General features: G+C 42.9%; 1 protein-coding gene across 1 annotated transcript; it reads right to left on the minus strand.

Annotated features, from left to right (window-relative positions):
- Positions 1–31,376: 31,376 nt before the first annotated feature.
- On the minus strand, positions 31,377–55,016 carry PXDC1 (PX domain containing 1). Its single transcript, XM_039712082.1, has 5 exons — positions 54,396–55,016; positions 41,451–41,542; positions 41,042–41,159; positions 38,251–38,362; positions 31,377–32,727 (listed from the first exon to the last, which is right to left on the minus strand). The coding sequence occupies exons 1-5, from the start codon at positions 54,649–54,651 to the stop codon at positions 32,610–32,612; spliced, it is 696 nt and encodes a 231-aa protein (XP_039568016.1). The 5' UTR covers positions 54,652–55,016; the 3' UTR covers positions 31,377–32,609.
- Between the last annotated feature and the right edge of the window lie 17,073 nt (positions 55,017–72,089).

A 72,089-nucleotide genomic window follows, 5' to 3' on the forward strand; every position in this document is an offset into this window, starting at 1 on the left:
TTTTCTAAGATGTTACTGTATGAAGACTAAAGAGATTTGAAAATCAGGATTCAAAGTAGACTCTCTATTATGACCAGTCAAGACAACGTACAGCTAGACTACAGAAAATGAGAAGGGAGGATGTATTTTAAGAGGAATTTATCCTGATGTTCAGGAATGCCAAGTAGGAGCCAGGGCTCCATCAAACACTGGCCTCTTGTCTCAAACATGGTCTCTGCATATTGTCAATATAGATCTCTTTTCTAGCTTTCAGACCACATCCTGTATCACTTATTGCTAATTAATCCCTGAGGGGTTTAGATATTTAATATTGCAACATGAGAAGACGTCTTAGAAGCAAAAAAGCCCAAAAAACAATCCAACTCTAAATCAAAGGCACCTAGGCTTTAACCAAAGGATTAATCACAAAGGGCCAGACTGTCTCTGGAAGCAGAGCTCTGCTCTGTGCAGGAGAAAATGGGCATCGCCTCCAGATACATTGGAAATCTCAAGTCCAAGCCCAGAAAGAGCAGAAGCAGCCCAGGAAGTGCTCTCATTTCTGACATTAGCCTGAACTCTTGCAAGGAAACTGTGGGTGAAGGATCAACTAAACCTACAGCAATCACTAAGTCATGGCAAGAAAACCAGTGGGAAATGGGTCTGAGATTTTGCCAAAAGCAGTTTCCGGGTCAGAAGGAGATTTACAACCAGACACTTGTAACTGAAAACAAATCCATGGTCTCCACGACCTTGATGTTTGATAGAGGTATAAATGTGTGGGGAAAATGCTTATAGAAAAGATGTCACAACAGAATGATTTGACAAGTAGAACTTCTCTTGGTTCTGCTGGTGAAATATTCCAAACTGACAGACAGAGACAACTCCAAGGACTTTTGCCCACTTTCAAATGTCATAAAAAGGAAAACCAATGAGTAATTTTGCCTCTCTGCAAGGTGTTATTGCCCTGGCAACAACCCTCCATGTCTATGGAACAGCTTTAAACAGCACGAGTGGGCAAGACATTGGTGAGTAGTCCAAGTTTGCCTCTGTGGAGAAAGACAGCACTTTGCCTTTTTGACACCTGAACTGCCCCACCAGCTCTGCTTGGGCTTCTTGAGCAGGCTTGAGAGGATGCAAAGATGTGGCCCTTACACTCTGTGTGAGGAGGCAGTCCCCCTGCCTGGAGCTCTGACATGACACAAAGCAGCTCCCACATTCAGGGCAGCTACAGTTTTTGCATTGACAGGCACAGATTCATAGTTAGGGTACAGATGGCATAATTATCTACTCCTCTTTGGTTTCCTACAGAAGAACAAGTTCAAACAGCATGGGAGTGAGGGCTTGTCATGACATGGTTTGTCTGAAATTGTCATTATCTCTAAAGCACATGTCACAATGTCAAGATTAAAATAAATGTATCAGCACTTTACCCAGCTGCCAGTACATGACACCATCTAAGGAGGTTGACAGAAAGTTTAGGTAAGGCTGAAAATTGTTCCAGGATGGAGTAGGGAAATGCAACAGCAGCACATAAAACCTTGGGAATGCTAGGTTTGTCTTGTGTTCCCATCCCCACGGGATGATGTGGAACAGCTAATATGCAAGGTAAAGTGCACCCACACGTCTTGCCATTACTACTTGGGGTCCTTGATGCCACAAAGTACATCAGGCTCCCTTTGACTACAGCCAATTATAGAACATGAGCAGGCTTCTCTTAAGCCCTACAGTGGGCTCTAAGATCAGTTTCCATCAGTTAGACCAGTGTCAGATGACATTGTAGATTTACAGCAGAGATCACCATTTGCCTTGCCAGCTCTAAGAGCCTAATGACCAACTCTGAATTTGGAAACTATTTTAATGGGAGAACACAAGCAGAGGAAGTAGTAAAATTTTTCCAAAATATCCAGTGGGGCAGAGCTCTCTCTCATGCCTGTGGATGCTAGCAAATAAAAATGATCACATTTTAGTTAATAATTACCAGGTGCACCAGGCCACCGATCATGCTGCCCTGGATAAAGGTACAGGCATCTCCACAGTGTCAGGCAGCTGCTCCATCTGCTGGATTAAGCTCCAGCTAAAGCAGCTTAGCTCTACCCATGCTTCATGAATGTGGTCCTCTGTGTCAGTCTGTGAATTGGAGCTATGAATAGTTTTAGCACTCCTCGGGGAGGTCATGAGTACTATGGAGGTCCTAGGGGTGTGGGTCAGTTGAGTCATTGGAGTAAGGAATAAAAATGGTAAGGCCATGGGCAAGTTGGCCCGTCTCCAGTTATTCTCTGATGAGACAGGCTCTTGAAAGATAATTTGTGAAGTGATGTGACTGAAGTCAAACCATAAATGAAGTTTCTTAAAATATATAAACAAATAAGCATTGATACTGCTGTTTCTGGGTTTCTAGGGTACACAGAATGTCAAGTGACTGATGATGCATACAGAAAGCCTTGCAACAAAGGAGATCAGTATTTGCTGAAACAGAGCACATTATGGAGTTTTGCCTTTGACAGAACTGAATGCCAGTGTGTTCAATCTTCCACACTGATAGATCCAGTCAGCTCAGAGAAAAAGAATCCTGCATCACCCCACACTGTGTATGGTCACTTTTGTCAGGGTGAAATACAAAGATTTTTAAAAAAATATACTCACTTTGCACAGCTTTAAATGTCTACACAGAGGTGTAAAAGAGCATTAGCTGCAAAAGTAGGTTGGGAAAAGATAGATGCCTTTCTTTAAGGTGATCATCATTCCTGGATACTGGATAGGATATTTCAGATTATTTGCACAGTGAACATTTGGCTTAATTTGTGTCTTTTCTTCCCAGAGCAGATCACATTTATTCTTATAAAACCTAAAAAAACCCCAAAGTGTGATGAAAATGAAGGCTGTGACTTCAGTCACATCACAAATTATCTTTCAAGAGCCTGTCTCATCAGAGAATAACTGGAGACTGGCCAGTAATGAAAGTAATGTAAACTATGTCAGAGTACAGTGCACCTGATAGAGAGTCTCAATTTTCCATCAATCAAGGCAAACCCATCTATAAAACAAACTGTGCAGAAGACAGCTACTAATGCACCAAGACGTACAAAGATTGTTAGCCAGGTAATAGTTCTGCAAATATTTCTTTTTGGGGAGGATCTCATTTTGGGAACCAAGGACCAACAGATTGCTATTTTCTTCCCAGGGGTGATGGAGAGATTTTGTGTGATGTTGGGTTAGCTGTCATTTCCCCATCTCTGTGATGGTTATTGTAAGAAGAATCTCTGTTATCACAGCAAAGTCACTTTCATCCTGGAAATTTCAACATAACCATAATATATCATTATTCTTAAACAAAATTATTTAAAACACCTGCAAACTAAACCATTGTCTGTATCCACCAGACCTAATTTCATACTCACAGGTTTCACTGAAAGAAGTCTCAAGATATGGAACAAGAAAGTGTGGCCTTCCTAAAAATTGCTGAGATAGGAGTTATCTTTTGGATCCTGGATATCTCTGCAGCTGTTTCATCTGCTGCTTTCCCAGTTTGGTGGCATCTGCTGAGAACACGCCTCTCCTGTCCTCATTTATGTTCTTTGGGGTGAAAGCTGGAACAAAAGGCTAATGGCAGGGCTAGGTCTTTCCTGTCTGTTTTGATGATTTGAAAACAGGACTGCTCACTAGCCACAAGGGGCCTATACTTGCTGCCTGCATTTGCATCCTCATTCCTAAACCCTGAGTCATGGTGGGAGCACAGAGATCAGCCAAAGGACTGCATGAGATGACTCATGCAGCATATATCCCTGCAGGGGTTCACAGCCATGCACCCTTTTCCCTCACTGTTCTTACCCTTGTCCTTCTGCTCCAGCTGTCACTCATATTTTTATTATTTCTTGGGCATGTCTGGCCCAAGCAGACCACAAATGCTGGTATTCTGTGGGTGGGGGTCTCTGGGCTGTAGCACATCACATGATAACAGACAATTATAAGAATCTCACAGTAGCACAGCCCTTTCCTGGCAAGGAAAAACCCTTGCAACTAACGAAGTGTAGTTTGGAGTACTACACAGCCAGGAATACAAGTAAAATAAAAATACTCAGTATTGTGTTAAATGCCCTGGCATATTTTACTCCTACTGCCTCGCAATGACTGGCAGAGATGTCTCTCAGAAGATATTTGAGAGACAGCTACATCAAAACACAAGGGTGACACATGCACAGAGCCTTTCATGATATAAATAGGATGTCATTAAAATTCTTTGTTACATGCAATGACAAACACACTACTTCTGATTATTATCAATTTTTTCAGATTATTTACAGTACCACCAGCGGTACAAGAGAAAAACCCAGGGCATTTCCCCTGGAAGCATCACTTCCTGACAGTGCCTTATAGCCAGGGATAGTTTTGTATTTCTTGCGTGTTTCACAGTTAAAGTAAGAAGATGAAGGGCTATCTTTTGAGGCTTGCAAGCTCCTAATGAGCTTGGTTCTGTGGTGAGAGTTAGTGGAGCCTGATGCCTTCCTTGAGCAAACAGTCTCTGTCTGTGCAATGTGTACAGAGCTCAGTGAATTTACTGAGCGTGGACTGGGAGCACCTCACACTGCTTCCCACCCTCCATCATTGACTCCTCAGGAACTGACATCCATCCTGTCATACATTAATTTAGGGAGAAGGTCCAGGATGTTAATAAGGACATGGTGTCTTTTACTTACTGCAGCGAAGTTAATCTTGCTCATTGAAATTGTTTAACTGTTAAAAAACCCCAACCACCCTCCAAAACAATGAAACCAGAGAAGGTCAGAAGCCCCTAAATCCTTGCACCATAGACAGAACGAGTGTGAGCTGTCCAGATTCTCGCTTACTCCTTCTCTGACTCAACAGAAATGAATCTTTATGTGGAATCCAGCACAAAGCTCTCTGCCAAGAGGACTGTCAAAGGTGACAGATAGCACTGATCAGTGCATGATCAGTGTTTCACGATCTAAAAGAGATTATGACATTTTGTGCTAGCTGAGGTGATGGCAAACTCAGGTTCAAGGTGCACAGACAGTGCTGCAGAGCCCAAGCCTGAGGTGTGGAAGTCAGGCCCATGGAGCAAAATTTTGGGTCCTCCCAAGCACAGGGCTGGGTGCAGGGTCAGAGCCAGTCTGGGTCTGGTACACAGGCCAGGCTCAGCTGGAGCCTGCCCTAGGAGCTCGCAGCTGGTGGGGAAGGTTGGGTTGCTCTTTGCAAACAGATGATTTTGTGCCCATTAAACCACACCTTGTTTACACCTGAACATGGTAGTGAACAGCTGTTCCCATTATCATCAACATTCAAGAGGAAGTTTTGAACCCTATCCATCTGGTTACCCAGGGGAATGCTATATGACCAATATTCTCCAAAAATGCTACAAATTTTGTGATCTGTGCTCTCACTTCCTCTGCCTTAAAATGTATTCTGACTTTTTTTGCCCATACACAGCAGGAGCACCAAGGACATTTTTCTCTTCCACATCACTGACCTAAAGCTTTCTTTGAAATCCTTTTATCTTTCCCAGGTCACTATACCACACCACAGTATGTGTGGCACAACCTACACAACCTCAGTCAGGGGACAGTGGAATAGTATAACATATGCCCTGGCTGCTATTTCTTAAACTAGCATCTAAAAATCATTAATACTGATCCATGCCCAGAGCAAGTCTGATAGAGATGAGATATGCTCACAGAAACACATTTCTTTCAGAAGGAGCTGGTGCACACAATGCAGAATTTATACGCTTCACATGATAACTAGATCCAGAAGCATCTTTCCAGATGGCAAAGATACGCAATAATTGCTCTACCAGAGCCTGCTGAAAATTAGATGCTACATTGCAATGTTTTTAGGAAACTGGAAGCAACACAATTTAAACATGATGTACTAGCAGTTTGTGTCACTTGGTTGTAAGCATTCTTGATTCAATTTATGGAAGATCTTTGTATCTTTCTAACAACAGCAAAAGAAACAGTGCTCTGCTGACACACATTAACCTTTTTGCAGAGCAGATCCATCTGAGAAGCTCCAAACAGTTGTTGATGTTTCCCCTCAGGTGCTGCTGTGTAACTCTTCACCTGATTCACTGTGAAACCTCCCAGCTCCAAGGAATGGTTTACAGAAAATAGTTCCTGCATTTTAGCTGAAATCAGTTATTGAACTGATTCACTTAATCCCTCAGACAATCCTGTGGGGACACAGGTATAATAATTTATATCAGTTATGACTTAAAGCAATTTACCTTTCAGTTGGTAAGATGTCATATCAATTTAAAACTTTGTTTCAGGTTCATAAACTACCAAGTTAACACCTAATTGCTACCAGCCAAAACACTGTGTTTCCAAGTGATGTTTTCCATAACTGATTACGGTTGAGTCAGTTCAACTATTTGTACAGATCAGCCCAAAATCCCCTGCTCCAAATACATGGCTTTTGGTTTCAAATGTTGAGCAATGAACAAGTGAATGATCCATCTGTTCCTGTGGTAAACAAAAGGGTAAGGCAGGCAGTACTTGACCCTGTTTTGAAAACAGCTCAACATGCAGAAAATGTGTTGAGGAATCAGAGTGAAATGACAGCAGTGAAGAATTTGACACGCAGATATCCTTGCAGTCCATCATCCCACAACTCCTCTAAGACCCCCAGCTTTAAGTCCAGAGCATTTACCAAGTGTTGGGTTTCATGTACACAGTTCTCTCCTGTGGTTGTCCCAGACACTAATTATGGCCTTGTCTGTGTGGTGTGGCTACTCTTATGATACACAAGGGAATTGGTTCATGTTCCCAGAAGCTTGGAGCTGGCATTGCTGAAAACAAGTTGGAACAAAAGGAGCAGTTCAGCTAAATGCTAGTGCTCCTGGTAGGGTGATCATCCCACTAGTAAAACTAGTTTTACTTCTAACCACCAACTTCAGATTAATTAGCTATAAAACCTAGTTAAATAAGGCAATAGAATTAATTTTAATAAAATTAAATGACATCAAAGAAAAAATACTTCCTCTAAGATTTCTAGAATGGCAGAGGAGCACCAGGGAAGACAGTCCCTATGCTCTTACCTGATGGTTCTGCCAGTACAAAAACAAGTGATATCAAGCCCTTTTGCTTATCTGTCTATTGTTCAATCAGACCATCACCTGCTGCAGACTCAGCAGGAAGCAGCCTGGAACTCCCTGGCAAACCAGTTTGGGGAGGAGGATTCCCTCAAGTCAGGCTGGGGTGCATGGGACAGGCAAGCTTGTACTACCAGGGTGGCAGAGCAGAGCTTGCTGCTGGCACACCTCAGGCTCGGACCCTGCACAGCTGCTTGCCAGGGCAGTGAGCCAAAGAGCTTTTTGCCTTTCCTGCTCTGTTCTTAGCTAGCAGAGGGAGAAAGCAAGGAGGAGGGATTGGAAGCAGGCTGAGTGACAGCATGATGCTGCACCAGGCAGGGTGGGTGCAGTCTCAGGAGGGGCTGATGTTCACAAGAAAACAGAATAGCTCTGCTCACAGTTGTTCTATCACACTTAAATTGCACCTGCCCCAGGCCAGCCCTGCTGTGTAGGGTGACATCTCCACCTGCTGCCAACTGCAACCTGCTCTGCTTCTCCCTACAAAGGTTTTTAGGCTTTTTTTTGTACTCACGGGGTGCTGGGCTGAGTTTGACAGCTTCTTGGAGGGAGTTTGTGTATTTCACTTCTGCTGTATTTCAGCTCAGTGAACATGTGATAGGTTCTTTCTCAATTTCATCCCCAGTGGAAGATTTTTTCCATTTGATGGACAAAAGTTTTTAGAGTCCTCTACTATTTTGTGAGGGCACCAGGTGCCACAGCTATATGCCAAGCTGTGTCAAATTATTTTGTTTCAGCTAGGTCTCTTTACAGAGTTGAAGTTAGCCTCCGTTTTTCCTGGATTAATTTATCTGGGGTTCCCTTTGGACAGCCTATGCTGTCTGGGCAGAGAATTCAGTTTCATTGCTGCTGTTTCCTTTCCAGTGCATTATTACTGATTGACACAGCGATTTCATGAGTTCAACAGATGCAAATCCAACAACCTTGCTTTTGTTGTTCTTTAGCTTTTAGTGTGTCACTTAGCAGCAATAAGTGGTCTATAAAGTTTAAAGCCATCATCATTGTTTCCTACACAATGTCAGCCTATGCTGCTGGAACCTGCATTGCTTCTTACTCACCTGATGCAAGGCAGTGTCACAGAGCAGTAAAGAAAGAGATGCTAAAGCTAAACCCACTCCTTTCTCAGGGCACCTGCTCCTGCACTGCTCCCCACACCTCCACACTCTTGGAGCTGTACTGCTGAAAGCCTGATGGATGGTCCCATGCTCATCCATTCCAGCCTTCCAATGCCTTTCAAAAATCAATTCAGACACAAACAAAGGGGCCCCTCATTTTGCACACTCAGTGGCATATCTTCAGCAGGAACATGCAAGATGTCTCAGGGCTGAAGCCAGCCTTGTTTTAGCTTTGCAACCATTTCATCTTTCATCTGTGACTCTTGTCAAACCTCATTAACACTCAGTCCCCAAGATGAGCCTCCATGCTCTCTCACTCTCTAATTATACATGGCATTCCCTCTGACACCCAAACCCTCCCATGTAGGTAAGCAAATACACTGACACCCAGGCCAGCCTCATCCAGCCTTGCAGGGACTTCCTGCACCCATGTTGAGAGCAGCCTGCTTCTCCTCTGCAGCCCAAATCTGCTGGGCGAAAAAACCCAGGTGTCAGATCTGATGTTAAGACTAGGCTGAGAATGGCTCTTGGATGGCAGGAGAATAAACAAGTAATACTCCATGGGCAGGTGAACTACAGCCTTGCTGTTCCTGTCATGCCCTCTGCTCACCCTGAAGGCAATTCCTGTGAAAGCTGCCTTTGCCAGCCTTGCACAGCTGTGCTAGCTCTTCTGAAACAGAGATTCTTCCTAGAGCACTTCAGTAGCCCTTTCCACCCACTGCACTCACAAGAACAGCATTCCCTGAATGAGCTGAAAAGGTAGGAACAGAAGAGAGAAGAAAAAAATCTTTAAGTGAGGCACTTGCAGGTAAGTGTGCAATAAAAAATTAGAAGCTCTATGTCAAAGTCCATGGTGTAATTCACTTTGAGGCAGCACAAAGAGAGAAAGGGTTATTTTTCCTCCAAAAGCCCAAATGCAAAGAAATCTTGGGTGGAAGAATTTCTTGAAAGGACAAGGTGCTCAAGAAACAGGAGGAAAGCCACCAAGCAAGGATAATAAGAGTTATTTTTCCTTGGAGACATAGACAGCAGTTCTTCCTGAAGCACCAATACAGCATTTAACCAGCTCTGAACAGTTCTTGCCACAGCTTTGTATCCTAATTCATAAGATTGCCATCATTCACAGGAGGCTTTTCTTTACCTCCTAAATAGAAAAGCAAGACCCAGCTACTAAATGGTGCAGTATCCTGCATTGCTTGGTATCCATCTGTTAGGTCCTAACAGTACAAAGCACCAAGAAAGAAACACACACCAGAGAGATCCTTCCTAGGGGACCAGCACTGAGATGGACAGTGGGAGGTACCACTGAAAGATTGTTTCATGCTGGGCGCAGCAGTGATGGAGGATGTAGATAAGTCCAGGTGGCACAGGATAAAGTGTAGTGCCTTCCCTTACAGCACAGGGCTCTGAATTGTACCTTCAGGCCAGTGCCCACCACAACACTCTGTTAGCAGCACTGCAGGATTGCCAGAATGGCATTTCAGGCCCAGTGACTCTTTATACAATGGCTGGTTTCTGCCAGAGCCTGACACAGCTGGGAGAAGGTGGCTGCAGGCAATATGATCTGCTCTGCACAACAGAAGGTGTTTGTTTGCTTATCTGCCTCCTCAACAAACACAGTTTTGAGACGATTTCTCATGGCCTGGCTTTCAAACACATTGCAATAGGAAATACATCAATTGAAAAATGGGTGGACTTCTGCTGATATGACTCTTGTTTATAAGCCTTCAAATGTATTTTAAATGACTATAAATCCAAACCCAGCAGGTGTGATGGGTTTTGGGTTCAAAAGATCTTGTTTTATTATCTGTATTGAAATAGGGGATTCAAATAATGTAAACAAAAAGAAAATTGCCATCTTAGATGGTTACAGCATCAGGACCCTGCAGTAGGCTTTGTTCTGGATCTGTTTTCTTCTAGCAAAAAGCCACTACATTCAACCCAAAGGAGAAAGCATTATTCCTCACCTAAGCTCAGTCTCAGCTGCCACCCAGTGGAATTAGAAATCTCTGCATTATGCCACTGGCTCCTACTGCTGCCTCATCACACTTGTCTACAAGATTTTAGTGACCAACAAGATTTGATTTGTCTGCAGTGCTCTCTGCCCATAGATTCATGCAGCACTTCAGAGAAACATCACCATTTCTAGTTCTCACAAGAGAAACTGAGGCACGAAAGCCAAGTGGTCTTCCTGATGACACTACAGGCCAGAAACAATATTTGTGATAGACCATGCCTTTCATTATGATGCCCTAAACTTGGCTGGGTGCTGATCCAAAGAAGATCCTGTAGGATGATGATCTGAAGCAGAGGCAACAGTGCCAAGCAGGGGGAACAGATGAAAACATAGTGGAGGCTGGAGGTGAGATTGAACCTGTCACAACTTGGACACCCAGTTCACTTCTCTTTGTAGTCTTCTGTGTTTGCTTAAACTGAAATGAGCAAGCAGTCTGGTTTAAGAGATGTCTGCAGGGATTTTGCAAGCTGTCATGAGTTATCTTTCACTCTAGGAGAGCATGCTCTGATTACTGCAACACAAACCTCGGCATATGGGAGGATGTAGAGGTGAAAGACAGAGCTGTCTGTACATCTGGAGGTGCAGCTCCTGGAAATAAGTGGTCAGCCAGAAAGCCAGAGGTACTGCAAATGAGGAGGAAGTGCTACACAGAGGCAGGAACAGTCCTAACAAAAAATGCAGACAGAAATTGTCCTTGCCTTAGGCTATGACCACTTAATATGCAAAGGGAACACAACATACCTATCAGGTCTCATGGGAGTCCTGGTGTCCAACAATCCCTCCTCTGTGCACCCACAATTAACATCAGCTTTAAGCCTCAAGGAGTTATTTCAGTGAAAGAAAATTAGGGATAGCTGGAATGTTTCTTCACCATCCCAGGCAGGCACAACTCTGAGCTGCAGCTTTGTCATAGCAGAGACAAGAGCTGGTAAATGCCATAGCCTGGGAGGTATGGAAGGCCCCTAGAAATAGGCAGTGGCACAAAGAGGAGGTATTTCTTTCTAAAGACAAATTGTGTGCATGCATACACTTGAGCATATGTGTATGTATATATGTATGTTGCTTGAAAGATTACAAACAATGTCATATTTACAAGAGACAGAATCTGAAAGCACAAGTAAAGCCCAACCTTCTCTGACCTAAATTACAATGTCAGGATAAACACTTAAACAAGTTGTTTTTCACAAGAGGAACACTTTGTGCCTTCTGCTATGCTCCTGAAGAGCACTCAGCAGAAGATAATCATGAGTAAGAAAAAAACCAACTTTTCTATAGGCTTTTATCTTGCTCCTTAAATAGCTGGATTTGAAAAGCACATCTCCCTGGCATTCAGATCTAGGTAGCACATAACACAAAAAAGTGACCATTGGGATTTAAGGGATTCAGGGGAGACTGCTCAGCAGTTGACTGGGAATAGCCAGGAACTCAGGCAATTCCCAGTCAAATGAGAGGCTTACTTTTCAACCCACTTTCCAATTTGCTCTGCCTTTATTCCTTTTCCAAGAAAAGGTGAAGCAAACACTGAGCAGGAGGTGAACACACAGGTTCAGCTCATCTCCAAAGTCACCAAAGACCAATGATAGTTTCACAATATTTTCATTTTGCTACTGAAAGCTCACATCACTGAAAGCCTACTTCGAACCAAGAGCTACCAGTGACCCAGTGCCACAGAGTAATCCCAAACTGCAGTAGCATTATTTCTATTTGATGGCATCATCAAGCAATGACAAAAATACCCCTTGCTAGATTTACCAAGTGGATACTATTTCTGGAGATTTCATTTTCAAGCTTTATATCTTTGAGATAAAAAATGACCTACTTAACTTTTCATCATACCTCTGGAAGAAAAGACACTTTCTAGTGCTGTGTGAGAGAATTTTAAAACAGTTTCCATTAAAAAAAGCAAATCCCAGATTGGAATGTGCAGCAGGCACAAGCCTCCCTTGGTATTACCTACTTAATCTTATGCACCACTGCATCAAAACCACAGCTGGTGCAAGTCAGTGGCTGACTGATTTCACCAATCAGAGGCCAAATGATATTGATGAGGAAAATGAAGGGAACGAGCTGTGGTCTGAAACAGCCTCATGCAGCCAGATCTAGGTACAGACAAGTCCAAGAACAGCAACTCCATGAGAGCATCAAGGTTCAGTGTGGGGGGAAACACCTTGGGGGGGGGGGGAAAAGGAAATCTGTGTGAATAGAAACCTTATTTAGCCAACTATCTTTGTTATTTTTTCTGTTGCTCTGGTTTCCCTGTAAATTAAATCAAGAGAACATACTCTGCCAGCCAATCATGTAATGCCGGACAACACATACAGGCACAAAAGCTGCTACGTTGCCACCAGCCTTCAATCTGGAGCCCTATAAGACACACAGCTGGGCTGATGGGCTTGTCCTCTCTCTAAACAGGCCTCAACAGGTAAGATACCATCATGCTCTGACTAGACAGGTGGACATGGAGGCAGCAGACAGCATGTATGTGTTTCATTTGGCTCAAGAAATCCACAGGATCATGCCTCTTCAGTATGAGGGGATAGCTCCTGTTCAGTTTGGTGTATTGTGAAGAGTTGCTGCAGCAGCTGCTGTGGCTGTTGCTATGAATGTTTATTCCCAAAGCAGAACTGGGGGATCAGGACACCTCACAAAAATGACCCCTGTATCCTCTGGCCAGGGCACCGGGCTCTGCTAGCAAAACCCACTTTGAGGGTGTTCCTCAACCTGCAGGTCCAATCTGCTCCATGCAGCAAGAACATGCTATAGGGGTCTCAGGGACCCTCCCCACCCCTCAGTTTATCTTCCCATTCACACCTGGATCCCGATGATCTCCTTACCCTGGTGCTTGCTGAGGGTACTCCAAACACAGCCATTCTGAACCGAAAAATACAGGTCAATGATCAGAAGGAGAGTGGGATTTCCAAACTGATTTTCTCTAACAGCCAGAAGTTAATTCAAATAAAACTACTTCAAGTCTCAAGCAATTACAATTCTTTCCAGACTGCTGTTAACTAGAAAGCTCACATGTACAGCCGTACTACATCCTTATTTTTGTTCTGTGTCAAACACATTATAATGAAATTATAGGTGAATGTTAAGCTCATTTTAGGAGTTTTTTCTTTACAAATACCTAAAACATTAGCAATCTTATCATCATACTCAGACCCTAGGTGTATAATCATTTGTTTATAGCCATAAAAACTTAGAAGTTTCTATATTCAAGGCTTTTCTTCCTCACGATCTAGAAACATGTTTGAAATGGCAAAAGATTGCCCCAGTATGTAGTGTAAGGCTCAGCTCTCTCTATGCACTGATCTTTGAATGAGAGCTATAGATAACATTGTTAAATATGTAAAAATGAAATCTTTTTTAAGGCAACAAAGCAGTGAAATGCAATCCACACAGAGTACATACATCTTCATTTTGAAAAATAAGAAGATACCACAGGCATTTAAATTTCTCTATGAAATTCACCCCTTCAAAACCATGAGGGTTTTGAAGTATCTAACTTTGGTCCTCTCCACTGTCTCATCAGATACCCATAACTGGCAATTTAACACATCCATCAAGAACCCAGCCTCCTCATAATAGAAGAAGGTATCTATTGATTGAAAGGTGATTTTCAACTTTACCCATGTCCAAACAATCCAGGTGGCCGCAGACTGCAGCAGCAGCCCTCCTGGACACAGCCTCTGTAGCTGTGGACATGATATATCAGGATTTTAATTCTGAGCTAAGCTTTGATCAAAAACACTCTCTAGACAACAGCCTATGACAATTCCTCTGTCCTTTCTTCTATTGCTAACCTGCCATTCAGTAGGGAACAGCAAATGAGAACAGCTAAGGGGATGGCTGAGAAAGTATTTAGAACATTCAGAAGTGGGTATCAGGAAATGACAATTTCAGTGTGTGTTTGTAACATTTTGCTTAGCACAAAAGAGTCATTCTGAGGATATAGAAAATGTTACAGTTGTTCTTTGGAAACTCATATTCCAAATGATACATCAGTATTTTGCAGTTTTTATGATGTCCTGGCCAAGAGGAAGGACTGACTTGTCTGCTTTAGTACAGTATGATGGTTTCTGCCTCCAAGATGCTTAATGAGTCATTAAATTATTGAACAGACAGGCTACCAAGAAAACCAAAACAAACCCCACAACAACAAAAACCCAAACTGCAGGGAAAGGGACTTATTTGGTTTTGCTTTTGAGAATTAGTGTAATAAATGAGAAATATCTTGTCAACATTAGTAGCAGGTGCCAGCTCTTTTGCCTGCATGAATTAAAATTGCTGGCAAAATTAAGAGAGAAAACTGTTTCTAAAGAACTGTTCTGGCTTGGTCCAATATAGGACCTCTATGGGTGGGTGGCTTATCTCTGGAATCCAGTGGGATTTCTTTGCATTTCAAGGGAAAGAAGATGGCATTTTCTTGTAGCACTCCTATGCCTTCCCTATAAAGTGCTTGTCTGCTGATGCAAGCCAGAATACAAAATCACCATTCCTATGCCTGCTTTCCCCACCTTCAGGACAGCTGCACTGGGGACAAGAAATTTGTCACAGAATCCAGTACACAGATACTGCCACTGACTTGTCTGTCTGGAGAGCTGGAAGCAGACTTCCCAGGACATGTCTCATTTTTAGCTCACTTTTGCATGGTCCTCAGGTCATCTTGCTTATTGGAGGTTGTAAACCCCTTCTCATCACTCAGTTTGGTGCTGATCTTCATTGTTATTCAAATTACTTTAAACACCAGAGCTCTAGTCTGCTCAGAGTAAATAGGCATTTTCCACAAGCATTTCCTCATGGCTATAACCTGCCATCCCAAATCAGTTATTGCATGGACACACCAGAATTTGGGAGTGCACCAGTAATCAATATAAGAAGCATGACATACTGAGAAAGCTCTGACTGAGTAATGCTCACAAAAATACCTGTTTCTGGTAGATTGTGGAGAGAATAATGTCACATTTATCACTGAAGCAGCTGGAATGAATAGGATGATTTCATTGATTACTTGAATCAATGAGATGATTGCTTTTCCTCCTACAACTCCCATTACATTCACAGCGTCCTGAAGCTATCACAAAGACCAATTCCTTCCATAACAACATTACCAATCTAATCTAATAAAGAGCCATCAGCCAGCAGAAAACTACAGAAACAGGCTTGTTTCTTGATGAAGGGTTACAATTTTTCTCTAAATTTGTCTGTTAAATTCCAGGCTAGTTCCTGCTAGCTAAGCACCGTTATGCACGCTGCTATCACTTCATGTAAGAGCACAAACAACCTCAGCAAAAGCAACACCTTTGAGAAATTCCATCAGGCCCCAGCCTCAATGTCTCATGTTTGAAAAAAACGTGTTAAGTGTATTGGTTGAGTCTTAAGCTCCCTTCCACGGGGAAAAAAGAAAAGCCAGAAGCAATCAAGAAACAAACAGGGACTGAGTTAATGATATGAACTGATTTTAGTCCCGGCCCAGAAATTGCATCCAAATTTTCAAAATCTTAAAGTGTAAGGCTTGTTCAGCTATGGAAACATTGGTGAATGCTCAAATATACATGTGTGTATGTATACACACACACAAGTATATACATGTATATGTACACATATTTAACTCAAAGCGTTTTATTCCTTTAATCACACTAGAAAAGGATAATCCTAAACAAATTTTCCCTAGTAACAGCACTACACCACTAAGAATGACATGGTGGATTCTTTCCAGACTGCCATATTGTAATTGTGATGGTATAACTGCAAACAAGAACAATGTGTAATCACAATATTGAGTACATCACCTAAAATGTTCAAAACTATATTTCTTAAACAGCTGAGATAATATATTAGCTAGGAAAGAGGAACATTCAAGCAAGAGCCACGGCTATTCTCACAGCATGGGCACAGAAACAAAGCTGGAGGGCAAGCTAGAATGGAGAATACAACTTCTGAACAAATGGATACCTGCAGTAAGGAAGTTATGTTAGTGTTTATTTTAGATTTATTAAATAAGATACTGTCCTGAAAAGGCATGTGTCAAATCAGATTTGGAATTCCCCACTCTCACAACTGATGAAAGAATGACCATTTATAAAAACAGCTTTACATTTTTCCTACTAGGCAGCCACAGTAGGCTCAAAGCCTCCAACCTAAGAAATGCAGATGACAATTTTCTTATTTAGTAGGTTTTAATAAAAGGCTCTGTCTAGCGTGAATGTGGAAGGCATTAATATTTATGCCCAGCTGAAAGAGGGCTGTTTGTCATGTAGTGCCATTCTTCCACTGAACACCTTAATCTCCCTAGTCACTACTGCTCATATTTCTTTTCTTTAAATTTATCTGCCTTTCTTGCTGTGACCTATTTTCTAGAGAGCACATACTCACTAATGCTGGTAGATCAAGCCAAAACTGTAGCTATGATTCCTTTGAACAGAGATACATCCTTTCCATTTGAAACATAACACATCAAGGCTTTTTCTGGCATTTAGTTCTGAATGGAAACACTGGATCTGTTTAGCCAGTCTAGTTTAAACCCACCTTAAAGTGAAAATTAGTTATCCTTATTACAGCATCAAAAGCTCATTATTTTCCTCAAAACAGGCTGGAGTACCTCTACTAGTAATTCAATTGCTATCTCTTACACAATAGCCACATGTTCCACAATACTCCATAAAAATCAGATGGGAATAGCTCTGCAGATCTGATTTTGACACATTTGAACCGCTACTCCACCTCTGTGGATTTGCTTGCTGCTTCTGAAGCCTCACCAAATGTAGTAACTTAAATGATAAGGCTGAAGCCAGAGGGAGGAAATGCCTTTGCGATTTTTCCAATCAGCTCAGCACTAGACATGCTCAGCTCTGCTTCAGCGCCTGATTTCAGCTCAAGTTGTTTTGACCCTTTAACCTATTGAAAAATATTATTTACCTTCATTTCCCAGCAGTGGCCCATAGCTCACACAGGGTGTATCCATCTCTGTGAACCCTGGGACACCTCTCAGCTATGATTTAGAGCTTGTCTTCTCTGGCTCCCGGTTATGTGGTCTAAGCCACACCTCGTGGAGATCCCCAGCTTCCAGAACGCAAGCATTCTCCTCAGGTCCCATGACAGAGAGGTTATGCATTAGAAATAGAGTTATGGGATGTGTTTTGGCAGGGGAGTGGGGACAAGTTTCTGTCTGGCAAAGTCGGACCTTCGCATCTCCCACTTTTGAGCTGCGTCCTTGACAATGTTGCCATATGGGTGGTACAGATCCTTGGTGGCCCAAAGGGAGCAATTTTTTTCTCATTATTTAATAACTGCTCCTTGAGCCTGTGTTTGACCTGCCTTTAGAAGGCCCGTCTCTGCTACTTCTCCTAAAGACTGTTTTTATGGGTTGTACAGAAGTCTTGATCTCCACATATCTGGATTTATTTTGAAAACACCTTTTTCCTGTCTCCTGCACAAGGGCATTTGTGTCAGACCATGAACCGTACACATTAGAAGACAAAGTTATTACACAGACAAAGAAATCAGAGCAAACCTAACTACTAAAAAAGACTCCATTAAATCTTTTGTCATGGGCCATCTGAAGCTTCTCACATAAATGGGCATCTTTACATTTGTTGCACTAAGGGCTGGATCAAGACCTTGGCTTCTGTCCAGGACTCAGTTTTCAAGTGCAACATTTCTCCAGAATAGCCACTTGTGTTTCAGAGGAGAAAGCAAGCCACAAGAAGGGAAGGAAAGTGAAAGGAATTCCATCACATCACTCCACTGATAACCAAACTCCCTACAGCAAATTAACAGATTTAAGCTAATCAACAGTTCCAGTGCAGCCAGGCCCGTGGCCCAGTTTAAAGAACAGCCACTGCTGTTTGCATGACATTTCAGTCCAGTGAAATGCTTCTCTAAGCTGCTTTTGGAAAAGCAGATGTAAGCTCCTCACTCAGATATTACTGAAAATCTACCCTGCTCATATTAATTAAAAGGAAAATAACTCTCATTACAGATCCTAATTAGCACTAGATTCTGCAGAGGGTATCATATATGTGATGTTTAATGAGCATGAGGCAGATGTTACTCATCTCATTTAACACACAGCTGGCAGAACTTCTCACAGAATACTGTGGTGAAAAAGAACCAGCTACAATAAACTGTGCTTTGCAGAAGTATTTCTGGCTTGCTGGTTTGGGTTTTTTTTGTACCCTCCACTATCAATTCCTGAAGATCCAGCTCAATTTTTGTGGTACTAGAAGAGTCCCACATTTTTCTGGGACTGCTGCATGACTATCAAAGAAGACAAAGCTGCAAGAGGTTCTTTTTGTGAAGTAAAAGGGATAGAACACCACAGAGCCAGGCAAATGCTAGTTGACTGAGGTACACACACACTTATTACTGCACATCTCAAAATTCTCTCCCAGTTTGGTGTAGCTACAGCTGTGCCCTATGACTGCCAGCAGCATTAAAAAGTTATATCAGAGGCATATCTGGAACACCAATAAATATCAGCCACAAGTTCTCCCCATCAAGGGGCTGCTGCCCTGTCCAAAGAACCTGTGGCTGGCAGGTGGTTGTTATGGTGGCCAAGCATCAGCAACAGGCTGTGCCTGGCTGGAATCCATCCATCATGGCAAGCAGTCCCTCAACTCCTCAGCACTGGCAGCAGTGCAAGAGCATGCTATTAAATATGAATATCTTATGGTGTTAAGCTGCCACCCTCTATAAATAGCAAGGCATTCATTTTAATCATTTTATTGGAATATGGAAGCCTGGAAATATATTGCTTTGGGATTTGAATATTTATTGCCTTTTGCAATGTTCTGCTGCTTGGTAAGCTTCTCTAAATGGTTAGCTGCTTCTTCTATCAAAAACTCATTTTTCTCAAGTACTGCAGAAATCTACTGTAGAAGTTGCAAACAAAAAGACATCTGCAACTTAGGCTTTATAAGAAAAATACATTTTAAAAATGGGGTGGATTTTTGTGTGTATTTAGCCAAAAAGGCTCATTTTTTACTAAAGCAGTTAACTGAAGGATTTATAACAATTAATAAAAATAAAACAAGTTAGAATAAATCCTTTGATAGTCTTGCCAGGAACATCAGTTAGTCCCCTGAGTGTTTCTATCAGCATCTACGAGATGCAGCTGCACTCACCTTGAAAATTGTGTTGGTGCTTGCTCAGATAAGTGATTCTGCATTAAAGTGGCAAAGAACTACAGTTAAAATGTGCGGAGGAAGAAAGCAAGAGAAGCCACTGAGTTTAATTTCTAATGTAGGATTTTGCTTTCTTTATTGCTTTTTCTCTCCCCTTTCTCTTCCCTACAGTCAGGTCTTGTAGGAGGACCTTAACCAAAGTTACCTGACTGGCAATTGCCACTTCAGAATGAAAAGTTTTTCTAAGGGATGACTCAGTGATCTCCTAGCTCCTCCCACCAGACTATAAGTGTGTGCAGAGGCCCTGTAATGACCTTTTCAGAAAGACATGCTAATTCACCTTCTGCACTTGTGGCTTCCTCAAATTTTGTAGCAGAGGCAGTGCGTTCTCCAGTGCAAGTTCAAGACTGGCTTCAGGTTTACCACAAACTTTGTTTTAATGCAGCTACTTCATAAGAAGATTTTTGCGCATGCCCTGCACCCCTGTAGATGCGCCCAGCATTATTCCTGGGTTCAACCAAGTGCCCTACAGAGCTGGTCAGAGGCACAAGTATTTGACAATGCTACCAAAGAGTGCAAAAATAAGGAGACAGCCATTGCTCATGATTTTTCCTCCATTTTATTTGGAGGAAAAAACAAAATGGAAGTGTACAACTCTAATAAGAAAAAAAACATTTTCCTTCTTACACAAGAAAATTGCACAACTTGGTTTACTAGCTATTTTTCCTGTTTCCCACCCTTTAATACTCAAGGGATCAGAGAAATCAGAGAGCTTTTGGTGATCTAAGAAGATTTAATAGTAAAGGAGAGTGCTACATTTCACAGTAAGACATGGGGGTTAAGAATAACATCTCTTTTTCCAATTTCATATCGGCTTCCAACTGGGGCGGAATGACCATTAAGGATACAAAGCACATTTACCCTGTCCCAGATGCAATTCGTTTTTCTATTTGCTCTCTGCAGATTTCCCACTCCAAGAGCAGCCGTATCCTCGTAACCATGGAAACCACTCATGGCAAATTCCCTCAAAATGCAAAAGCAGAAGGATGGAAAGGAACAAATATTTTAAGAAGGTTGCACATGAAGAGGAAGACAGCATCCTGTCTTCACAGATGCAAGACAGGATAAAACCACAGTATCCTCTTGCTGGAGGGCTTGCCATTGGATTGGCGACCTTCCTCACCAGACAGCTGGCATTAGACAAAGTCCTCTGTTTCATCTTTGACATTACTGTTGTATTCTGTGAAGATTTGCACAGTGTCAAACCTTTTCTGAAGATCTGGGAGATCAAAGGACACAACAGTGAATTTTCATGGCAGTATATGACAACCTTGCATCATGCCTAGGACAGACGTGCTTTGAATTCAAAAGAGTAACTTATCTTTATTTTTTATTTTCGAAGAAAAAAAGTCTGAGTGAAATCACAGAAAAGGTAGAGGTATATCTGAGCAGACCTTGGTCCACCTAGTTCAGTTTTCTGTCTCCAACCATGTCTGTAAATGAGGTAAACAACAATTGGAAGACACTGTCACACTAATACTCTCCCCAGCCTTAAGGGACTCCCTGAGCCTGCTGTGGGTTTATCTAGATAGTAAGAGTCAAAGAAGCTCTATTCCAAACACTTTTCCAGGCTCCCTTCCAAACCATCCTTTGGCAGAACGTACAACAAGCCTCATTGACTTCACAGGAACAGCCACCTCCTGTTTGCATTGAGCCAGCCTCCCACTAGTGTCACTTGATGGGACACAGTTCTCATGCAAGAAGATATAAAAAGTCAATCTCTATTCCCCTCTTCTGTGTTACTCATGATTTTGTAAATCTCTATTTTGTAAAATCTCTTTTGTAAATCTCATCCACCCATCCTTGGAAAGGGACTATGTAAATTTCCTACGTAACTGTTCCTTGAAAGATATCCCATACCTTTGCTCAAATGAATTACCTTTCTTCAGACTTCCTCTGCTGTGATATATTCAAGAGGAGAGGATCAAAACTGCATTGGCAGGGGTGCAACCCTCAGAGTCAATTTTTTATCCCTGTTCTCTTTCCACAAAGTAATAATATCTAATCTTTTATTCCATTGTTACTGAGTACTAGCTGATGGTTTCATGGAACTATTACAAACCCACAGTTTCACTCTTACATAAGAATAACAAAGTGTTAACTCAGAATATTATATGTGAAGTTAGGATTAATTTTACCCAGGAGTTACATTTAAATGCACTGAATTTCATCTGCTATTTTACTATCCATCTCTCAAATTCAGGAGATCCTTGAGCTTCTCCAGAGCACTTCAGTGATTGCTACCAGCCCTGGCAAGCTGCTAATTTTCATGTTGTTTATTTCTACCTCAACCTGTTCCAGAATTGCTTCAAACTTCAGGCTGAGTATTTGCTGAATCACTGCTAAAAAGGATGGCATAGGGAATCTCCCCAGCTTTTTCTACAGCAAGCAGACAAAAATAATTATTATCTCTGCAGCAGTCTTATCCACGTGGCTAACAGATGGCCCTACCAACCTTCTAGTGAAAGTTTTGTTCTCGGTGTTAGGCCCTGCAGCCTCTCCTCCCCTCCAAGGGCCGCTGCTCGAGGCTGGCTCCGAGATGGTGCAATAACTGTGTGACCTGACTGCTGCAAGCAGAGCTGGGAGACGCCTTGCTGGGGCTCTCTGCACCTTCCAGTGTATTAAACTCAAGCCCTCGTTCTTGGTCCCTGCCTAAGCTATGCTGTAGATGGCCCTGAGCACCCAAATCCAACCCAATAATTTAACTTCCCAACCCTGCACCTCCCTGTCACAACAGACTCACGGGTCCAGCTGACTCCTGGCTGTCCCTGGTCTCCATCACCCAGCCCACTCTGCTCTCTCTGCCTGGGACCCACCACGAGGGCACTGTCCCTTTTGCTTCGCCTTCTTTCCTGGCTCCCTGTCCCCTGTGCAGCAGCCTCAGCCCCATTACTGCTTGGCAGACAGGCTGGAAGGACAACTGAGTCCTTTTCCTATCTGATTCTCACATTTGTATTATATTATCATCATAAATTTCAAACCCACAATGAGCAAACCTGAGGAATGGTTTTGAAAAGAGATGTGGAGAGGAGGAAAAAAGGGACCTGCAGTTTGTTCTGGTGTTGGCAGAGAAGGCTCAGTCACTGCATACACCACACACAGCCCCTGTGCGTGACCTCGGGCTGGTTGTTTAACTGCTCCCTGTCAGTTCCTCTTGCTCTTAAAGGGGATTAAACTTTTCTCCTGAGAACAAAAGAATGCTCCTTCCTTCCTTCCTCCCTCTAACAAATGTCAACAGCAACAGCCCTGACTACAGCTAGGAAAACTTGGAAGATTGCCATTAACTTTAGCAAGTCAAGAAAGAGATTTCATTTACAGTGCAGGGACAAGATGAGCTTTTCTATAGAAAATCTACCAAAAAAGATAATGGTTCTCCTCTGTGCTCAACATGTATGAACAAACTAGCATGTGGTTGGGCATCAGATATCCCTAAGCCTTCTCAAGATACACTCAGAAATCTGAAGAAAACAGCTTTTCATGCTGAAGCACCTAAAATTTACTCATGAATATAATACATCATACTGTGTCAATGTAGCCAGCTTGTAGCCTCAGCTAGCACATCTTCCCTTTTAAAAATCTGTATTTTGGCACCAATTTTACTATGCCAATCAACAAAGGAGATGGCATATACTCTTCTACTGACTATGCTTTAGAAAATCCTCTTCTACAATGCTAATTATTAAATAGCGTTCAAAAAGTATGCTTAAGCAGTATTGATAATTCTGTGTTGAAATACATACAGAGGTACAAAAAGTCAAAACCAAAAGTCAATCTATGATCTGTAGCCATGTCTCAGCAAGTTATAAGTGAACAGCAAGGGGAGCAGAAGGAGGAAAAGCACCCCAGAAAGACAGGTTTTCAAAACAGCAGGATTTATTGGTATAAAACCCACCCCAATATTAAAATATCTTACAATGTCTCCTGATTCTATTTAAGAAAACTAATGCAGTTTAATGGTGCTCTGCATTTTAAATTTTGTTTTTCCTCCTTCCTCTCTGTTTTGTTGCAGCCTTCTTGGTGGTACTGATAGGAGAACTGCAGGGAGGAAAACAGCCATGCAAACATCAGGGGGAAAGAAAAACATTAGAATATATCTTCTGGGTAAAAATTGCCCTAAGAAAAGCTTTGCCATAATGGCATGTATAGAAATATATGGAAAACCAGGCCTGGAGGCAAACCAGGCAGCTGAAACAATATTTCTGGCTTGTTTTGTTTTAAAATAATTATGTTAGTAATGATTTTAGGAACATAGTAATTCTTATTAATTAAGATTGTATCTAAAATTTCACCTTTTCTCCCTCCCATCCACATAATTTTCTATTAATATAACTAAACTCTATACAACTTTTGACTCCTAAAGTTGTCATGTCTACAATTCATGTCTACTAATGTTTAGCTCAGCTGCCTAAAATATTTATCTTAAATCAGATTCCAGTGCCATCTCTAAGATTAAGCAGCACTGGCATTAACAGGGTAGGATGAAAAATATGATAATAGTCTCACTTTCAGCTTTTAACATTAATCCTGCATTTGAATGTCCTGACTTGGCTTCTGAACAGGGAATTTCATACAGCATCCACCCAGAGTATGGAAAGGTTATTGATGTTAATAATTACAATGGATCACAAGACACTCATCAGCTCTGAATATTAAATGGAATAAGGACTTGGAATCCTGGTCTAAAAGGTTCTCAGAAAGGGCTTTTTCCATGTAAATGCTTCAGACTACATAAACCTAGGACACAGGCCATAGGAAGAAAGCCTAAGGAGTCACTATTTTTCATTGCATGCCATATCTTTTCCCCAGGTCCTTGCCATTTAAAAGGTTTACATTGTGGCACTGGATCTAAAGACAGAGATTCAAAGTCCTTACCTTAAACGTGCAGGTTGGTGCATGAAAGGTAATGCATTTAATTCAGGTGAGTAGCAGATCCTGCTACAGGACTTGTGGTGACACTGATTTAGAGGTGAGTTACTTGGGAATAGCTTGGTATATAAATACCATGCAGCACTGCGCAGAGCAGAGTCATCTCAAGTCCCGATCTAAGCAGAAATTCAATTTCACCACTTCTTGAAGTGTGGCAACAGCCAGGTGGGAAGCTGCTTTTCCCCCCTGGGGAAATCACTCCCATGCTCTAGACAGCTCACTACAGGCTTTAATTGCTCAGAGTCACACTTCTTCCAGCTCTGTGCACATCTGCTTTAACCAAGAATTCGACATCCACGAGTGCTGTAGGTGTCTGTGTGTCTAATCTGCAGCAGTTCTAAGCAGTGGGCAGCTATTTTTAGCACAGCAGCCCCATAGGATGTGTGTTAGGTTGGAGGCTGCTTCAGCGACCAGAATGATAACAGGACTGTACACAGGGAGCATAATTTCCCTCTTCAGGCTAATTAAGTGTATTAGGGGAGGCTTCCAAGTGAGAGCATCTAGCTGCATAGAGAATGAAAGATATTAATCTTCCTTCACAGCTATTAATGAATCACCATTTAGATGCCTAATAAACTTGCACACTAAATTCTAATAGCCTCCTGCTTCCTTCATTAACCTGAACCACTCTATTGGTAAAAAAACCCTGTTCTTCTACTAGGCACTACAGTGCTTGATACCCCCCAGTCAGACTAAAACCCTAAGTCTCTACCTGCAATCTCAGAGCCACCTAAAGTGGTAATTCCGTCTTTTCTATTTATCATGCCCATTTAACTGCTCTGCACCTCTCGTCTAACTCAGTGAGATATACAATTCCCTGCCCTGTTGCATGCTTCATAAAAATCATGTCTGGCACTGTAGCCCTATGGAAAATAATGTCTGCTTTCCTCTTAAATGCCTCAGATGTCTTAAGTCAAAGCCCTGTAGGTTCACAATATATTGCCACAGTATCTGTTACTGTGTCCCTTGACTGGTATTCTCGCTCCTGTTCTGCTGGTATCTGCTTACACCCATTAGCAGGTAGCCTTTTCTCCCCTCAGCCATGCATCTAATCACCCTCCTCCACAGCTGGCCTGCCACCTTCATCATTTCTCAGGTTGTTAAGCATGAAGGAGACAAACTGAATTACAAGTCCTCTCACAGCTCAGAAGTTGCAGTTCTCCACATTCAATGCAGATTGGGTAAATGTCCCTTTTGTCTCCTCAACTTGGGGAATGGGACTACCAGCCCTTTTAACCTGTCCACAACAAAACCTAAGGATATTATATTAAGTAGAAAGGAGATTTTTTTTTTTTTCTAAGAAACTCATTGCTTGCACATTCAACACACCCAGCAGCAGTGATTGTGCAGGCTCCATGGTGGTACCACACCTATCAAGCCCCTGACCTCCTTGAGTCTTCTGCCAGGGAACACCTCCACTCTTCCTCTGGCAATGATCATATTTACCACCTGGAACCACAGATTATATGGCAAATCAGAGTTTAAATTTGTGATTATTATAATGTCAGCTTGTTTATTGGGTTAGGTATTTACTAACTCTATGGAGACTTCATAGAAAATGTCAGTAAGTCATTTCAAGTGAACTGCCCACTGACTTCTAAAAATGGTTGGAATCAGAGAAGAAACACAAGGAAAGCCCCCAGCCATCAAAGCCTGTAACTTTACTATTTTTGCAAACTACATGTGAAGAGATGTTATTTTATTCTAAAACCCAGGGCAAAATTGATTTATCATAAATATCAATATCACATCAGTGCTTTCTAGCAACTGAACCATCAAGCAGCTATACTTTCCAGAACAAGCTAACTCTTCACTCACATGCTATACAAAGCCTACATCCCCAGGCATATAGTCTCTATAGACACGTCTGGAAAGTATTTCTCTAAAACAGGAAAAATCATACTAATATCAGGAAGTGCTTGTAAAGACAAGGCTTATCATAACAAGCAAAACAGGGGAACTCACTGTGAATGAAGCAGGGTAGTCATGAGTCACCCAAGTGAACATCAAGCATGACACAGCTCATGTCAGAAGGCAGCCCAAGGAATCCCTGCAACAACTCAGGAGCAGGACTAGAGGCAGCCACTCTTGTAGTCCACCTTAAAAATGCTGAAGGTCCTGGATGCAGCTGAAGAAGAGCCCCTGGCTGGAGGGTGTGGTCCCAGTCCCAGCTGAGGTAAATGGTCAGGGCAATCTAAGCCTGTGAGGGCTCTCATGGCCATCACCTGCAGCCATCTGCATTTTTAATCCTACACAGATGGGCATGAGGCATGCAGAGGAAGGTGCATGTGGGAATAACTGAAGCAGAAGCTGAATTCCTAAACCATTTACACAAGCTGTGTGGTGCTTTGGAGTGGCAACCACAATCGATTTTATTGCTGCAAAATATCTGTTTCCAGAAAGTTCAGCATATTCACTCAATACAAAGGCACCTGATCAGACACAGACGTCTCCTTCTTTCAACAAAACCAGCCAGAGCTGGTAATATTCCTTGCAGGATACTGGGTGAGGAACAGTGTGATTCAGCACCCAGACAGTGCCAGACCAGAGCTCTCTGACAAAGATGAATTACTTCAGCTTCAAGACTGAAACTATCCCTGGAGACCTCCTCTGTTTGCATTACAATCCTTTGTTTATTTCTCATTCCTTCTCCTTCCAAGCCATCCCTCTGCCTACTGCCCTCCTTGTGACTTGCACCCACTGCTTGTTTTGCTCTCTGAAGGTCACTTCAAGATGGCTGGATGTACCATGTTCTCAACCACTGGAGCCAGTTCCCACAAGACAAAGGGAAACTTGGCAAAATTTGGGACATTTCTCTTCTGAAATGAGCCAATGTTCATTCAGAAGTCATGGAATCTGTTCAACCTAATTTTAATGGCTACAAGGGAAAATAATAGGCAATGGTTGTTTTGCTGGGGGTGGTGCTGATGGTGGTTTTTTTCCACTTTACATAACAAAGTTGGCTTCTGGTACATGTAATTATTTCTATTTCCAGCCTGCCCAGTACAAGGTGATACAGCTAAACAAGATTACTTGCAGATGGTTTCCAAACTGAACTGCAATGCTAAATGGAGCTAACTTACTAATGGAAATTATCAAAGCTGCTTGGAACCTCCAGAATGTCAGAGGAATTTTAATGTGACTGCAGAGAGATTTGTAGAGAGGACCGGTGCCTCCAAGGAATTGAGAACCTCCTGTGAGTTGCCAGGGGATCCAAAGGAAGCTCAGTACCTCACAGACCTTACAAACACACGTGCTGCAACTGTGGCCAAGCACTGATTTTTGCCAGGTTGTGCCAGAAACAGCTGAACCACAGGGACATGCAAGGTCTTAGATGGAGTGCCAACAGATGCTGTAAAACATTTTAGTGAAGAATCTTCTAGTTTTTGAAGTTCACTGGAAAATACATACACAGAGCTGGTGCTGGGATGCTTTTAATCAAGATTCCCTGTTCACATTTGGGTTTTCTTCTCTACAGTATATCAGCTGTCCTTTCTATCTAAAAGTTTCTGAAAATTGTTTAGCAGAATTTGAGGACTAAAAGAAGGATGGTTAAAGGCATCTCCACAGCCCAAGCCAGGGCTGGGCTCTAATCCAGTACTTTGTGGCAGAAGTAGGCAGTTGTGCAACTGAGAAATGATTTCCTACCAGCCAGTTCTTCAGTTCAGTCAGGTAGGTAGCCTCACAGGACAACAGAAAATTAACTTTACTACTCTGAAAAGTTGGACAGGTCATCTTCAGAAAATAAGGAGCTTTTCTCTAAATCCTTACCTGAGAGGTTCCCTTAACAGCAGTCTGTGAAGAATGACAACCCAAACCTCTGCAGCAACTCCTATCCTGCAGGGCAAGGCATCTGCATGCTAGATGTCCTGCTGGACAAAAACTAAGCACTGCAAAATTCTGTGCCAGCCAACTCTTGGTGTTTCATCTTCCCTTCTGTGATACCAAAGTTCAAGCTGTTCCCTCTCTCAACAGAGCATGGTGGAGTTATATACATTAATTGTAAGAAAGAGAGGCATAATAACAGGGTTTTAGAAAGCCCAAGGAAGTCTGATTTCATGCAGCTCAATTGTAAATGCATCCCACCAATCTTCACCACTGCTTTTAGGTAAATAGGAATTCTCCATTTCTTACATCTAAGTATATTATGTTTATTACCTTGGTATTTTGCCCTTAACTAAATCCCCCAATGTATGTATTACTAACAGAGTTAATTAGAATGAGAATGGGTTTAGAGCAAGAAGAAATTATCTGACAGCACTGAAAATGGGAATGGTTTGTGTGCTATAAAACTTGAGAACGGCACTTCAGGGTGTGAATATTTTCACAAGAAAGCAATTACATTGATGAAAGCTGATCAGTAAAATAGCCTGAATAATTTGTGTATGTGGGGGGAAGGGAGTTCAGAGATAGCTGACTGGAGTATGAATGCATATTACAGGAAGCAATTAGAAAAAGTTCTTTTTTCCCCCTTTTTTACTTCAGAGTTTGATACTGAGCTACAGATTATTGCTGCTATGAAGAACAGACATGGAATCCAAGGCTGAGTTTTTAAAAAGTAGTTGAGGCAACCAAAAAAAAGAGACTGGTGGACAAAACACAGCATAGTGTGATACACTTTGTCTTCCCTAACTCTTCTATGATTTGGCAACACTATAATGTCAGCATATTTCATGACTCGAGAAATAAAAACCAAATGATTTTGTCACTGCTGCTCCTGCCAAGAGACACATACCTCCTGCTCCTTCCCTAGATACCAGCACACTTCAGCTCTGCTCTGCTCAGGCAGCTCATTGCAAGGACTGGTGCACATGATCCCCACCACGCGTGCCAAGGGCAGAAGCCAAAGCTGCAGAGAAAACACAGGCCAGCTTTTCAAGGACAAGCCTTACATAGCAAGTGTCTTGGCATGGCATGGAGAGGGGTTTGGGGCCAAAATCCTTGTGCCAATCGCTTCCTTTAGAATCATCAGTAGATTAACTTATGAACAATGATGCTATGTAATGAATACTGATGCTAATTTTTAATATTTCTGGAGGACCACTCACAGCACTAATCTGGATGGCAGCACTTTTCATTCCCTGAGACACTTCTTACAGGGCTCTTCAGACCTGGGCATGGGGTATTTTACCAGCTGCAACGGGTGCACAGGATCCTGTTAAGAAATCTAAACCATGGAATTTTATTTCAGATATATTTTCCTTAAATGATGAAAGACTGATAATTTCTTTTCATTTTTTTTTTCTTTTCCATGCAATAATGCAGCATGAACTGAATTCTGCACCATTTCATGTCCCCAGAATACCAGGGTACCTGGCAAAAATAAATGCACTTCCAAAACATGCATGACAAATACCCTGACCATCCAGCATTTGGGCCCAAGGACATCCACAGGTCTGGCTGTCCCTACTGACCCTTGGGTTTCCACCCCTTACTCATGGCCCAGGACCCCATGTCAGTCCCCCCAGCCCATCAGCCCCAGCAACACCACAGCTGGGCTGCTCTCCTGTACCCCTGAGCAGAGCAGAGCCACATCCTGAGCTGTCCTTGGCCCACCCTCATCCTTGGGGAGGTGCCAGCTGCCACCCTGGTGCTGGGTGTTCTGCTCCTGGCAGAGTGCTGGGACAGGTCCCAGCTGCCCAGCTCTGCCCTGGCAGTCCCACAGGAGCCCCTGCTCCACTGACCCCCACGGGACCCTGATATTCTGCTTGACAAGCTGGAAATGCACGTGGCTTAGCTGCCTTTCACTTCAGCAATGTGTCTGTCCATTTTAAAAATTAGCAATACTTATCTATTTATTTTTTAATTCATGCAATTTAAAGTGTTTTAAAAGATAAGTAGTTACCATGTGGTCAACAATTAATAGGAAAATTCAAATGAATTAGGGGACAACATTGCATCAAAAGCCAATGACTCTGCTTTCCAAAATATCAGTCAAGGAAAACTCAGTGAAAGGGAAATGAACTAGAATTACCCAAAGCAATGTGGTAGGCTGACAGAAAGGTCAGGAATTGAATTAAATATTCCAGTATCCAGTCCAATACACATGTCTACCAGATGCTATTTTTACTTCATCATGGTTAACTAAGAACACTGGCAGAAGAATTAAAACTAATGAGAGTAAAACAAAAAACAAAATCTTTCCAATTCTAATTGAAGAGGCTGCTCAGAAAGTCTTTGAGTGAGTAATGACATATTCCTTTCTACTATAGAAATTTACCTTATAAGAATCTGCTTCATCTTCAAAAACAATAATGTCCAAATTTGATCTCACTGATGATAGTGAAAATACAGAAATCTTCCACTAAGCTGAGCGGCATTAAACCACACACACCTAGACCTAAGATCAACAGCTAGGCAGAGGTTCCATGTGGATACACACCATGCCTGCAGTATAAATAACACGTGGAGCACAGAAATTGCTATTACTCAGTATGTTTCAGAAACTATAGGGAAAAGAAAGAGGATGCGACATGTCTGGGAAAGTGTACTCAAAACAAGACAAAAAAAAAAAAAAAAAGGCACTGTTTGAAGCGGCAGAAGTGTACTGAAGGTGAGTTATATTTTATTTTATTTCATTAAAATATATTTTAAAAACATACTGTGTAAAAGAATTAGGATTCTCAATAATTTATTATTTACATTAACAAATTCTGTTTGACTGTTATTCTATAGATAGAAATGAAAAGTCTGCAGAAGGGAGTTGTATGAGCTTCTTCAGGACCAAGCAAGCCTCTTGTCCAGGAAACATGTCCAAAAATGCATTTCTTTCCATTTCAGCCCCTTCCAAATAATATTTGCAAACAGATGGCAAAAAGCTCAATGAAAGGTCATGCTGGTGAGTGCTGAACACTCACAGTAAGAGCTGGGAATTCAGGGTGCTCTGCAAGGGAGAGACCCCAAGGAAATATTAACATTGCACTACTCAACAGTCAAGAGGCTGCAGGGTCCAATCCCACTCTTGCTCCCACTGTCCTATCTCTGCTGAAATCCATGGCATTACACAACAAGAAGGCAGCTCAATGAAAGGTCATGCTGGTGAGTGCTGAACACTCACAGTAAGAGCTGGGAATTCAGGGTGCTCTGCAAGGGAGAGACCCCAAGGAAATATTAACATTGCACTACTCAACAGTCAAGAGGCTGCAGGGTCCAATCCCACTCTTGCTCCCACTGTCCTATCTCTGCTGAAATCCATGGCATTACACAACAAGAAGGCCTGCACGTGACCCCTCCAGGCAGATCTCAGAAAGCTGGACAAACTCCTTGAGACAGGGTGGCAGTGGAGAGACTGTTTTTCCTACCACTGTAGGCACACTGCAGCTTATCATTCTTTTGCAGTCCAAACACAATATAAATCTCAGTGTCTTCCTTCCCATCCTCTGGGAAGAAATATGCATAGGGAATTATCTCTCTGATGTAAACATCTGTAAGCACCATTCACATATGCTGGTCCACATGAAAAGAAAAAATATTACGAAAGTGCCTGCTGTAACCTTGACCCTTCTTAGTGGAGCAGCTCAGCTTTCCCATTGGCTTTCCAGACTTCTGAAATCATCCGGGTACCCAAACATCATGCACAGCTCATTGCAATGCCAGTTGCTGTCTGCTTTACTATTCCAGGAAAGAGCAGTTGCCCTTCCAGTGATTATACAAAAGCCCATGATGAAAAGAAGTAAAGCTGTCAGCTCGTGTGTTCTGTGTCCTGGAGGCACTCAATGGTATTCCTGACATCTCGTGTAAGGCACCAATCATCCGCTCGCTGAGCAAAAAGCGACCCACGAGACCTCCATTAAGCAACTGCAGAGGGAACTGACAAAGTTCAGCTGGTTTGCTTGTCTTCTTGCTTACAAAGCATAAAAATGGTGGTCACGCCATCTGAGGAAGTTTCTGGTGGTATACTAAAAGGGGAACTCAGCTTGCACCTCAAGGAGCACGAGTGACTTGTGCCTGTTCAACACAAGCTTCTGACAGCTGCATTAGGGTGGCAATTCCCACAGACATAGCAGAGATTTCCTTGATCCCCAGGAAGCCTCTGCTGCCTTTCTTTCACAGAAACTGAGTTTGCTGTCAGCAGCAAAGCAGGTTCCTCCTTACAAGATGTCTCCATAACACACAAAGGAGGACCACACTTACAAAACCAGCTTTGTGGCGCTCTTGCTGCAGCTTCCCTGCTGTTGGTCTTGTCTGCAGAGCCTTTTTCACAGAGATGCAATGCCAGAGATAGCAGAACCTATGGACGAAGAGGTTGGCTGGATGCTGGCTGACTGCACCCCTGAGCAGCCTCAGTCCAGAATGTCAGTCTCAAACGGGACCAGGTGGTAGTATGTCAAATTGGTGACATAAGCTGTTGGATCATCACTGTCTTCCAGCTCTGAGGTAAAGTCACTAACACTTTCGAACCTAAGGAGAGATGAAAAAAAAACCAAAACACCAAAAGGCATTAAGTAATTTAGAAAATCAAAGGAATTGGGAAAAAAACTACTAAGGGAGTGGGAGAAGCACTTGGAGCTGATTTTATCCACACCTCCTTCATCTCCTCTATTCATGTGTTTATGACTAAACCATGGGCCAGTGAGAACTATGGTGAATACAAGCAAGTAATCTTGTCACCCCAGACTTTCAAAGCTACTAGTGAGGAAGGAAGGAAGGAAGGAAGCAGCAAGTAACTCTTGGAAGAGTGAATCATGCAGTTGAAGTCCACATCCTTCTATTTTGTTCCCACAGCATGTGTCAACAACACATGATGCCTCAGTTCTCACATAAAAGTGAAAAAGAAACTGCCTTTGTTTCATATCTGAATTTGGACTCTCAGTCTTTCACTTCACAGGCACCCTTTCTCTGGGTTTGGCTTTTGTGAGAGGCCAAGTGTCTAACACAGGTAGGAAAAAATGACTAGAAAGTCCTTCTTCCAGAGTCTAGCTGTCCTTCCCATGGTACGAGGTTTAGATTTTGACAATCAAAGAATCTACAAATATAAAAAGATTCCCAAATTTAATTTCACTTGTTTTGGTATTTTCCTCCCCACTTCCCAACACCTGTTTCATAACCTGCACTTTTGCACGAATTACCTACTGTCTCATACCAACTTTCAACCAGAAGGCATCAAGCTGCTAAAACCTACGCTTCTCACAGTTACACACATTCCCATTTCAAGAAGGCTTGAATCCCTGTGGTAAGGAAACATTATCTTCTTTCTAGATAGCCTAGAAGTTAAAGGAAGTCACTGTAGGCCAAGGACCAAATTCCACCTCAGTTCTAAAAGGAGTCTGAAGAACTGTAAAGTTTCTTTTTCTCAAACTCTCTCTTTAATATTTTGAAAGAAATTTCATCTACTATGACAGAGTGAGAAATAAAAGGAAGAAGAAACTGAAAAATTGCACAAGATGGAAAAAGAAATTCTAACCTAGCTCTCACTAGATAAAGGTGTCTCTAACACCTTTATCAGCCTAGCTGGCCTACTGCAGCTCTCTGAATGGCAGATAAACAGATGAGCTTTAAAATAATTAATATTTAAAACTGCACCTCATCTATACATGAACTAATTAGACTCTTTAAATATGTGAAACAACTGGGCATCCCCCTAACCTTGCACTAGAGGGTGACTTAAAAGGTAAGTATTTCAGAGGACCTGAAGAAGAGTGGTAGGGCAAACAAACAGAGAAGTCTGCCACTCCCATCTGTTCCCAAAATTTTATTTAGAACTATCATGGGTTATAGGATAGCCGGGTCTGTACATCCTGCAACATAAGGCCACAGTTCTGTCTTTTCCATACTCCTTCCTGGTCCTTCTTATCTCTATTTTTTTTAACTATGAGCGCCAAAATAGAGAAGATTTTTTTTGAGCAGAAACTAATGGATTTTCTCCCGCAGCTCTTCTCTTCACTTTAAATGAAACAGCGATGAAACTGAACTTTGAATGTTTATTGCCCTCATTCCTCTAGTCCCTCCAGGCTGTTTACTTGCCTGCGTGTGTGGGAATGTGTGCACAAGGGAGTTGACTTGGTATCTTGAAAATACTTCACAGATCATGTCGTGCTGTCTTATGGACTGCAAGTGATCCAGAAACAACAGATTATGAAATACCAGTGGGGAGATAGAGTGAAGAAAGCAGAAGAGGAGTCAAGAAGGCTACTCAGATTCTGCTCTTTTTCTCTTATCAGCATAAAGCTACATTATTACATCTGAAAGGTCCCACAGATTTTGTGGTTCTCCAGCCTCACTGATAGGTTACTACAAGCAGAATGTGAGGAGCAAAGCAGTGGATGTCAGACGCTGTGGTTAAGCAGAAAGCTTTTCTTGCCACCACAAATGAAGTGTGTGCACAGCAGTCTGCAAAGCACTGCTCTAGATTGCTCACAGAAAACCAAACTGAATAAACCAGGGCTGTTTACCATGGTCAGAAGCTGTGTATGACACCAACAGTCAAAATACTTTTGTGCTGTTACCAACAGGTCTTTCTCTCAAAATAAATTCTGCAACTCTGCTGCGGACCTTCAGATTCCTAAATGCCTGAATTGCCAACCTTAATTTTTTTTCCTCTAAGCTACCTTGACAGTAGGCTCTTTTGCAAGAGCCTACTTCTTGTGTTGGAAGACAAAATTCTTTATAATTTTAACCTCTGTTAATACATTAGATTTGCTATTCAGATTCACCAAGAAGAAGAGGAACAACATAGAAGCTTATGGTTAGGACAGGCTTGCTAGGTAAAAAACTGGTGGCAGGGCTCAAAGATTGAGGGATGTTGAACAGAGTTAAATCTATTTGGTAGCCTTTCACAAGTAGTGTTTTCCTGGGCTCAGTTTTGGGGGCCAGTCCTGTTGAATATCTTTATTAATGGTCTGAACGTGTGGATCAAGTGCACCCTCTTGCACTCAGTTTGCAGGTGACACCAAGCTAAGTGGGAGTGCCAATGTGCTGGAGAATAGGAAGGCTTTCCCAGAAGGATCTGGACAGTCTGGATTGATTGGCTAAAGCCACTTGTATGAGCTCAAACAAGACTAAATGCCAGGCCCTGCACTTGTGTCACAACAAGTGACCCCAAGCTACAGGTGAGCTACAGGTTTGGGGCAGAGTGGCTGTAAAACTGCCTGGCAAAAAACGACCTGGGGTGCTGGTCAACAGTGGCTGAACAGGAACAAGAGTGTTCCCAGGTGGCCAAGAGGGCCAATGGCATCCTGGCCTGTATCAGAAACAGTGATCAGCAGGAGCAGGGCAGGGATTGTCCCCTCTACCCAGCACCGGTGAGGCTGCACCTTGAATCCTGTGTCCAGTTCTGGGCCCCTCACAGCAAGAAGGACATTGAGGGGCTGGAGCACATCCAGAGGAGGGCAACAGAGTTGAGGAAGGTCTTTAGCACAAGTCTGATGAGCAGTACCCGAGGGAGCTGAGGTTTTTTAGCCTGGAGGAGGCTCAGGGGAGACCTTATTACTCCCTACAGCTGCCTGAAAGGTGGGTAGCCAGGTGTGGCGTTGGACTCTTCTCCAGGTAACAAGTGACAGGGCAAGAAGTAAAGGCCTCAAGTTCTACTGGGGAAAGTTTAGATTAGATATTAGGAAAAATATCTTGACTGAAAGGGTTATCAAGCATTGGAACAAGCTGCCCAGGAAAGTGGTTGAGTCACTGACACTGGAAGTATTAAAAATATGTGCATTTCACAGAATCATATAATGGTTTGGTTTGGAAGGGATCTTAAAGATCATCTACTTCCAATGCCCCTGCCATGGGCAGGGACACCTTTCACTAGGTCAGTTTACTCAGATCCCCATCCAGCCTGATTCTGAATACCTCCAGAGATGGGGAATCCACAACCTGGGAAACTTGTTTTAGTATCTGACAACCCTTATCTAAAAATTTTCTTCCTAATAGCTAATCTAAACCTGCTCTCCTTCAGCTTAAGGCCACCCCCATTATCCTATCACATGCCCACATGAAAATTCCCTCTACATCTCTCTTGCAGGCCTCCTTCAGGTACTGGAGTGAATTTGCCAAAAAGGCAGCTTATCCAGTGCCACAGACGCTGCTGCTGGCCTAAAAGACAGAAGTAGAAACAGTCTTTGCAGAGAAAGGTACCTCTGTAACAAAACCAAACCAAGAGTTCAAATGCATTTATTTACCACCTTTTTCTTTCAAAAGGACTTCACTACACTTCAAGAGCCACACACAAAAGGACTAGTTATGCTACATGGATGCTGAACACACTGGCTTCACCACACTTTGCAACACTCTGCTGTACCGCCAAATAAAATCAGAGAGAAAATGAAGGAAGCAGAAAAGACCTATTTCAGAACAACAGAGCAACAACTGCAACTTGGAAAAGCGCTGTGGTTTCTTTTGCAACAAGTATGAGACTTCTCAGCTGATGGATCACTGGGCAGGTAGCTCTGCAGGCTACACAGCTAGCCAGTATAGGGAATGAGCACTTCCTGCTGAAGCTTCAAGCACTTCTTCCCAAAAAATACAGCTTTGCTCTGCAAAATGTCTCATTCAAGTCCATCAGCAGCCAAAACCTAGAAGTCATAAAGAGTTTAATGCAGCTGAAAGGAAAAAATTCCCATCTGAGGATATCAAGTCCACAGGGAATTAACTCTAATTTCAGAGTTATGGTAGAACACACCATAAATCCAATTTTATTGAAACCAAAAGAGAGCAGCATAGGATTTGAAAGATTTTAAAGTTTCCTTTCTGGACTAATAGCATACATTTAAACTGACATTATAGAAAATCTCTGCTTTTGAAAAAGGTTCAATTTTTACAAAACAGCTGTGTTACACTGGTTCCACTATCTCCTGGCTATTATGTCTTGGCTATAAAATGCAGCTGCAGGATGGGAAAATTTAGGGCACTGTATAAAACACATATTCGAAATTTATTAACTTCTTGACTCTTGACTTCACATCCTTTGGAAAGTTAAACTAAGTCAGGCTGTTACCCTGGATTCATTTCTTCCACCACAGCTTATGGGAAACTATGTCTACCATTCAGTTTTTATCACATTCACATTTTCTGACCTTAGCAGTCCCTGACTTCAATGGGATGACAGTTAGATGATTGTAGTTTCTGATCCCAGGTAAGTTTCTGTAAGTTTTGCTTGGGCTGGAGCACATTTTTAAAATCAATACTCGCTATAAATATTTTAAAATATTTAAAAAAAAAATCAAAGTAAGGCAGGAAAATGTTTTCTTTGGTAATTTTCTCCTATAATTTGTCACTTTTAGTACAAAGTGTGATCTAGTGTGAACTATAACAGTTTTAATTTCCAGGTATTGGCCTTACAGAATTACCTCTAGTGTGCCATTTCAGCCTCATTATTACAATCTTATAAGCTTAAATGCTGTTAGCAAGGTCGAGGTTGAGAACACTAAGTGGTAAATTAATAAAAAGACTTCAAGAAATTACACTCAAGCCAGACATATTCTCCAGCCCCTGATAAAATGTTGCCAAGCTCTAAACCTTGTTACAGACTGGCATTTCAAATATGCCAAAATAGATCACTGTGTCCAAAGCTAAAAGCTCCATAAGTGTTGTAGTATTCTCTTTCCTTCATTCGACTGGTCAAATGAAAAAGTAGGTCATCATTTCTCATCAAAAATGTTAAAATTTTTACTCCCTTCACTCCCTGAACTCACTTCACTCCCTGAAGCTCATTGAAATATCAACCACCTGGTATGACAGAAATCTGTAGGAGCATATTTCCATCAATACCCATCTGGGAATGCAGTCACTGGCTTAAGACCTGCATGAATCACAGAATGGTTGGGGTTAGAATGGACCTCTGGAGTGTCAGCAATCAGGCTCAGTAACCTTTAACCTGTCAGGATGACAACTGCACCAGTCTTGCTCTTAGGTAGACAATTACATTTTGCTAGGGGGGTGGGAAAGCTACAGCAAAGGTGACAGCATTGCTCTTGCTCAAGTTCCACTTACAAGTGTTCTGCTGAATCTACATCCAGGTGCTTCTCTTTTCCATTAGGTATACTGTGGTCAATGACTATTGTTTCAGTGTTGGCTAAACAGAATCCGTTTGATCGCATGATTTCTGTTGGGAGAAGAAAGAAAACAAGATTTAAAAAAAAAGGCTGGAAAACAACTGTGTATCATAAGTAATTGACATGGCTATGAACTGATATGTGCACATGATAGGAAACCAGGAATGAAGAGCTGGTTTCACAGCTTCTTAAATCTGACAGTGCTCAAGTAATTTTATTCACCTAACCAATTAATGACACAGAGCATCTGAAACAACTACCACTATCAAATCATAATTGTATTTTTCTTAGACAGTCCTAGGCTAGGCAAAAAAAAAAAGACATAACAAGGGAAATGAACAGTGACCTTACAAGTTAATTCAACCTCTAATATGTATAAAGAAATGCCATGTTTTACACAGCCCTTGATACTGCTTATTTGTTTCTATCTGTGTTAGAAGCTTCCAATACAGAATATCTAAAATTTACACCTAATTCCACTGACTTACTACCACGGGGAGAATTGATAACTAAAGAACAGTATTTGAAGTGAATTGTGAATGAGAAGTTAATCCACATCTGTGCTCTGTGGAAAATCAAACTAGGCAAGTCACAAGGATTTCTTTCAGTCACACAATTTTAGATGAAGCTAGGACCAACACAAAATAAATGTACTTTTCAAAATATCAGCACTGACTTAAGTAGGATAACTCTTGATCTGTCTCAAGACACTATGACCCTGTGTTACAGCCTTGCATCACCAGCACAACAAAAAAAAATTAGACTGTGGCACAAAATATGGCAGGCAGAAAACACACCAACAAATTTCATCTATATATACAGTTCAAGCAATGAACAGGAGATAGGCATGACAGGAGGTAATTTTATTAAGATTACATGCTCCTGCATTAAGGTAAAGCCAATACTCCCATATCTTTCTCGAGACTCATCTTTGATTTTCATTCTGTATTTTACTGCAGCTCACTTTAGCAGAATACATTTGGGGGTTGTGAAAACACTTGAACCCCAGCAGAATCACATTTCATATGACTCATCTTGAGCCATCATTGTATGATTGTAAAATAAGATTTACAACATAAATTCAAATTCAGCTTTCATCTTAGAGGGCAGCCCTTTCTCTCTTCTCCATCACCTACCACTCTGAGCAGGACCTTTCGGGGGACAGGGTTTTTTTTCAGAGAATACAAAACATTTTTGTCTGCTTTTCCAAGACTGCCAGGTAGAAAGCTGCACTATGAGTAACAGGAATGTCAGTATTTTCCCAGTGTCCTTGACTTGACCTAAGAGTTACAGCATTTCACTGCTGCATGAACTGCTTTACCCATTATCATTTACTGCCATCTACTGACAGTGCTGCCAGACGTTCCATTTCCATTGTGCAACATCCAGACGAGGCAAATATCAATTAACATCAAATTTCCACCTATGTTCTGAGCATTAATGGCAGCAATCACTTGAATGATGAAAATTAATTACCACAAGATGCTGCATAGGTAGGAGAATCTTCCTCCAGTTAATTAGGTATGACTTATCACTAACAACAATAATTTAGAATTAAAACATGCTATTATTCAGCTGAGATAGTTTTGTTAGTACCAAGGAAAACTGATACCAGTTATTATAAAACTTGAAGGACTATGTAGTATTTCACTTCAATTAACTGTAAATAAGCTCTTCTGGTGACACAAAACCAGGAGCAGGCATTAGGTTTAAACAAGTATTTCAGTACAGAAATACAAAACTAGGCACACCAGAAGCTCACAGACCTTTTGACAACAGCCAGTAGCAGATGAAGAGGGGAAAGGCTAAAAGAATAGGCAAGGATAAGCTCTCCACTTTACCCACTAGCAATCTGTGTTTTAGAACTTCCTATGTCTCCACCTGTGACAGGTTTCAATGTACTTGTCCTCCACTTCCCTGTCTAATTCCCTTTTGAAGTCACTTCTGCTTTCAGTTCCACCATATCCTATGACAATGAGTTCCACTCCTTAACTATGCTTTGTATGGAAACAAAACAATATTATAAACTTTCTTTTGTTTGTTTAAAGCCTGCTGTCTGGCAATGATATTGGATAACCTATAGCTCTTTTTTCATAAGCACAGGGTAATTGACCTCCTTCTATTCACAGTTTTGTGGACTTCCATCATACCAGTCTGTCACCTCATCTCACAGGGGGAGGTGTCCTTCTTTAATTAACCCCTTTCTTAGAGAAGCTGTTCAACAGCTTGAATCTTCACTGTTTATTTGTATGATTTTAAATTCTATTATATCCTGAGATGAAGAAACCACAATTGTGCATATTGTATTCAAGAGGGGCTATGCTCCTCTCCTCTGTTTCCTTCTCCTTTCCTAATAATACCTAATATTCTCACTGCTGATATTGCACATTGCTTGGCACCAAGATTACCCTTTCACAGAACTGTATCAAGAGCCTCAAAATCTCCTTTCTAAGTGCTAACAGCACTATCATATGGGATGACGTGCAGTAAGGACTGCATTTTCCTCACATTCACTGCTTTGCATTTGTCAACCTCCCATTTCACCTGCCACTTTATTGCCTGAATGCACCTTGCACAGTATATAAAGGAAAATTATATGTTCTATATCACAAAGCACTACTGAGAACTGCATTTTGAATAGTTGATAGAAAAATAATAATGGGAACAGCAAAAAAGTAATTTTCATTCTTCAATTCTTGTGCTAACTACAGGGAGATAACAATTCTTACCTGATATTTTAACTGGACTTTGAAAGCTTGGCTGAATTTTATGGACATTGTCATTTTTTAGAACTTGGTCCAAAGGAGATCTCTCAAAGAATGTAAGGACAACTTCAGACCTTGAATACTTTAAAAGAGAGAAAAAAAAAAACAAAACAGACATCCATTTTTAACCAGTAGTTTGCTTTGTCCCTCTTCTCCATTTCCACCCCTTCACAACATGACAAAAAGACATTATAAATGACAGCTTGGAGGCATCATTGCACAGTTCTGGCACTCAGCATTTCTCCAAGTTACTCAATAAATTGCTGCTTCTTTCAGAGTTTGGCAAAGCCCATCACATTCTAATCTGCATGAGAGTGCATGTCACCATGAAGGAGGAGTCAAGCTGGGCTAAATTGGAACTTGGCTTACTCACCTTCCAGGGCATGTTTATAATAGTCTTCAGAAGCTTTTCCACTTCATTAAGTCTGGCTTCTATATCATGGGCTTCTTTTATTGTGATGAGCCCTAGAAACAAAGTAAACAGATCATAAGCATAAATGAAAGCACACTTAGGCACACTTTAGCAGCCAGAAGCAGCCCCTCAGGAAGACGTGGAACAACCTCAAATATGCCTTCCAGAAATACATTTTAAACCAACTGATGATAAAGCGTGCACCCCAAACTGAGGTGGGTGTAGTTTACAAGCAGAGTTGCAAGCCTGACACAAACTCAGCTGTTTATGACCATATGTAGGAATTGCAAGACAAGCAGAAGTAGAACCACCTACTCCCTCACCCACAGTTTCACTACGCAGCATTCCCAGCAGTGATAGTTAAACAGCCCACTTTCTGCTTCCAAGAACCATTATTCATCCTTTTTTTTCCCCTGTAAATAAAAAGCAAAAGAAAACCCAAGAAAACCAAAAGACACTTCCTACAGATAAGAGGGAAAAAACCCCACAAGCTAAACAAAAGGCTTTGAGAGCACTTTTGTGTTTCTCTGAATGTAAGCCCCAGTGAGTGGTCCAAGGAAAATTTGTCAGTATTATGTTTTTCAAGTGCAAGATAACTGTCAGGATTTTTTTTTTCATCTATTCAGTCACTGAATTATCACAGTGCTGCAGAAGGGATTAAGACCTAAATTTCACTGCCCAATATCCAGAATGATGCATTACAATGCAATATGGAATTGCTTGGTATGGTGATCTCAAACACTGATACTGTATTTTGTACATATAACCTGCAGGGCATCTCTAACTTTCCCCTCCTCTAGCAGACTGAAGGAAATACAGCACAGGTTGCATGTATGTATGTAGATGCATACATGGAGCATATGAGGAGAAGTAAATCCCAAGATCTCACATCCCTCTAGTGATCCTTTTATTGCTGATATTTGCAACCTGCTTTTTCTAATCAAATCACCACTTAACTTCTACATTTGTGCATCTTTTCTAAGGAGCAAGATACACTCATGAAAATGAAATACCTAAGAGAAATTATTAAATATAAGAAGCCACAATAAACAAACAAACAAAAACCAAACAAAAAAAGCCACAACAAACAAACAAACAGCTGTATTTTCCCAGTGTCCTTGACAGAAACAGGAAAAGACACAATAAATCAGAACCATCAGAATTAAAAAACTGCAAAGCAGTCTGTGAGAAAGCACTTCAATATACTACAGTTGTGTTAAAGTAAGTGTATCTGCATCTTCCTAATCAAAAGACAAACATAGAGCTATCAAATATGCAGAGTGTGGGAACAGCATCCACAAACAGTTTCAGTCTGCACCAGTCCTTGTTGTTTGCTACCAACAAGATACAATCCCACAGAAAATTTCCAGACAAAAGTGTGACTTGGAAGCTGTCAGCTCTCCTCCAGTTACAGCTCTAAATAAAACAGAGATTGTCTCCAAAGCAACGAGGTTCACTTGACAGTTGTCCCACAAAAGTCCCCTGCTTGTATAAACCTTTCTATTGCTCAACAGTCCTTCATTTTGCCTGGTTTTTCAGCATGGCTATCACCTCACCCTGGCACATCTCACCCCCTCTCCTGACAGCAAGGCATCCCAGCAGGCATACAAGAGAGGTGCTGTGCGTCTTGCTTTGGCTGGTGTACACTACAGTCAGGTAGCTTTGCTTGGAAATTCTCTGAAAGGCTGTAAATGTGAATAAACTCATCCGCATGGGTCCACAGACTACATACTAGCTGGGCTGTGCTTGTCCTTACAGACCTGAACTGCATTCCAGCACCCTTCATCATCCTAACTATGGGGTGCAGGCCTGGGTGGATCTGCTTGGTCCCTCCACAAATACGTTCCCATCCCACATTTGGATCGAGTTCAAATTTTTCAATGAAAGGCTGTCATCTTCCCTAAAAGAAAGAAGAAGCTGCCAATGGCCCCACAGCTCAGACACCCATCTATGATGTTAGAAACACACTGCTGGCCCTGCTGCAGTCCACATCAAAAAACCAGAGAAAACAGAGCCAGCCACCCTGGTGCCAGCTGCCATGGGGTGCCTCCACTTCTCCTGCTGCTCTCGATCCACTCTGCATAAACACTGATATAGTCAGAGCAGAGGCTGCCCAACTGTGGCTCCCACCTCATCGCCAATCCGCCAGGGATTCAGCATTCAGCTGCTCCCTCTCAAATCTGCCCTCGATCTCGGACCATTTCCCAGATAAGCATGCACTGTTGCAACTAGTATTTTACCAGGAAGAGGGATACTTTGAGACAAATGAAGATATTCAGACTGGGAGGGAGAGAAAAAGAAAAAAAAACAAACCAAAACCACCTCGGAAACAACCCTGAGCATTCATCCCATGAGGAAAACCAGCCAAGCGGTCAGGATTTCTCTCATTAGTAATCAGGGAAAGCATCTGCAGCTCCACATGGTCTTTTTATGCTTCACCAAGAAGTCAGACAAGGCTGTCAGCCTGTTGCACTGTCACAGATCACCCCGTGGGAGGTTTTACAGCTTCTTGCATTCACAAGGAATTTCCAGCCCTGGTATATTATCTGCTTCCACCTCTTGGAAAGACACCAGCCATGCAAATCCACACTCCAACCTGGAAACTGGCACGGAAGACTTGTAACATCTGACACCATAAAAACTGTTTCTTACTGAAGCTTTCAGTAATACCAAAACCAAAAAGCAGACAGCGTAGGAAGGAGTGTGATACATCTGCCTGGACAGCTTCCTATATATGTGCTCAATGATTGCAGATGTGCAGCTTTGGGGCGTAAGGCTCCTGACCTTGGATGAATTCCCCATACAGGGAGTTCATTTGGCCAAGCTAAAGCCTTTGTTTTCATACATCTGCAGCCCAAACAAACAGAAACCACTTGACTGGCCTTACATACATATATTTAAGCCTGTAATTTATTCTGCAATTGTCATGAAGTTTGTAAGGCCCTCATTTATCTTAATTCTACAAGTCTCTGTTTTTAAAAGTTAACAGATGCTCTTGTGGTTTTCAGTTAGTCATAGACCATGATCCCACAACCTGAGAGACTGCTCCCAGCCACACAGCCACACTAACCAGAGTGAGGCACTGCCTGCCCAAGCAGCCAGGAGGAGTGGAGGTCCTGGTCCTTCCTTTCCATCCCTTTCAGCACTCTCTAACTGGCTGCTGTCATCAACCACAGCACCTACATGCACAAGGAACACTGGGGCTTCACAAGGTAAAGTCTCTGGTGTCAGCACTGGCTTAAGGTGCTCCCACCATCCCCTGCACCTCATTTCCTCTCCCACACCACAACACAGAGCAGCTTCTGCTTTGCCATCACAATTAGGTGAGCAGTAGGGAACACCTCAAACCACTCCTGTCAAAGGCTTCACCTCAGGAAACCCCAGACTCCACAGAAGGAGTAAGAGACTGCAGGTGAGGATGCCCCATCCAAGCTCCTTTCTCACCCAGGCACTATGTAAAGTTTGAGCAGGAGCTTCCTTTTTTGTGTAAAAAAGGAACCAAAGAAGAACAGAACCATACCCAAGTTTCCAGTCCTATCCTTCATTTTGTGGGGGTTTCTCCTTTGCCTGTGTTCTTTCTCTTGTTTGGAAGATTTGTTGAGACAGAAAGAAAGAGGGGAAAAAAAAAGCCAGAGACTGATGCAGGATCTCCAGACGCTGGAAACGCCTGAACAAACAGACACACAGACATGCCAGCTGACACTGCAGACAGAGCCCAGCACCCCCACCCTGACACACACATTCATTAACCCTGACACAAATGCACCAAATTGTGGATGCATCTGAAGCGTGTGGGACCCCCTGGCCACATATGAAGCATCCATCCAGCAGCAACAACATGTCCCGAGGCTGCTGTCTCTGCCCATGGGCCATAAATACATGTCTAGCCTGTATTTCCATCTGGGACTTTTACTACCCAAGAACCCTTACTCCATTTGATATAAAATAAAAGCAAGATACCAGTAAAGCAGCAAGTATCTTGGAACCAGTTGTGCTTTCTTCACTTGTTCACTCATGCAGCAGAGCTGAACTCAGAGCTGGGAAATTTGTTAGTGAGGTCATGGTAAAAGGCTGTTCTCATGCCTTTTCTCAGCTCTGGCCCTTGTCTGGACTGCTAATGGAAAACATGCACACACTCCTCCCAGGAAAACTTTGCTGTCTTGTTACCTATACTGTACTTGGACAATAAGCTGTTATTTCAAGTGATTTAAATGCTATAAACACCTATGTTTATAGGGTTTGATGTAAAAGGGGGGTTCCATTGGCTCCTTTTTTTTGCCACAAACCCTGCTGCCAAATACCACAAACTTCTAAGATTCCTTCCCCCTGCACACTGGGGAGCCAACAGGCTGGGTGACGGGAGGGATGACACTGCCAAACCCAGTGTGGCACTCACCTGTGCCTGGGAGACTGCTTTATTTTTATTACATAATCAGCAACCTCATTCAATCCTTTTGAAATTTTCTCTGCCCCTTCACAGACCAAGAACCTGGGCAGAGTCCTTAAGACTGAAAAGGATTTGTTTTCAGTTTGAGACCAAGTGTAGATAACTCTGCGCAGAGCAACATGTGTCTGGAAAAGTATGGCACAAGCAGCACCAGAAGCCTGCAGCTTTCTTCCTGCCTGGGTCCCTGGTGCCGGGGCAGCTGCAGGAGGCTGGGAGAGCAGGCCAGCAGCTGTGAACCTGGCACACTGGCTCACAGCGTGGGAGAGGGGCCCAGAGCTGCACACAGGCAGGAAACGAGCTCAGCAGCAGAGGAGAAGGAACAGAGAGCCAGCTCCTGATGTAAACACACAAGCCTTGGTAGGGCTGTCCTATTACTGCTATGTGAGCCATCAAATCTGCAACTAATGACATTCTGAAAACCACAGATAGTGCACCCCATGTTTCTACCACAGGAAGCAGGACAGGAATTGCAGCATGTGCTCCATGGCTCATAATGAAATCACAGAGCAGTCCTGACAGTCAGCATACACAATGAGCATTGTCTCAAAAATCCTCTAGTGCCTTCCAAGGAAGAATAAGTTCATAAGTCAAGTATGTTTTTGTAATGTCATGTCAATGATGACACACAGAAATCTGTTTTTCTGGAGATGTACAAGTCACTATGTGATACCAAACTGTAGGCCAACCCCATCTCTCCAGTCTGAAGGACTACACCTCATGTTTGTGGGCAGGACAGGAGCAAAGAATGTCCAAGAGATACCCTATTTTCTAAAAATCAGTTCTATACATACAGGAAGCTGAGCAAGAAGCCAAGGTGTACTTTCTGAAGATACATGCAAGGTGGAATGCCAATAGTCCTAAATGCTGTGTGTTTCAGTATGCACATGAAGATTAAAATTGCAGTGAACCCCTCACATCTAATTGTCTTTCCATTCCCTACAGGGAGACAGCAGAGTAGGTATCAAAGGGGAAAAAATGAGTAACAAATAAATCCAGAGAGAAATCCTACGGTGTTCTCTTAATCTACACTGTAAGAAAGATTTGGGGCTTATAGATTTAAATCATGAGTCCATCCTTCTCTCTTTCCACAAGCCCTCAAGCAGCACTTAGGGATTTCAAACCTTTAGGAAAAACATATAATCTCCCTTGCATGGGAGACTGATACTTTGCTGTCTCTCCTGACCAGACTTCAAAGGGAGATGTGCCCCTTTCCCCCAGTTACAGCAATCATTACCACTGCAGTGCTAAAACTTTTTTATCATTTTCCCTTATAGCTCCTTGCCCTCACATATGTTCTAAGCCTTGTGCACATGCACAATCCAGGATGTAGATGGAGCACTAAAGGAAGGTCCTGGTCATTAGAGAATAATGTTAAATAGTCTAAATTGATTCAACCAAAGAAGGGCCAGATCCAAAGTCAGATCAGGCTGTTAGGGACCATATCTAGTCGACTTCTGAGCAGACCCACAGAAAAATGCAGAAACTGAAGCTACTCAGTTAGCACATGGATCAGGGCTGAAAGATGACAGACAACTCTGCCCTGTTTTTTCTACTGTTTTGCTGCTTTGCACTGCTTCCTAACTCCTCCATCTGCTTAACTGGATCTTCTCAGTAGCACTTCAGCTGTCATTTTCCCCTGCTTCATGGCCACCATACCTCGCTCCTCCTAGCAGCTGCCCAGGTAGGACCCCTCCTCACCACAAACGTGTTCCCTCAACCTTGCCACCTGGGAACTATGGCATTAGCCACCTCAGGCTAGATTCTGAAAAGGCCAAACCAGCTCCCATTAACAGCTGCCTCCTCTCTGATGAAGGAGAGAAGGATAAAAGATTGATACAAGGGCAAAGGAATACTCAGGGGTATGTAAAGGAAGGAAATGAAAAAAAACAAAAAACCAGCAGATGGGAAAGCTTGTTTCACACAACTCTTCTTCAATAACGGCAGAAACAACACCACAGGGATCCCTTAAGTCCAAAGAGTTGATAAGATCCAGAGAAGGGCAGATAATTACAGGCAATCAGGGATGTCAGATCTTCAATTACTAGAGACCAGAACTGTCATTTTTTTGTTCTCTGCCTTTTATTTATGCTGTCTTCTGCAGCATCTGGTTCTCATCACCAGGGACAGGATCCTAGAGCTAGCTACAGCATTGGTCTGACTTAAGACTGGCGGCTCTAGCAACTGCTCTTTGATGCCTCTCGCATAATTCTTCAACCCCTCTCTTTTGGAGCAGACACACTTGCCCCTTCCCCTTGTGGGGGAGTTCATCCATCCCATGTGACAGGAGTCACTACAGCCTTTACAAAGGATTTGCTATCAATGCAATATTGCTGACAAGATCCCTCTTGGTGGCATTACTGAGGGAGCAACTAAAAGGACACAGCAGAGCTGAAAAGAGGGGTGGGTGTAGGGAGGTGGACTTTTGACATTTATGACATTGTGCTGCCCTTCTTAAGCTTGATGACAAGGACCAAAATTTTTAAAGAGGTATCAGTATACAAAATGTGTGTGAGTCACTTATATTTTCAGAAGTTCCACTAGGTAGTAGCAAACATACTGAAGATACTGAGATAAATCTGTTTGATGCAGAAAGAGAGAGAGCTTTTGAAACCCTTTCACACTCCTTTCTTCTTTTGCAGTTCATATGAAGCAGATGAAGGATGGGGAGAAGTCCTGTCCAAACAACTGTTTGAAATCCCCCAAAGCAAAAGTGACCATGACCTGAGGACACAGGCACTCTCAAATACCCATGCAAAGAAAGGAGGCAAGTTAAAAGCAGAGAAAACCAGACCCTCAAGATGATGGGTTCTCCACACATTGTATTATTAGTTATGGGATCTCCCAGGATCTCTGGAATGGAGAAGGCATGTTTTGGTGGCAGAACACAGCAGACAGGCTTTCCCCACAGAGTTCCCTGTCTTGATGCCTGACGAGCCCAAGAAAGAAAAAGATGTCAAAGAAGCATGAGATAGGAGTGAACAAAGCAGTCAAAACCTGATGAAAAATGCAAGCTCCTACAACCATTTTTAGTGCTGATTTCTTATCAGGTGAGAGCTGTCATGAAAAACACACCTCAATTCCATTCCTTTCCACCAAAAACTTCCCTGACACGTTGCCTTGGTTCACCACAAAAAGGCAACTTGTGTCTAGCTTTATAACAACACAGTCAGCTCCATTTATCTCCATTATTACAAATGAACCATGAAATTCAGCTGATAAAAAAACAAACCCAGAAGCCACAAACTTAATTTTGGTTATACAGTTCTGCTAGAGCCTGATAACCAAGAGCTGCATCTTTTGTCTGCCAGACAGAAGCTCTGAGCAAGCTCCACTAATGAACTGTTGACAATGTCAACAATGAAAAGAGCACAATAGATGCAGTGTATTTATCTGTATTGTCACAGCACCAAGAAACAGCTGCTGTCTGTGGAAACCACGATGCTGCTTCTGTAGAACTCCCTCTTCTCATAAATCACACTCCCAGATGGTCTTGTAAACAACAACAACAACAACAAAAACGCTATAATGCAGCATATAGAAAACTAAGTTATGAACACGGCATTTGCAAGCAAACAATGTTCCTGGGCTGGCTCCTTGGGAACTGCCCTCTGTGCTGTGCACATCCCGCCAGTGGCAGCCCTGGAGGAGCTCCCCTCCCGCTGCACAGCCACTGGGACATGGAAAACACGGAAAACAGCTATCAGCTGCTTCCTGCAGGAGGATGCCACCCCAGAGGCAGGCACAAGGCTTGGAGCTAGAGCTCAGCCTAGTCTCTGTGAGGCACCGCTCAGGTCTGCTGCAGGTGAAGTGACTGCTTCTATGCTGCAAGGCAAAATAAAGGTGCAAGGTTTCTACAGGAAATCTCCACCACTACTAGAAAACTTCTATGGATGGACAGAGGTTGAGCACCTGCAAGGTGGAAGGCAACAGAGGAGTTCTGCAGAGCCATAAATAACCATGGATGGCAGCACACCGGTGGAAAAGGAACAGAGGAAGTAACAGAAAGAAGAGTAAGGGGGAAAAAAAAAACCACGACAAGGCAGAATGAGTCAGAGGAGGTACGGAAAGGAGGAAAGTGAGAAAAAAGGAACAGAGAGGAAATAACAGAAAGAAGAGTAAGGGGGGAAAAAAAAAAAACACGACAAGGCAGAATGAGTCAGAGGAGGTACGGAAAGGAGGAAAGTGAGAACTTTGGGAAGAGAGGCCCATCTAGTAATAAAATAAATCTGTCAGAGGGCTTCTGATTTGGCAGCTCAGAGTATCAAAGCAGGAACAGGCACTACAGGTAGGTACAATATGAATAGTAACACTGGAAGAGCATCTGAGCCTCTGCCCTGGTAACAAAGGCAACAAACAAGTGCAGAGGAGGATTGCCAGAAACCACCCTGCCACTCCAAAGGCAAAACAAATCCCAGTTTTGAAAGGTTTCTAATGTGCTCTTTTGGCTTCCTTAAGGGGTTGATTCTGCCTGCATTGAAGTCAGAGGCAAGGGAGGTGTGTGACTGCTGACTGCATTGAAGCTGGCTCAAGTTCAAGGATAAACCTTAGATGAGACCTCCTCACAAATGGTATTTAGAGAAAATAGGAAAGGAGGAGGGTGGGGAAAGGAAGAGTCCTTTTCCAGATGTATACCTCAGTTTTGGTGTCTGGTCTGCTGCAACTATTTCTATTTCCATCAATTTTAAGTCAGCTTCTAAGTCTATAGCTCTGCCTTTCTCAAGAAAACTGATTAAATTCAAAAGTAGACTTTGCATAGAGAAGCAGTTTAGTAACATTAGGCTGTGTTCATTGCAGGAGTGAACGAACCCATGTTCTCCTGTGATCCTCTTTTGCACATTTGCCTAGAGCAAGGGACAGGCAGATTTCAAAGACAAATAAAATACTAGCAAGTTACTGGCAACATCACAGTGAATCATACTTAGTCACCCTGCAGGTACGCACATATCTAACCTTGTTTATCAGCTTCCTAGTGAGATGCCTTGTGTTGCTGAATGTCCTTGGCCTTTAGCATCAGTGTACACTCCAGGTGCAGAATGCACTCTGCCACGTGCTCTTACTAGTCACCAAAGACAAGACAAAACTGTGGGAATGCCCTACTCCCCACTGGGACTTCCCTCCTCTCCTATCTAAGAAAGGGTAAGGTGAACAGCCGCTGCAGACAGCTACATCTCCCGTCCTCTCCTCTGCAATCTCAAAGCACTCAGCAGCTCCAACAAATAAGGAAGGGAAGCATTGTGGAAGTCTGTCCAGGAGGATGAGGGGTCAAGAAAGGAATGGTTTCCTCATGCTGAGCAAGAAAAGGAGCACACTCCAGCACAGCATGAACTGTCTGCTGAAACCAGCGATAAGGGTAACAACCAACTCTTTCTAAAATTGCTGACATTTTTAAAATAACCACAACCTTAGTTTAAAAAGTTAATAACATCAAATAGCTCAAGCTTCCACTCTCAGTCATATCCCTTAAATGTAACACACTGCAGCTTGAGTGAGCTGTAGGATAATGCTAGTCCTTTTAATGCTCCTTAGGCAAATCTGTAGGGACTTTGGAGTCCTTCAATGCAATGCAAATTGGCTTGCAACACTTTATAATTTCCTCCAGATAAAAGGCACAGCTGATATTCACCTTCTTTCAGGAGGCCCAAGATAAATACACACACACATACACACATCTACATATGCAAATACATTTGTGTGTATATATATATATAAATACACACAAATGTATAAGACTAAATGCTAACACACACAAGAATGGGCTTTTGTCAAGTGCTTTTGTTGGGTTAAGTACATTGAGCTTCACTGTAGACAACAGGACATCTGCTTTTAAACTTGGCAATTAAGAAACCATGCTTACCCCACGAATTTTTTAAAGACTGGACATGCCCCATGCAATCTCTTTTTACATGCAAAGCTTTGCATCACTGTCACTTAGTTAAATGAGATTTTATGTTTCAACTTTGTCAAGTTATCAGAGGCTGTGGCCAGCCAATTTAAAATGTTGGTATGATGAAGTGTTCTTTAGGCAGAGAAGCATACTCTGCAAAGTAATTTTCTTTAGAGCAGGAGCAGCATAATTTTAAACAGAGAATTGCTGAAATTGTGACGCATGCTGTAATTGCTTAGAAACTACTCCTGATTTTTATTCTGCCTCTGTTGCAAAGTTAACCCCCACCCTTTCAACAAGCTAAACAGATGATAATCTGCTTATATTAGGTTTCAATTTTTCAAATCCTGAACTGATGCTTTGCTCATTCCCCATTTCAATGAAGGCAGTGTGCCTGTTCCTGAGATAAAGGCAAGTCAAGGCTCTAGGTTTTAGGCAGAGATTGAGGAACACAGGCTGAGGATGGTTAATCTTTCCCAGCTGTTCATACACGAATGGTGTATCTACCTGGGACTGTCAAGTAAAACCAGTGCAAGGGACTATAATCCCATCTGGCTCAAACCGCACAAATAATGCTTCGGAGGGAGAGGAGTGAAAAGAGTTGAATACTTTGTAAAAGCTCTGGCAGGCCTTGAGACAGGAGAGGAGCCACGCTCGTTTGAGAGAGGTGCTGGGGAATGAGAAGGGCTTTAGGATAAGCAGCAGCTCCTGTGTGTAACCAATGGCGAAGGAGCACTGGGAGGGGCAGCAGGCCAAGGAGCGAGTCCATTTGCAGCCAGACACAGCACACACCCCAGCCCAGCTGCCAAGTTACTCTTCAGAGCCCCATAAAGCCAACAAGAAGGACTACCGCCACCCTGGGACGTCAGTTTTAGTCACAGGGACTCCGGTAGGCGCTGTGCCCTGCAGGCCACAGACAGGCTCGCTCCAAACCCACCCAGCATCCTCAAAAGCCGTGGCCCAGGTGCCCCATACCTTTGAGGGCCGTGTTACTGAGAATTTACTGCCACTCATCACTAGTAAAAATCACACCCGGGCTGAGAGGTGGGGTCTGGCTTCCGCAGGAACAGCCCCATTCCCTGCCGGCACGCAGGCGGGAGGAGACAGCCCCCGTGGGGCACGCAACCCAGCGAACATCTCCCCCTCGCAGCCCGGAGCGAGCCTTGCGCCATCCCCGCCGTCTGCAGAGGGCACTCGGGGCCCGCCGGTGGCTGCCGAGCTGCCACCTCCCGGCAGCGGGGACACAGGGAGAGCCCAGCGCCAGGGACAGCCCGGGGAGGGCTGCGGGGGAAGCTTGGACAGGGAAAGGTACGAGCGTTTTAATGTGAGGCACGTAAAAAAACCCAAAGCAAGCCCACCGCCAGAGGTTAGGGATCGGGCAGGACCATGGAAAAAGACCTGTGTCACTGTAAACACCTGTTAGGAAACATCTTTGGGGAGATCGCCACCGACAGGGAACCGAGCTCGCTGTCACACAGGGACGGCCCAGGAACGAAGGCCGGTGGGTTTACAAATCTATGAGCGGTGGAGACCCAGTTCAGAGAACAGCAAAACGCAGACCCTCTGCAAGGGGTCCCACTAGCAAGGTGGGAGGCTAAGTGAGAGCTGGGGAAAACTCTCCCATCCTCTCACGGAGAAAATCATGCACAGAATATCGGCTTTTCCCTGTTCCTGTTCAATAAAATCATTTATGTCGTAACTCAAACAAGTGGGGAGACTGGAAGTGCTAGGCATACACCCATTTTCAGATGACTGGGTGCTCCTCACCACGCTGCACACTTGAAATATGTCAGAGTAGAACACGTAACTCTATCTAAAAAATACCCCTACAATTAAACAAACTAAACCCAACCCGCAAGACATCCTGCTTCTGCACAGCAAGGCCTGAGCATGGACAACATCCCTCGAGTTTGGCTAGTCCACTTCAGAAGCTGGAAGAGAACAGACGTCTCTACTAACCGCTGCTGCAATTCCCGTTTCACAGAAGTTATGCGAGGAATTATGCCAGCTCCCAGAGTTGCTCCGTCCCCTGGCAAGCGCCGCAGCCCTTTTTTTTTTTTTTTTTTTTTTTTTTGCCCTCTCCTTGTGGCAAACAACATACCAACACGCGGAGATTTTTCAGCTACACCCTTTTTCTTGCCAACCACCCCCCAGCCCTTCCTCGGGGAGCCCGGAGGCACCGGAGGGGGGCAGCGCCAACGCGGATCCCTCTGTCCCCCCAGCCCAGCCTAGCCCGGAGCTGCGCAGCTGGAGACAGCGGCAGCGATGCTGGGGTCACCGTCCTGCGTGGAGCCCTGGGCTCCAAATGTATAGTCAAAAGGAAAAAAAAAAAAATGAGAAACACAAATCAACATCCCGGGAGGAGTTTCCGACCGCAAACCGCCCCCGCAGTTTTTCTGCCCCCCCCGCCCCGTCCGGCTCTACGCGGTTCCAGCTCCTCGGCCCCTTCCTTCCGCCGAGCGGGACCGCTCTCCGCCCGCCCGTCCTCCCCGGCCACCGCCACCCCCGGGAAGCGGCGGCCGAAACCCGCCCGCCCGCCGAGCAGAGAGCGCCAGGGCCGCGAGGCTGCTCAAACCTTGGAGCAAGGGGGAGCGGGACAGCTCGGGCCGGTCCTCGGGGAAGGAGTCGAGGAGCCGCTTGAAGAGGCGGCCGAGGTCGGAGTAGCTGCGGTGCAGGTAGAGGATGTTGCGGTCCGACCACTCGGTGCGGATCTCGTAGAACTCCTCCTCGTCGCCCCGCCGGCTGATGATGAGCCGCCGGATGCCGTTCACCCAGCAGCCCCGCACGTACATGTTCACCAGCGAGGTGCCCTCAAACACGGCCGAAGCCATCCCGCCGCCGCCCGCACATCCCCCGCCGCCGGCGCAGGGCGAAGCGCACCGCCCCGCGCCGCCGTGGCCAAGTTAAGAGGAGGAGGAGGAGGAAGAAGAGGAGGAGGAGGAAGCGAGGAGGGGGGTGCCACCCGCCGCACGCCCCCCGGCCCGGCCCTGCCCGCCGGGCTGTGCCGCCGCCCGGCGCTGGAGGGAGGCTCGCTAGTGCCTCATCGACGGCGGCCCCGCACCCTGCCCCGCCGAGCCCCTGGCGCCCAGGGACGGCTCTCACCCCTCGGGGCGGGGAGCGGGGTGGCTCGGCCCCTTCTTCTCGCAGAGCCCCTCCCGTCCAAAGGCGGGGGGACGCCCCGGCCCCGCAGCCAGCGCCCAGCCCCTGCGGTCCCCGCGGGGCGGGATCCTCCTCTTCCTTCTCGGGACGTTTTCGTAGACACCGCAGACGTAACGAGGAATTTTTTTTCTCCTCGCAGTGACCCCAGAAGGTTGTTTTGTTTTTTTTTCCTTTAGCCTCCGTCCCGGCCAGCTGAGGCAGGGAGAGGGAGCGTGCCGGGCTGTCCGCACAGGATGGAGCAGCGCCCCCGCTCAGCCCCGGGAAACCTCGGCGGAGCCCCCGGCAGCCGAGCGGCACCTCCGGCGGCAAGGGGGGCCGGCACTGAGGGGAAAAACGGGAGGAAGGGAGTGCGCAGCTGGTGCCTGGGACTCCTTCGGCCTTTTAATAATAGTCTGGCGGGACGGCATCCCTGAAGGAGCCTCCCGCAGCATCGCTGCTGGGGAGGCAGGGAGATGGGGAGGTCTGTGCTGCAAGTACAGTCCCTCCTTCCCACCGGGACCACATGCCATGCGGTGCCCGAGCGCCCAGAGAGCGGGGCACAGGGGGCCGCAGCAGTCGGCAGCGGGCATCTGGCAAAACCGGAGCAGCACTGCAGAGCAGGGAGGTGTTGGGAGATGCCTGGATGCCTGCAAATGCCTTGGAGCTGCGGGGTTAAGATATACATACATATACATACTGAAGGTGAAGCAGATGACAGCGCAGTGATGTAGAATGCATCATCCAAAACGGATTCTGCTGGAAGGCAGTGGCCTCCGGCATCAGGCTTTCTGAGGCAGAGGGGCTCGCCGGGGCCAAGGGAGGCTGGAGTAACTTCCCTGGGTCACGCCATGGCCCAGGGCAGGAGAGACCCTTCCTGTTTGTATAATCTGGGGAGGTCAGAGGTCGATACACTCACACTACTATAAAACTTAAACCAGTTTCTGCCAGAGTGACATCTGTGGCTCAGGAGGCCAAGAATCCACATGGTAAAAATTCAGGTGCTGTTTAACCTCTCAGAAAAGCCAGCAGAGCCCACAGGAAAGACCACTGTTACAGGGATCAGCCAAAAAGCAGTGCTTGGAGAGCATCATGGCTGGATCAGCTTGGGGTAGCACAAATAAGCATGATGGGATGGCACAAAGGTGAAAGATAAGTTTTTTGTAAAATGCATAATTAAATAACTGAACCATGTTCTTTTCAATAGATAGCATTGCAAGCAGCTGCCTACATCATTCAGATTCCACATGCCTCTACGTTAAAGCAACTCCAACAACTGCAATGATGTCCCAATTGTATATTTTCTCTGTTTTGCTTCTACATAATAAAACTGGGTTTAGCTCTCTCTGAAGCACAGTCGTATATAAAGAATGCAAACAAGCAACTGAGCCTCATCTCTCCAAACAGAAAGGCACGTGACTGTTTGCTGCAGCCTTGCTCTATTGCACCTGCAGACATTTCTTTAGAGAAACCTGTGGTTTTGAGAACAGGTGGGCAATACTTAAGATGACAGAGCAGATCCTATTCCTGCTAAACTGACTTCACAGTGCCACAGTGCCAGAGAACAGTGCCAGGCCCAGAGCTGTGGTACAAAACCAGAAAAAGCAAACAACCTGAAGGCACTCGCTTCCCCTAAAGAGGTGTGTAGCCTTTCACAGAGAAAAACATGTGGCAGAGAATCACCTTGGATCACCACAAAAAGAGTTTTCACATCACACTAGACATGTCCCAAGTACCACATATTAGCTGTTCAGAGAGTTCAGTGTGGCTTCACAGGAAAGGAATTACTGTGAACCTTTGTATTGTAGAAAGATTTCCACACAGCTCCTTTTCTTCAGGGTACGCTTTTGTAATCCCTCCTCTTGTTCCAGTACATGGTGGTCTTGCCTGTTATTCAATGTAAAAAAACCCCAAGCAAATAAAATGCCTTCTCTTCTGGCACTTGCTGTGCTAACCTGAAATAACCACACACCCAAAGGAAGTGAAACGTCTAGGAAGAGAACCATGAGAGTAACCCCCCCTTTTTTAAAGATGTCAGCCTTGCACTGCTTCTCTTCAAGCAATGAAAGCACTTGACTTCTGCTCATTCTGACTGGTATTTTCTGCATTTGCAACAGAATGATTTTTGCTGTTGTTGGCCTTCCCATGACCTGTGTGTCACTTAATAAACCTCTGAGGCTCTCAGCACCGAGTAGGAGCTCTGGCTTCAGCTGGACTCCGCAGAGTCTTGGCTGGGGGTTCTCAGTTTGGGCTAAAGTTGGCATGTGCCATCCTGTAGGTTCAAGCATTAAGTAATTGGTTCTGTTTTTCTCTTTTAGTCTGGCCGGTGCCATGCTTCCAACTTACCGAAAATATTCAAGTCACGCAAACCCCTGTGTACCTGTCACTGCATGCTCATGGAAAATGAGCCTAAGCTGAAAATTCTATACCTAAAGGGCTTGAAACTGTCATCCTGATGCCAGATCCTACTGAATTTTACTAGTATGAACGGTAGAAGTTAGGCACTCCTATGCCTAATGCTGAACATGCAGGGTCAGTTTGTTATTCCCCCAAGAGTACGATCCTGTTTCAGAAAAACCTTAATCCAGTAAATCCAGAAGTACAACATCCCCTTTTGGAGTGAAAAGTAGAACTGTGCACAGCTTTAATCCTGCCATTGAGCACTTCTGGCACTCATTGCCTGGGGCCAAGTTGGTAGCCCACTACAATCTAATCTCACTCTCAGCTCAGGTGGCAGGACATGCACATGTACATGTCCTGTCTCTCCCTGGGTCAGGAGAGCCCCTATTACAGCGGTGTAATGTTGACCAGACATTTAATATGGGCACAAGGGATATTCATGAAAGTTGGGTTAGTAATAAAATGTATTACTGTGTGACTCCAGAAAAGTTTTCCTGGAAATTGCTTACACATGGAAAAGAAAAGTTTGCTTTAGACTAGCAGTGTGCTGAGGAGGATGGTGGAATTCACAAGCTTATCTGCTTCATGGAATGTAAAATGGATGTTCAGGAAGGCCAGATAGTCCCAAAGGACATAGACATCTTCCAGATGAAAGTATCTTTTGTTATTAGCTCTTTTTATTGTCAGAGTATAACTTGTGTCTCTTGTGAGCTTTTAAAAATACTGAGAGGCTGGGCCTTTACATTTGACAAGTTCTTTACGTATGCAGCATTGGCAGAGGCACTGTGCCATGGTTGCTCCTCAGTAGAAAATGGGAAAAATGTATTTGACTTTATTTAAAGTAGAAAGATGTGCTTTACTAAAATACATTTTATTCTTTCTTGTGTGACATGCAGTTTTACTATTTTCCATATTTAAGTTTTGAGACAAAAGCCATTACTGGCAATTGCACTTTAGAGAATAAAGATGCCAGCAGCCTATGTTTTATCCACTTGCATTTTTGTGATCTTACTCTCTCACTGGAGTAATAAAATATTATGGGAATGCATGCACTTGCTTGGCATTTATTAGATTGATTTTAACCTATCATTTTTATGATCTTGCCTTTTACTTTCACAAACTTGTAAAGGATTTCATTCTTTTAAAATACATGCAGGGTACCTTCCACATACTGTTAATAACCTTGCTGAAAGGACTCAGGCCCTGTAAAGGTTGCTCTGGCCAAACCAATGCAAACACAATCGAAGTGATGCAGCAAAATTGCCTGGATTTGAAAACAGGCCAGGGCCAAATCACAGTGCTTAAGAAGCTCAAGAGCGGGTAAGTCTTGGCTTTTATATTTGAGTTATGAACTGTGGCTAAAAACACAAATGAAGTCAAATGAGTTTGTAGCTCTATCCCTGTGCTGCGACATGTCAGCCCTGCTTTTTCAAGTTTCTTCATCAGTGTAGTGGAAATTATAGGGATGCTCGTCTTCTGTCATACAAAAGTAGGCTATGAAGACTTCTAAAGGCTATTTCCATACTATCTACATTTTTCTTCACATATCCTATAGACTACAGTCCACTGCATCACTTTCTTCTGCCCTCACTGTAGTCCCCAACAATTACTGTCTCCCAGACTGCATCTACATTTAGGAGGAACTTCATCTAAACATCTAAGAAGATTTCTCCCTGTCATTGTTTCAAAGTCATTTTAGGACTCCTTTTTACCATTGTGGTTTGAACACCCTCAACCAGAGCCATGATGATTCACCCTCTTTCCGTCCACATCCATGAACTATATACTTCTCAGGGGAGGAAGAGGCTTTTCTACTATTTTCATAATTAAAGTCCTCATTTTTGGCATTTTGACAGGCTATATTAAGTAGTGAGTGTCAAGAACTGCAAACAAGGGATAAAGAAAATTTTCACCATAAGGAATAAATGAGCCATATCTTTTGTGAGCATGACCTGACCAGTGAAACTGGCAGGTTTCATGACTTCAGTTTGGATCATTAACTTCTTTAAAGGAAACAGATTATTGTAGCAGTGGCAGCACTAACCAGCCAACATGCATTTCCACCTGAAACCCAGGTGAGTGTCTCTGGGACAGAGACATCTAAAGGTGAGGCTTCTCATGGAACAGCCAAGCTGGAGCTCAAGGATGGAGGCAGGCTGTGAACTGCAGGCAGCCTGGCTTTGGCAGCACTGCCAGTTAGGTTTTCTGCACCACAGTGATGACCTCTGCCAGGTGATCAGGTTTAAAACCACATTACTGAGGTACAGAGCAGGAATAACCAGACAGGGGCAGACAAGAGATTCTTTCCCTTAGCTGGTACTGCCACCAAAACTCAAGGATTAGAAAATGCTGATCTAAAAAATCCAGTCTGAATAGCTTTAGTGCATCACCCTGGAAAGAGTCCAGGAGGGGCAGGAGGGTGACAATGCCTGCCGTGGGCTAAGAGGCTCTCTGATTGTGCAAAGTTTCCTTTGCACAGGGAAGCAAAAATTATATCCAAGCTGCCTGGCTCCATTAATAATTGCTCCTTACTATTCAACACCTGAAGTCACATAAGTCAAAAGGTCACCACAACTCCCAGATCTGGAGTCATCTGTCAGCTTTTGTCTGGTGCCTTTTAAAAATCTCTCTGTCGCAAGGACATGGATGGCCAGGACACTGCAGTGAAGAATAGGGTAACATTTCCATCCTCAGCTATCCGATTTGGTAAAACAGGACACTGGAGTCTTTGCAAAGAAGCTCAGTTAGCTCATTTGCCTCTGTTGCCAGTGCAGTGCTGGAGTAACAAAAATCTTCATCAATTGCTCAACAAAATAATTCGTAAAGCAAGAGGGAATGAAATTTTATGCAGTTACTCAAGCAGTGGAAGGAAATGATGGGCTTTAAAAAGCAGCCCTCTCCTCTGTAATACCTGCAAACAACATGGGGTGGGCATGGGGTTTTTTTTCTGTTCTCCCCCAATATGCATTATTCTGATAAAAGGGTTTTTTAATGCACAAGCCAAAGTCAAAGCAGCCTCTCCTGTTTTAGCCTCTGGTTCACATGACAAGATCCATTCCTTCTGAACACCTCTGTTGAGGGGGAGCCCTTGATTAAATGAGCTACAGACTGAAACATCCTTTCATGCTCCTGTGCGGAGTTTTGACTGCAAAATGTTTGCATGCATAGCCAGGGCACTGCTGGGACTGTGTATTCTCACTTTGTTCTCCTTCCCTCTCCCTCAGGCAGATTCTGTGAAGTACTGAGCCCTCCTGGAGCCAAGGGGAGTTTAAAAAGTCCTCAACATCTTTCCAGTTTTGGCTACCTCATAATATAGGCATTAATGTATGCACAGCCTATTTTTAGAATCTGTAACATGCTTTCTGGGTTAAAAAAATGCTTGAAAGGCCCCTTCTTCTCCCTTAGAGTTGACATTGAATTGGATTTAATAGAACAGCCTGAAATTCCTTCCATTAAAAAGTGTATTATAAATGCTCAAGGAGCTGTAACTGCAGTTGAAAGCTAGGTATATTCCTGCCAAAGGGTAAACTAACTTCATCTAATAGAAGAATATTTCTAGTGGGACATTTTACCCTTTATGAGCATTTTTCCTGGAGACAACATAGAAAATATGTCTTCACTATGTTTCTAGCAGAGAAAAATAAAGTAAATATACCTGCAGGTGCTAAGAAAACCATTGGCATAAAAACATGCAAGACAAAATTTATTTGTGTTTTCAGACTCTTAGCCTAGTGCAATCAGCCATCTGGGCAATAAAAAGGTCCACAGTGCTGGCCTTCAGTACAGTTTTTAATGATCCTTCAAATGGCTTAACACCACAAATTTGTATTGCATTTTGAAATGGGAAGCCCTAAAGTGTTAAAATAGATGAGCATTATTATTCTGTGTCTGCAGAAGAGGAGACTGAGACACAGAGAACAGAAAGCAGCTTGCTTAGGACTGCAGAAAGAGGTCATCCTAAAGTCTGAAGTATTTGTAGCATTTGGCATGTGAGTTTGTATACAGCCCTTAGAGAACATACTGTTTTGCAGGGGAAGGAAACCAATCACATTGCATATGACCACTAGAGGTGTATATGTCCAACAGAGCCATTTGCACATACTAACAAATCCTCCCCCCCCCTTTTTTTTTTTTTAAGGATTAACTGTTCTATTATTCTTCCTTTTTTTCCCCCCATCATTCCTATGAAGAAAAATTACTCAATTTAAAAATGGTAGGCAGCAGGCAACAACTTCTAACGAGGTCTTTTTTTGCTGCTGTTGTTAATAATTGAAATGAGTTCTTCTCTTGCTACACTACCCCAAGAGAAGAAATTGTCCTTGTTTTAGATGAAAACTCTGTGTCTTAACCAGTGATAACTCTCCTGTAAAACATTTGAGCCGTCCTGCTGACCTGCAATAGGCTATTCATGCTCTAAAAATTGAGGGCACACAAAGTGCTCAGCTATGTGAATAAGGAGCCTTTCAGCATCTGCTTAAGGCAAGGAGAAGTTCTCAATGAAAGAAATACATGAGGGAGTCACAGCAACAGGAATTCTGAGTATGACAGACATGCAGGATTGGACCCTGAGCCTGACGAACAAGTATTGCTGAACTGCATTCATTCACACAGCAGCATCCCTAAGACACAGCTCCCTGGTGTTTGCTGCTTCAAATACTTGAAGTCAAAACAAGCGTGAGTGATTTGGTGTGTCTACACAGCATAATTAGAGATGTAAACAATAAGTGCCACTGCAGAAACTAGAGCAATATGCTAAGTAATTACCTGAGTTATTTTGGCCTGGCTACGTTCTGCATCATTAGTATAATTACGGGAGTTGAATTCAAGCCCATCATACCTTTGATAGTTCAGTTTGTGCACAACAACCTCATCCTCAATTTTTATGATGTTTCCTTGATCGCCAAGGGTGGCCCATGCTCTCTCCCATTTTTTGTCATCTGAGCCACAAAGGAAAGACCCATTAATGAAAACAAGGTTAATTATGCTTTCATCAGAATGGCTGCAGAAGAGATTTCTTCTGAGAAAGAGCAGAGTGGGAAGTCCATTTGTTCTATTCCCTTTCCCCTTAAAAAATAAAGTAAAACCACACAATGAATGTCTCTATTTACATTTCAGAGTTCTTTTCATGCGTAATATGCCTGTGTGAATGTACCAAGCAGAAGTGAAGCATTAATAATATGTGACTATTTTACCCTTTTTCCCTATATTGCTTAGCACTCTATTTCTTAACTCTTCCCAAGAGCACGAAGGTAACCATTTCCCTGCCCCCTTCCTCTTTGTTTCTTTTTTTGTTATTCAGGACGGGGCTAGTAGTGAATCTGTTAGGACTATTGTGCTATATTCATCAGTTCTACATGGTGCAGCTCATGTGTGAATCGAGGCTTTTTATCTCTATGAGAAAAGATATTTCCCTTTATAGCATTCTAAATCAATTACTGTGTTGGCCTTTTGGGTTTTTTTCCCCTTCCAAGCAGACATATGAGAAATATTTTCCCTAAAGTCCTTATTATTATTTGTCACCTTATAGAAGTCAAAGACCTTAAACATCAATGTGGGTTGGGTTCACATACACTTAACACACACTGGAAAAGGTCACAAAAGGTAGCAGAGCACCTTCTCCTTATAAAGACAAGATCTGATGGACAACTCTTGTCACTTTGAATATAATGAAGTTAAAAAACCCTAGAAAATTTGTGTGTTTGCACAGGACAGTGTTAGTTTTTCTGCAACATCAAATAAGGACTCTCAACTGAACCCACTGTGAAGCCTCAGATAAACATGAAGAATGAAGCAAAAGACATACAGTGGTTGTAGTGTAAATTGCTGGAAAAACAACCTCTACCCATATTAGAAAGACTCTGGATTTGACTGAATCGATGTTTCAAGTACAAAAACCTATCAGGTTCAGCATTAATGATATGTTGCTTGTTTTATCTGGAAGAAGATGGGATGCAAAGCCAGTGCCTGTTCTTGTTTCCCTACCATGCAGGTAAAAGCTTGTTGTATTCCAGTGCTAATTCCCCTGGACACCAACTTAATTTTCAAGTGCAGTGAGCTTCAAATTAGACCAGCTAAAAAATCTACAGAAGCCTCCAGTTTTCAGCATACAACGCTGTTATATCCCATGGGTCAGAGCAAACAGTGTAACAGGGGGCACCAACCCAACTCATCTTGTGAGAGAGGGAGCGTCTTCACTGCCAATGTCATAAGTACAAATCCTCAATTTCTGCTGAAAGTGAAGGCTATACAGCAGGAATTGCCACAATATCCTACCACAGGATTATCATAAATTTAATGCATGGTTTTTTTAGGCCTTTCCAGCAAAAGTCACCCCTTGTTGTCACTATGTGATCCCAACACAGCCCTCAGTCCAAGACCATCTCTTCTGCTGCTTCAGTGAAACTTCTGCAAGTAGAAATGAATTATATTAGAAGTTGGCAGCTGTACACACAATCAATGTTCCCAGAAATCAAGTGGACATTTAGGGAGTTCAAGAAGCCCTCCTGGAGGAGAACTAGGTTTTAATGGGAGTAGTTAAAAACAATTTGACCTAAATAAATTAAAGATTCAATACAACAAGAAAACAACAAATGATGAAATAGAGACTTCAGAAAATGCATATTGTCTGACGGAATAAAAAGTTAACAAAAGAAGGAATCTTAATCTAAATAAAAAAGAAAAAGTTTTCTGAAGAGGTTTAGTAGGGAATTTACCCATGAGGGTTCAAAACCTTACTTTACTCAATTCAGTGTCTAATTATAAAAGACATTTTCACAAACTGCAGATGGGAACCTCTGCATGAAGAAGGGGTTCTTTGGGTGGGAACACCATCTTGGTGCCAAACTCTTCTTTTATGCCAGACCTAACAATGATTTAATTATATAAGGATAAGAGATAGGATAATACAATTTTATCTTAAACGTATGGTAAAATATGCATCTGTGAGCTAACCTGTTGATCAAGCTGCTTCTCTTCAGTTGTTGCCTGCTGAATATTAAGGCTTGTTTTTCCACTCCTACCACTTAGATTTCTCAGTTTTCTTATTTCCTATTACTCTAACTCAAGATGAGGTGACAAAAACTGCCTAGAATGGTTACTTGTAACTGCTAAACTAATACTATTTCCCCCTCCCTAATCTTTGGTGAACTTCCTGTCTTATGAGGATCCTGTTCTTCTTGTCAAAAAGGTCTGGACTGAAATCCCAGTCCTATGTCATCTCATGGTAACTACTGCAGTTAGAGATACTAAAAATAAGATTAAATGAGAGGTATGCACAGTTAGCTAAAATAGAAGTCAAAGAAAATGGCACATAATAGTGCCATAATAGTGGTCTATTATGTGCCATTTTCTTTGACTTGCATTTACTTTTGGAAACTCATTTGCCAATGTATATTGCCTGTGCATCTTCTATTTAATGAAAAATAAAACAGGTAATGGTTTTGTGAGGAGCTGTTTTGGTTTTGTTTTTTTTTTTTTTTTATTGTAAATTGCTTTCTCTTTACATTTGTGATCAAAACCTCATAATATCTGCTTGTGCAATGAACTAAGAGATCTGTAATTAAAGGCACTATTAATATTATAAGGATACTATCTGTTGACAAAAGACAAAGGTGAAGCAACATTTGTTGGTTGCTCCAAGAAATTTCTAATAATTCAGCTTGGGGAGCTGGATGGGAATAGAGGGGTAACAGTGTTTGTGAGGACTAAAGACAATGGGGGATACCTTCTCACTCATCCCCAAAGATATTCCCCATGAACTTGAGAGTTTTTCTGAAAATTTTGGACTGATGCAGCTCCACCAGCAGAGATTCATTGGTGCAAATCACCAGGGAGGTCTGATCACTCCCATGTGCAGCTGTGTGTCAGCACAATTAAACCCAGAAGCCAATGAAGCCCATGCAGAATTAGGCACATAACTGGAGCTTTACAGCAAAATGTTGCAATGGGACCAGAATTTCAGCTTTCTGTTCCTCTCTAAAAGGAGTCACCAGGAAGGATCTAGTGAAGACAGAGGCATCTGCAGAGATGAAAAAGAGATGAGAGACCTTGGGAAGACCTACAGGGAATAAGGAAACTGACAGACTAAGCCCTGAAAAGCACAGCAGCTTTCATGTCTTTTTAGCTGCACAGAAAAATCAATACTAGGGCCTTGTATCCTCCAATCCTGAAAGGAAGCAAAGAGCACAAAGGAGAAACAGAATAAGTATCAGCCATCTGCTTGTGGGGACTGTGGTTTCCAATAGGTGATGGATGGATACAAGCCTGTCCTGGTAGGTGGGGCAGCAGCAGGCTTTTGTTCCTGCCTTGCCACAGCTCACAAATGTCACCTTCTTTTGAGTGAGAAGTTGAACAACTTCTCCCTTTAGAGTGGCTTGGTACAAGCCCATGCCAGAAAAAGCCCTGTCTGCAAAGCAGCTCAGAACATAACCATGTTATATATAGCCAGCCCCTTGCACAGCACCTGAGTAAAAGAAGGGAAACTCTTCTGACTTCCTCTTCTCCACAGTTTGCAATTTTCAAAAGTGTATGTTTGTGGAGGAAGAGATTCAATGCCTCTCAATTGTTCCCTGGCTTCCTGTCAAAAAGTTCTGGGCCTAAAATCCCAGGAAACTTCTCAATCCCTGTCTTAGGCAGGATTCAGGAGAACAATAGCTGGCTACAATCAGTGGTGCTGCAGCAGAGGCTTGTTAAAATATGTGTTTGCATTGCTGTCTTCTACTGAGAAGTGCCAGGATGCAACAGCACACAAAACTGTTACAGCAGAGAAGTATTAGTAATGCTAAGTGCTGAAAATCACACACTAATTTATCTTTTAGCTTCTCTGGCAATTGCTAGCAGGATTTATCTTCCTCTAAAAAGCAAAACAGATGAATAGAAGGTCTGCAGAGAAATTTACCACAGTACAACTCAAGAACAGTGTGTTTTAAAGCAGAAGAGCTCATTTTTCTCCAACACTGCATTTTTGTATCCTGCTTTTAGTTCCAAAGGTTGGTGATGCCATAACACCCAATACGGCAAAACTGGCTGGCCCTAGAGTAATTATTCTTAACATCACTCCCAATGCTATATTACAACCTTCAAAACTGATAAGCAGTTTCTTCCAGTGTAAGCCCAGAAGTTATCTATCCCACAGTAGTTTTCTAAAGCCATATTTGGTACTCAAATGGGTTGGCTTAATTTTCCCTGAAAAAGCAACCACTCTTTGCCTACTGGAGCAATGACAAGGTTGTCCAGCAAGAAAGACTGAACCCGAGTAGCTACCCCTGCACATGGTTGCCACTACCAGACAAGAGACCCCAGCACATGACTGAGGGAAATAAACATAAGAGTACATAAAACATGTAAAGTTGCCATTGCATCCAGTTTACTTCCCATCACTGTCAGTATAAAACTATTAAAAATACATAATGCTTCTCAGATTGCTCCTTTTCATGTGATGAGACGTTCCTGATAAAGGTTTTCCTCTTCAAATCACGCTCAATTTCCTCAGATACCAAGGGACATTAAAAAAAAAATACATTTGAGGCTGAACTCATTGAGAATAAAGAGTGCCATCTTTTATTTTTCTCTCAGATTGCTGACACTCAGTTGAGTCTCCCTCAGGAGACTCAGGTAATCCAAGGACTCAGATAATCCAAGATATCAGCTGTGTCCACTGATTCATAAACTGAAAAAAAACAATAGGAAACAGTAAACAGGACTGGAGGGCCAAATCCTGTTTGCCTGGCTTTAAGGCAGAACCATGCATTGAATCAGTCCTTCTTTCCTGCAAGAGAGCATGGAGCACAAATGTGGTTGTGCAAGCATCAGCTTGGGGACATCCAGTCAGACCACAACACATCAGATAAATTGGAAGGCCAAGCAGAGCACATAAAACTAGAATGTTTGATGATCACACTCTCAAAATCAGGTTGCTTACTGCAAGCATCCCTGCACATGCATGTCTAGTGCCCACCCACAGGCACCCAAGCTTGACCAAGTTGCACAGCCTAAAAATGTCAAGATCACCAAGGAAATTCTGTGAAGAAACAGGAATAAAAGCCTTTTTGTCCTACCACCACAAGGCTTGCTTTCTTCCTTTGTTGCAGTAATTCATTTTGTACAGATTTAACAAGCTAAATCTTAAAGTCCTTCCTAAAACAGATTTGGATCCAAGCTGCACTGTGTACTAGCTGGCATAACTGAGATCACAATTCAGTGTTTCATTCTTCTTTATTCCTTTTCAGGCAGCCTTCCTGCTCCTTCAAAATAAAGCACAGACAACAGTTACAGAATTAAGAGTTCATCTCTGCATAACTAATTAAAGGACATTTTTTGCTGTACTTTTTGCCTTTTTAATAGCACCATGGTATTTCTGAAAAGCAACAGTAGCTTTAACAACTAATGATGATTTTAGAAATAGAAGCAATGCTTTGCTTTGCTTTCCCTAGTAGGATTCAAGAAACACAGCGTGGTGTAGAAACCCCTGTTGTGCATATCCGTCTCGCACAGAGATCATTACCTGGGTGCATGTGTTTAACTGAAGCACCATCACCAACTTTCTGTTCCCAAGGAGAGGAAGGACCTCTGTAAGGAATTCATCACAGTTATTAGGTCACATGTTTCTTGTGCTCAGAAAGGGTCCCTGAGATTTTGACTCATTAAGAGATGGTCTTCAGAAAGCTCAAGGGCTTGCTTCTGCACCAGGGAGGAATAATCTGAGTAAAAATCTCTGATTTCATTGCTGGCTGGGGAGCAGTGCTGCTGAGAAGGACCTCAGGGTGATGATGAATAGTGACCTGGGCACCAGCCACAGCCTGCCTGATAGCCAAGGTGGCCAGCAGCATCATGGGCAACAGATCACCACTTATTTCCTTTTACTTGGCATTTATGAGACTGCACCTAGAATATGGCATCCAGTTCTGGCCCCAGGGGTGAAAACACATAGAATCAGACAGGACAAGTCCAGGAGGGCCAGAACTTGTCACACAGGTCTGTGAGGAGACATTGGTGGACCATGATTTGTTCAGACTCGGAAGGGTTGGCTTTGGGTACCTGAGAGTAGACATCCTGCACTTTTGAGAAGAGATAAGAAGGGAGGTACATAGCAGAGAGACAGTCATCACAAATCAGGGATAGAAGGGGGAAACTCCCCATTTGGACAGTCAGGCAGTGGCTCAGTTTCCAAAAGGTTGTGCAATCTCAGTGCTTGGGGGATTTCAGGACCTGGTTGCATAAAGCCCTGAGCAATGTGATCCGACCTCATTGCTAATCCTGCTTTGGGCAGGAGGTTGAACTAGAGACCTCCTGAGGTCCCTTCTAACCTGAATGGTTTGTGCAACAAATTAATAAGCAATAACATTTGGAAGGTATAAAACAACTTGCCCCTTGCCATAAAAGAGCTGAACAGTCTTAGGAATCACAAGGTATGCACCCAAAAAAAGTTTAAAATAAAACAACTTGCCCCTTGCCATAAAAGAGCTGAACAGTCTTAGGAAGCAGGATTTTTCAGATGCAATGTACAAAACCAAAACCAACCCTCTCCCATCTTCCTCAACAACATGTAATATTGAGCAATTATGCTAAAATCTACTTCAGATATTATGATCTGACACTTCAACCTTGTCCTGACCTGTCACTTCAGAGATTAAGGTACTTGGGATTCAGAAGAAGGAAACCCTTTCCTTTCGTCTGGCAGGTATTTATAACAAAGCAAAGAAGGGAGTGTATCATCAAAGCTTAGCTGATGTTGAAGCTTTTGAAATAGAACTTCTGCCTGTTTCTTCCAAGAAAACATCTGCTCTACAAATATAAAACCAGACTAAATTCACTAGGGAGATTTTTACCCTGTTTACACTGGCCCAAGTTTGACCAACTCCCCAAGAAAGAAATTCTTCTGAATCTACACTATAGGTTGAATAGCTGAATCTCTCATAAACAACTGTACAAGGAAAACAAGCAATCAATTTAGGGATTCCTCAAGAAGAAAGAAAAGGCATCAAAAGAAAACAGGTAGAGTATGTATATGCATACACTATATAGTCCATATGTGGGAAGCTCCCTAACACTGCCAGCTCCTAGATTTATGTGTCACATAAGGTGGTCAAAGGGGGCTGTGAAACCTGAAGGGAAGGCTGTCCTCCACCACCTGCACCAGGACTTGTAAAGTCCTCTCAGCTATATGGGGTTGTGCATTAGATGTCCAGAGTGCTTCCTGCATGTCCCTTCAAAGAGCCAAACACGGTACCACCTTCCCACCTAAATGAACGGAGTCAGAAACCACGTGCAGCTCATACTGCTCCATGAGCTCCTTTCACATCCAAACCCATGGGCCTGGCTTTATTCTTCAGAATGGCCTAGATTGCTGATGACCAGCTTGTGAAAGATGTGCAGGATCAGCTTCCACTTTAAGAAGAGTTTTTAACTGGATCCTGGGCTCATTGAAAGGTTTTGAATCTGTAAAGGTCATCTATATGGCAGCTTACAAGGTTGATGAGTAAGTTCAGTGCTGAAAACTTACCTCATTCCATGCTTTGAAATGCTACACTCTGTTTTCAAATTAACTCCCATTCCTGCTTGGGTCATGCAAGTTTAAATACTCCTTCATACACATCTGTGTTTTAAAAAGCATTCCAGAATGAACCCCTTCCACCCTGCAAGAAAAATGCTTTGGGGAATTTGTAGGAGGATTAGAGCTTTAACTACAAACTGCAGAATAAAATATTGAAGTATTATAATGCCTTTTCAGAAACCAGACTTTCAAAAATTGGCATTTTCTTCAGCAGTTCTGTGGTAAAATGTCCTGCCCATGAGTCTTCTCTGCTTTGAAGTCTTAGCACTTCTGCAAAATAGAAAAAATTGAATGTGGAGCACAGGGACTGTAATTATGCTCCATCATTGAAAATGAAGGGGAAGAAAAAGTTCAAGCTTCTGTGAGTTTTAAAGTTGAAACGGTCATGACCATGAAAGAGATGGTAAAGTCTCAGGATAAAATTCCAGTTTTGCTGAATTTGTCAAAGGCTCAACTATAGGGTTTCACACTTAGAATTCTACTCCATGGGCTTGAACCTGGCTTTATAGTAGTGTAGGCCTCATTTTAATGTTGGTGTGAAATTATACACAATTCCCACATTTAAAAGGAAAATCTTTGGTTGAAAAAACTTCTTTTCCTTTGCTTCACTCATACTTAAGCATTCAAGTCTTTAGTTAAGTAAATAATTCAGGAATTTTCAATAAAGATGAAAATAATTTTTGTGTGTTCAAGTAGAATAAATTTCAATACTAGATAATATTTAGCAGCCTGTAATTACAAGAGGTTTAGAAAGCTTTCCTTGTAAAACAGAAGGATAATTGAACTTTTCACTTCAGAGCAAATGTGATATTATTTACTATAACCAAAGTTATAAATGGGGCTGATGAAAAATTTATTACATATACAGACTGCATGCTTCTCAGGAGAGTGCTGTGTGTCTCCAACATATCCTTCTAGACAGGGAAAAATGTGCCAGAAATAAAGATGTGTCAGAAACTAATCTAGTGTTTATAATGGGAAAGAAGACAAATGATCACAAACAATTTTCTAAGACAAAAGTTAAAACCAGTATTTTTACATTGTATATACATCCTCATAAATGTAAGAAGGAACTATTATCACTTGAAGAATTTAATTCTTCCCCTTTTTTATAATGTTTTTGGTGTGAATTTTCAGTGTTCCTACTAACAATCAGCAGCAGAAAATAAACCAAAAAAACAAAAAACATTTTAAAAGTGAAATCTTGTTTCTCTACAAAAAAACCCCATATTGCATATAAAGGAAGGCAAAGGAAATAAAAAAAGGCGGTGGTTTTCTTGTCCTGGTGGAAAGCAGAAAGCCTAGAGTGTATTTGCTGGCAACCCCTTGCATACAGTCCAACGAGTGATGTAATAGCAGCTCACAGCTGCATTTAGGAGCAATTTCACTTTCATTACACTTGAAGTGAACGCTTTCCCAAGCAATGCCTCCTGACAACGGATTGTCGTGCCTACGCAGCATCATGTGGCTGTGTGGGCATGCTCTGTGGTACACTTGGGATCAGTGATACAGCTCAGACATGATAAACATTTACCACATGGTTCAAAAGGAAGCAAGGAGTACTTTAATGCTACTGCTATCAAGTCTTATCACATATATTTTGTTAGGCATTCATGCAAATTGTGTTTTGATCATGCCTGTAACCCTGTAATTCTGGTTGCATAAGATCAACTGCCATGGATTGTTATCTAGACCTGTCCAAAAGTAGCACACTTTTAGAAAAGCTTTTTTAGAAGTCTCTCAGGTCATTCCTTCATATCTCTCATCATTTGTGATACAGGACTCTAACTACAACCCAAGAACACCAACAGATCAATACAGTGCATTGCACTTGCCAGGTAATTTACATATTCTTGCAGCAGGCAATGTCCTGTTCTGGTTATGTTGATTGTGCCCTAAGTAAGACACTGCAAACATTTCCATTTTAGATTTATTCTCACACATTCCCCTTCTGTAGTTCTCATGCCCCATATATTACCTCCATTTCTGCTTTTTCCAAACCTACTTGTAGGGATTAAAGCTAAAATGTCCTTTTCACAGCCAAAGAAAAATATACCAGAAATGCAAAAGCCTGCAATAACATCATCTTCTTTTCTGCCATGTTCATGGCCATTTCCCGTCCTGTGATACATGATGGAGTCATTCTCTTAAAAGTCAACATGGGAGAGTGTGACCAGGAAACAG

Source organism: Passer montanus, unplaced genomic scaffold (assembly GCF_014805655.1).
Source record: "Passer montanus isolate IOZ18808 unplaced genomic scaffold, ASM1480565v1 scaffold26, whole genome shotgun sequence".
Taxonomy (NCBI): Eukaryota; Metazoa; Chordata; class Aves; order Passeriformes; family Passeridae; genus Passer; species Passer montanus.

Coding starts and splice junctions, on each gene's coding strand:
- PXDC1 (XM_039712082.1), bottom strand. CDS start 54,651: ATGGCTTCGGCCGTGTTTGAGGGCACCTCGCTGGTGAACATGTACGTG. Junction 41,543..54,395: donor CCGCTCCCCCTTGCTCCAAG/GTTTGAGCAGCC, acceptor CTTTGTTTCTAG/GGCTCATCACAATAAAAGAA. Junction 41,160..41,450: donor TTATAAACATGCCCTGGAAG/GTGAGTAAGCCA, acceptor TCTCTTTTAAAG/TATTCAAGGTCTGAAGTTGT.